Consider the following 72,089-nt stretch of genomic DNA (forward strand, 5'->3'; position numbering starts at 1 on the left):
GTTATGCAGAGCTCTAGATGATTTCTGGATCAATGAGATCACATTTCACCATTTTCTAGGACTGGTTATGTAAACTCACCCATAGAAATTTAATTTTCTATATAAAAAATTATAACAAAAGTTCTAGTGCTCAAGTTTGTCTCAGTTTCTTAATTTTTGTCCCTATCTTAAACTGTTTACACGGACAGCAGTGCATGTGATAGTGACCTTTAACTATATAAAAATAAAGCTTCTGTCATTCATGCTTTATATTGTGTTTTTGTTTTTAAAAGTTGTGATGATTTTAAGCTGATCTTTCCTGGACTCTGTTCAGGTCTCCCCAAGTGGCATGAACTTAGGAAACTGCTGGCAAAGGTTCAAGGTCTGTGGCTAGGAATGGAGGAGCAATAAATGGCTTATGGAGAAATGTACCAACAGCTCTGTCCTGATTAGCCAACAGAACAAGGACACGCTGATCATGTGATTCCTCTCTATGCAGTCCATTTATCTTTAAAGTAAAGCGGAAAGCTGTATACTTCCTCAGGAGAGGAAACCAGAGGGAATCATAGCAAAGTTCTCTCTGCCAGACTGCTGCTTTAATAATTCCCAAAAATCAGTGGTCTACCTGAATGAGTGAGTAGTGAGCAAGTAAATACCTAAGCATCTACTATTATGTCTACTGTTTGAGGAGTACAAAGATGAGTCATGGTTACTGTGCTTAAAGGGCAATGTAGAAGGCAAGATTAAAAATCATCAATAAATGCAATCCAATCATATTTCATTCCACAAGGGGATATCAAGTCCTGATTAAGTAAGAGTGTCTTTCTGTGATCCAATTATTATTATTTTTTCATGCTATTCTGCACATAAGCCATTTTCTCTGGTCCTCAAAACAAATGCCTTCTAAGACAGATCACATGGAATCATAAATGTATACCTTTAAGCAATTATACTTACATATATACACACATAAGCATACTTAGCTTATTTACCTGGAATTGTGCCTAAGTGTCCAAACTGTTTGCTAGATTAAAACGTCAACTTGTAACAACGTTCTCCTCACCCCTCAATTGTCCTCAGAGCACTTAAAAACAAAAATTAATCAATCTGGCATTGTTCTCCCAATCTCATCAGACTAAATGGAAGTCAGCACAAGAGTCTCAGTTTTAGAACCAAAATAGGAGATGCCTTAGATTAATGTTATTTCTTGCAGATTCTAAAAGTCAAACAGTTTATTAAATACATGAGATGAAAAATTAGCAAAACACAACAGTGTTTGTGCTACCTTTCCAGGAAGTTAACGCTTTTCCAGAGGATGGCTTAATATCTGAGAGAATTAAAAATGCGTGGGAATAAATTATGCATGGGATACACACAAAACAGTTTAACAGTGGGCAATTTTCTAGGAGTCTAATGAAAGCCTTATTGGAAGTTTTAAACATTTCACTCTAGCAGATAGTTTGGCCCTGACCTAGACTACTTTTCTTACTGCTGGTCTTTACTGCTCAGTATTTTATTATTGACATTTACTGCTGAGGCAGAACTGGCTTAGGCTTTCAATTGCTTCCCTGATAGCAGTGGCACTAGAAGCAAAAGTTTACTGCCCACATGACTTATTTGAGATACTTGAGGATAATTGAGGATACCTGTACCACTTTCCTTCCCATGCATCGGTTGGAAAGAAAAACAGTGCTCACACATGGGGATCAACAGAATAGGCTGGCAAGCAGCATGAGTTCAGAGTACTGTGGATTTGGAAGTCAATAGTTTTGCATGTTGTCCAGTTGTTTCCCTGACCACTGGGAAATTGAAAGGAAGGAAAACATCTGAGATCATTATTGTGTCTGCCTTTCTCCATTTTTACTTGCACCATAAACAAGACAGAGCCAAGGCCATGAGAAAGAAAAGTTTAGAAACTTTTCATAAATTTTAGCACCCTGATGATTTTAACAAGTCTTCAATTGACCTTAACCATATAACAAAAACATAAAAACCACAAAACTGCACTTCGTAAGTCTAATGTTTACACATACAATAGTGCTTACCATATTATATTATTTTTGTGTCTGTGTTCCAGATTTAAATGTGAACTCATGGAGTTAAGGGCTGTGGCAATCTTTGTTTGTTTTTAATCCCAAGTAGCCAGTCACACAAAGCAGTTAATATTACCATTAGACAGATTAGGAAGTCAGAGAATGAAACACAAGATTTTGCTTGAGATCACCTGGTAATAACAGAATGAGAATCAAGGCTTTTGACAAGTATGTTTTTCAATCTTTTTCTCCTTCAAACCCACATTTTTTCTCATTACACCATTTTGAACATTCATTCATTCAATAATTTATTGAGGGACAAATATGAATCTGGCATTAGGGATTCAGTAGTGAACAAGATAGACACTACCCCTGAATAATGAAAATGACAGTCTAGAAAAGATATTAACCATATAATTATAAATTTAATGTAATTACAAGTGGGATAAATAATACAAACGAGCCTGGGACTGTAACAGGAAAACCTAGCCTAGTCTGGAGATAGTTTTCCTTGAGAAAGAAAATGTCAGGTTTTACTTGACTTGAGTTACTTTTTAATGGATAAATAAAAAACAAACTTGGGAGTGGATGTGGATCAAGCAGGTGAGCACCCACCTCCCACATGGGAGGTTCCAGGTTCAGTTCCCAGTGCTTCCTAAAGAAGAGAACAAACAACAAGCAGAGAACAAGCAAGCATCAAGCAAAAACAAGCATATGATGAGCAAAACTAATGAGCAGATGAGAAAAAACGAGCAGACAATGAGCGAAAACGAGCAAAAATGAGCAAACAGAAGAGGGCGCTATCTCAGAGAGGGAAAAAAAACTAGATGTGCTTATGTGCATGGAATGGAGTGGTTGGGGTCAAGGGAGAAAATTCATTCCGATGTAAATGCCAGAGCATAGAAAGGTTAGAGCAGTATTTTTTCAAACGTGGATTGATAACAATTATGGGTATGAAATCAACTTATGGGGCACAGTCACCAATAATCAAATATATAGAAAATAGAGATTTTTGCATACAGTGAGCCAAGTTTTAAAAAACGTCTGCATCAGATAAATATATATGAGTATTGGGTCATGATGTGAAATAATTTTCTTACTCTGCAGCAAAAAATATTGAAGTCACTGGTTTGGAGGACTCTGAGAAAGCCAGTGTGGCTAGACATTATGACAATAAGAGGCTGATACAGCAAGATGACAGAGGAGAGCCATGTCAATGATTCAGTCTTTGGGCTAAGAACAATGGAGAGTTTTTAACTAGGGAGAGAAAACAATCAGACTTAAATTTGAAAAGACCACTCTATTTCTATAATGTGGAGACATGGGGAGGGAGGTCAAGAACAGTTACAGGTAAACTAATTCGGAAGCTATTGTACTCATTCAAGTGACAGATGATAGCTTGGGCAAGAATGATGGCAGAGCAGATAGATTCAAAACAAAAATACAAAATATGTTTAAAGAATACAAGTGAGCGTTGAAAGTATGATGAAAGAATAAGAGACTACCAAAGATGACATATAATTAAAATGAGAAATTTAATGGATGATTAATGGCAAATTAGACACAGTTGAAGAGATCACTAAACTGGAAGATGGATTTGAATAAATTAACCAAATTGCAGTGAAGCATAGATTACAGGGATTAAAAAATATTAAAAGGAGTGAGGCTTTTCTGGAGTAAGGATTTTGGAAAACAAAGTAAATAAAAATCTGAAGAGCCAGGGAGAAGAAATATTCCAAAACATAATTTTCCAGAATGAAAGACAAAACTAATGGTGAGAATCAAGGATGCTCAATGGATCACAATTAGTGTAAATAAAAGAAAATTCACACTTAGACATAGTGAACTTGCAGAACACGAATGAAAAGGAGATCCTAAAAGACCAAATGCAGAAGGAATGAACAAGAAAAATATTATTGTACAAATAATAATGTTTAATTGTTGAAGTTACAAAAAATAGAAATGAACAAAAATAACACAAGCTGGAAGGAAAATGATTACAACATAAGCTTTCTCCATATTGTTCTGAGGGGGAATAGAGATGTTAATTTTAACATTTTAAGTTTAAAACGTTAAATTTCTAGGATAATGATCTGAATAATAGAAAGAAAAAGGTTGTTAACTGCTCAACTAGTAGAGGGGAGAAAAATGGAATTAGGGAGGCTCAATCCACAAGAAGGTAAGAAATGGGGGAGGAGGGAAGGGAAAAATAGCTCTTTAAGATGGTAGATATAAACCCATACATATTAGTAATCATATTAAATGGAAATGAACTTAATTTTCCATTTTAAAAAAGACAAAATTTTCAGGCTAATTCTAAAAAGTCTAAATAAGTATGAAGCTGGGAACACTTGTGTCCCTCAACCCTTGAATGAATAATTATGGAATATTCATACAATGTAATGAAGAATGGACTACAGCTGCATCTATCAAATTGGATGATTCTCAGTGCTGGGAAAAGCAAGCCACAGAATGCTAAGTACAACCTCAAATAAATACAGATTGAAACACACAAAACTTTACATATCTGTTAGGGATACATATATGGGATAAAATCATAAATAAGAACAAAGAATTATTAGTCAAAAGTCACAGCAGTGTTTCCTTCTCAGGAGCAAAGAGTAAATATAGTGAAAACTGCTCACAAGTTCTTCAAAGTAAGTAAGACTATTTCTTAAGCTGGGTAGCAGGCAAGAGATATTGGATAAATGGATTTTGATGTTATTTTTCCTTAAACTAGACATTTACACATATACTTTTGTGTATTTCTTATTAGAAAAACGTAAGTACACATGCTTGTGTATACATAGAAAATTTATGAAAAGGTATATAAGTGACTATCACACAAATGTAAGCTTCATGAACACTGTTCTTTGATGTGTTCCCAGTACCTGCGAAAGCTATTGACATATAGGAGGGTCTCAATACTTACTGAATGGAAATAATGAGCACAAGAAAATTAATCAGTACTTATTTCATGATCAACACCTTAGTTTACCTGTTATCTAAACTTAAGGTTAAATCCATAACCCTGAAATTTGTTTTTATGCAAACTTCAAGAATGCAGTGTAACTATAGATTGGTAATGTACAAAAATGGCCATTAGTTCTATATATTTTCCTATTGATAGTGATTCATGGTGGCATCATCTTTCAAATTCAAAGGGCAGCTATTAATATGTGAAAAGCAAAATGTGGTAGAAAAAGCAGCTACAGGAAATATTATTCATATAACCAGAAGCAAACAGAAAAAAAAAATCAAGATGTTCATCCATGCTTTGTATGTTCCAATAGGATTTTTGGAAAGCCACTAATATCCAATGATTATATTGGTAGAAAACCCAGAATACTCTCTGCTCACACTTGAAGATAATGGGGCTAGAACTAGTTTTATTTGGATTAGGATCCTCTTATGCACAACCTACTAGACATATCTTCCTTAATCCTTAGCAAATTTACCCTGAGAAGACTACACAGTAACAATGCAACAAAGGGCAGTGTGATGATGGAAAAATGTTTCAATTCCTTGCTTTAACGTTTACTAACTATATCAACATGGGCAACCACCTGAGTCTGTTTCCTCATCAAAAATATATAAATACTATCTTAATTTCAGTGTTTACAATACTAAGTGTGGAGATTTTTCCATTTCCTTAGGGATGTAAATGCCTAAGATTTCCTCTTTCCTTTCAGAGTTTTTACTGGTCCACTAGGTCATATTTAATAACTGTTAGACTCAATTCAATCTGCTATGTAATCACCCAGAAATCTTTTTTGCTATTGTGATTTGGTAAAGCTATTTTCTTAAGATAGTAAATATTGATAAGCCTGAGCAATAACTTTTTTGCCCTTGGGTCACTGGTAAATAGGAGGGGGAATAGGGAGATCTTAACATCTTTTCCATTTTTATATACCTTGAGTAACATATGCAATTTTATAATTTTGAATAATATATCTCCATTTCTAGTTACAGATTTGGGATTTTGATTCATGGAGTTAGGCTGCTATGCATGAAGAAATCTAGTTACTAATGTCATTTTGGTACTTGCTCTGTAAGTGGTTTTGTTCTACATATGATCTGTTTTGTTTCCTTGTCCTATACTTTCATAATATTGGTAAGAGATGAATAAAAAATTAGCATTTGGCTTACCTGACCAGCAATTTTCCTGCTAGCTTCAGTACCTTTGGATTATAACTTACAGGAATCAACACCCTAAGTCAAAAGTCAGCAGCTATAGTGTTTTTGTATTTTATTGGAACACAGCCATAACCATTCATTTACATACCATCTAACCTACCTTTTTTGCTACATAAAAGAACTGACTAGTTGTAACAACAGAAAGCAATAGGCCCACAAAGGCTAAAATATTTACTATCCAGCCCTTCACAGAAAAGGTTTGCAGACTCCTGCCCTAAGTTTCCTATAGGAGGAGCTTAACTGAATGTCAAAGCGTCTGATCAGATGCCAGATAAAGAATATCCATGTATCTTCTATCCTTCTACCACTCCTTGAGAACAGAAAATTTCTCTTATATGACTGGATTGTATTTCAACAACCAAATGAAAATCAAACTACTGTGTAAAGGAGGCCCTGTGTAAAGATACTTAAGTATCTGGAGTATCTAATAAACTGTGTATGTACACACACACACACACACACACAGCCTACTGGATACCCTAGACAGATATATAAAAATATCATAATATTCAGGAAGGCATTTATAAAATTCAAAACTTACACTCTTATTTTGTCTTGATAGCTGCTCAGTGAGTGGCTTAAGGAGACACTTTAAAGAATAGCAGCTTTGTAATTGCCCCAAAGTGGAGACAACCAAAGTTTTCTTCAATGGGTGATTAAAATATGGTGTGCATCAATATTATGGAATACTGCTCAACAAGAAAAAGGAAAAACTATTGATGTGTGCAACAATTTGGATGAATTTCAAGGGCATTATGCTGAGTGAAAGGTCACATACTTTATGTTTCCATTTATACATTATCAAAATGACAAAATTAGAGATGATGTTAGGCATGTTTGCTTTACAAGTTCACAACTTTTACTATACACTTGTTTTTGTATGCTCATATATAAATGATATAAAGATAGTAATAGTAGGGTTGGTTAGGGGAAAAATACTTTGGTTAGTAGTAATATTTTGACAATGCTCTTTAATCATTAGTTAAAAAGGTTTAACAATAATTCAAGTTATTGGTGGTGGGTGAGTTGCAGGAGTCCTGTGTGATGTTATGTATATTTGTTTTGTAAGTTCATGACTAATATTATACACTTGTTGTTTGTGTGTGTTTATGTATGAGTAATATACTTCAAAAAGTTGAAAAAAAAAAAACAACAACAGCAGTGGTTGCCAGGGGTTAGGACTGTTGGGGATACTAAGGGTTTTAAGTATGAGTGAGATATTTGCGGTGATAATTCTGCACTTTGACTGCATTGGTGGTTACAAATTTACATATGATAAAATGGCATAGAGCTATACATACACATGGAACAAATGTCAATCTCCTGGTATTGCACCACAATACCAATATCAATACAAAATATCGATATTATACTACAGTAACATAAAATATAACCAGTGGGAGAAATTGAGTATAAGGTACATGGGACTTTTTGGTACTATATTTTACAACTTCTTGTGTATCTCTAATTATTCCAAAATTAAAAGTTAAAAACCATCCTTGCATACACAAGGAAATTCACAGTAATATAAAATGGAACACTCAATTTTATTCAAAGTCTCCAAAATTTATAACCAATATGTTAATTTTTTCTAAAATGAATGTCACACTTTATATAATGATTTTATTATTTCATCTTTCTTTATAGCTTTTTCATCTTTTTTGGTAAACACTTCTTCAGTAGAAGCCGGAGTCCTGAGTTGCCCAGTTAGGAGCCTAAAATATACAAAGAGAAATCAATAGAGTGAAAAGAAAATACTTTCTAAAAAAACTAACATGGAAAAGTGATATTAATATTAGCATTTACTTTAGCATTTGTCCTGCCAAACAATTCTCTTTAAGACATTAACAATTTTTAGAATTACTAAATGTCAGATGCCCTATTTAGAACAACACAATCACATCGAAATATTATCTGATATAATTTTGGATATTTATAAAGTAGGGCAATGACAATATCACCAACACTAAAACAATCATTTTAATATAGATTGATCCTGAAGCAGGCAGAAAAAAAACATTAAATTATATTCCATGTTCTATTCTAGACTTGGTTGGAATAGGCAGAAAATTTCCTAATTTGTTATTCTTCTCTTTTAAAAACTGAATGACTCTGAGGACATTTTGTTCCTAAAAACTTTAATCAAATGGAGTATCCGAATGTCCCAACTGCCTCCTAATGACTCCTATCCTCCAATTATATGTAATTATAATGGCTAAAGAGCAACAAAGGTGGCTTGGGATTCCCTAATTTCAAGTTCACTCAAGTTCCTTTAACATCTGATTTATAGGATCTTTACGAGAAAGGGGGATATAGTTTAGACATAGTTAAATATGAACATCAGAAAAAGATAAAATCAAATTTGTGTAAGATCAGCACTAATAGGTGCAGGTAAGATCAAATTTTTAAAGACTTAGAAAGAACATAGATTTCAAGCACCTGAAAGAGGATTACACATGTACGTTATCTGCCAGTATATTATCAAAATGAGGTGTTAAAGAAACCTTTAAGGAAATGAGTTAATGAAGTCACTTAGGAAGAGTAAAAGGAAAAGAAAAATAGTAATATTAAACTAGAAACACAATTTTTTTTTCAGTTTTCTTGACTACATTTAAGAAAAAGTTCTTTTCAGGTTAGTAATTTCTTAAGCAAATGTTCATACCCCTAACAAAAAGAAATACAAAACCAGATACAACAGATAAATAATTAATAAAGTTTATAACAATTAAGTAGCATTGTTATTAAATCCCAGACAGAATAGAAAATTTGTGGTTCTTACCTCTGACCTACTATTCTGATTAAGTTTCTTCTCAATATTCATTGCCAACATCTGGCTTCTAAAGGAAAGGCTTTTGGTCTTTTCAATCACTTGCTGATAGGGTGAGACTGCATTGTTACCCATAACCACATGACCCTGAAATGAAACAAAGGGAAAGTAACTTTGTAATGTTAATGACTGAGTTTCCCGAGTAAGTCACAAACATGATAAACTGTTGTACATCTTTTATACACTGTGTAGAAATTACAATATTCACACAGCAAGAAAAATATTTTGCCTTGAAAGATTGTAATTTTTTAAAAAACCCAAATTCTTAATAGAACAGAATAAAATGTTCTCATTAAAAATCTCCCCAAAAAGGATAAAATAGTCAGCAACTGATATCTAGTATGCAGCATGGTTAATAGAATAATACTCACTAATTTAGAATCAATTTTGGCATCCAGTCTTGCATTTCTAATCAAATTCACAATCCACCTCTCAGCTTCCTCTGGAGTCATGTTGAGCTTATCTGCTAACATGCTAATAAGAAAAATAAAAATAGCAATGTCAACTGGGTCAAAAAATTAGTTTTGTGTACCTAATGTGTTTGACCTATACTATACATAAAGACTTATCTAGGCATTCTGGGCCACACTCTCTACAATAAATACTACGGCTATTTCAATCTGCACTGCTCATATATTTGTGTCTATTGCTCGGCACTGTACACAATCTATCCCATTTCACCAAGAGGCATGCAAGATCCTTGAGGGAAGGACACCATATTCTGTATTTACAGAATCCCTCCGGCTTCTAGAACTTATCTGTTATTTTTAACAGATACTTAAAAGTAATGACCTAAGAGGAAAACATTTTCTGTGATATTTAATTATACAAATTAAATTTAGAACATCACTCAGGGTCTCTGTGTATGTTTGAATTACAAAACTCTGGGGGCACTCCTAGAGTTGTTCACTATATAATCTATACAGCCAATGAAATTGAGAGAAGAGACAGCTACCCTGACCTAAAATATTTTTGACATCAACCAATCGGCATTTCAGATCTTTCCAATTTATGAATAGATCGAAGAGGGTATGGCAAGGCTAAATTTATCTGGACTAAAACAAGCACCAGCCTTGACAGATGGCAAGTCAATCAAACATCTAATGGAAAAGCATTAATTGTATGCATGAATTGTTCAGAGTACACAGTATACATAGTCTGCATATTTGGGTATTTAGACACAAACATTAACTGGCATTTTTTCAGCTGTCATTAAGAATATTACACACTCTCAGCCTTTCCCATATAATCACTGTTGATTATAAGAATTAGAGTATCAACAAGAAAATCACTCCTTGGAATACTAAAACTAAAATTTCTGGTCTGACAACATTCCCAAGTTTTAAAAAGTAAGTATTGTGGGGTGGATGTGGTTCAAGCATTGAGCACCTGCTTCCCACATGGGAAGTCCCAGGTTTGGTCCCTGGTCCCTCCAAAAAAAACAAAAACGAACAAGGAAAAAAATGAACAAGGAAACCAACGAAGAAGTCAACTCAGGGGAGCTGATATGGCTCAGTGTCGTTGAGTGCCAGCTTCCCACATATAAGGTCCCAGAGTCAATCTCTCTCTACCTCAAAAAACAAACAAAATAAAACAAAACAAATAAAAGAACAACAACAACAAAAGTATTTAGGACACTGGCAATTGTATTATGTAATTACGTGATTTTAGAATTCCCAACCAAATGTAACCATGTTAATAAAAATACTTTTATGGAAAAAATAATCTCTATGCTATCCCTGTTCTATACATTCATTCAAAAGCAATAGGGTTTCATTCAAACGTAAAAATTAAGCTATATTATTTTAATTGCACAAACTATACCTATGAGGACATCATAAATTTTCAATTTTACTTATAAGATGCTTGGAGTCAAAAACAATGGGACAGTAAGTATGGAATGTGGCCAATGCAACTATAAAATTCCCTGGATTTATACATCAAAATTTTATGTTTTTATGATCAATTTTGCTGTAGCCACACATTCACAACAAGTAGAAAGAACAATTCATGACCATTACTTCAGTTTCTTGGACAGATTTCATTTTATTCTCTTTATCACTGTTCTCTAAGCCCCATTTTTTTCAAGCCATTAAAAATATGTCATTTAATTTAAACAAGCATTTTTTGATGAGGCAAAATTCCTGCAAGTGATTGTTTCCTATGGCTTCCTACTAAATTACTTGAATTTCCTGCTGGTGCTTGACTCATTTTAGAGACATGTAAACTACATTCTCTTCTGCACTACTAAAGTAAGTAAACGTTGATACTTTTACGTGAAGGTTCTAACCTTAACAGTAAAGAACAGATTTTCCAACACATACCCAATATAATTTTACTGCTTTCTGCAGCAGTTTATCTTTTGTATGCCTCCTTTTGTATTCCCAAAAGTATTTTTTAAATAAAGTAAGGCCATTTTACTCTGATTAGTACAAATGAATTTGTATAAAATAAACTACTTATTTCTCTTTCATGGCTGTCCACAGTTTCATCACAATCTAACTTCCCAACACTTCTTTCCATTAACCAATTCACTCCCTTCCTTGCCATTCACACACACACACACACACACACACAAAGAACTGGGCACTCTCTATGTGCTGGAAAATGTTAGATGCTGGTAACAAAATATGGTCCATCCTTGCTTTCGGGGTTTAAGCTAGTGTGGGGTATGCAGTTGTGACAGGGAGTTAGGGGACAACTAATTACACAATCACCAAGATATATATAAACTGCTGTAAGTGTAATAAAGAAAAAATGGAAGAAGTTTATGTGGGATACAAAAGGTTGTAACCAGTACTAGCCTGGAGGTCAGAGGACAGCTCACCTAAGGAAATATTTACTCTCAGAGTTTAAGCTATAAGAAAGGAAACTCTATCTTGTATAATAATTCTATCTATAATTCTCCCTCTCTCCTCTTTCTTTACATTTTTTTGGTCCAGAAAAAGTTAACATATTTATTTATAATTGTTATGAAGCTGAGCTGTTGAAACTTGTTTACTGAAATATTTCGACCTGTATTAATGCTTTATGTGTCCCCTTTTTTTTTTTAAAGATTTCATTTTATTTATTTCTCCCCACCCCCTCGTTTGCACTTGCTGTGTCCGTTAGTCTTCCTTGTTCCTTGAGGAGGCACTGATAACTGGAACTGAACATGGGAAGGAGGTGCCTAATTGCTTCAGCCACCTCTGTTCCCTGCTTTGTAGTATTTCTCATTGCGCTTTTCTTCTTGTGTCTCTTGTGTCAGCTTGCTGCCCCTGCCCATCGCATCAGCTTGCTGTCTTGCTTGTCCTCTTTAGGAGGCTCCCTGCTTTGATGACTCTCTCATTATGTTTTTCTTCTTGTGTCTCTTGTTAAGTCAGCTTGCAGCATCTACCCATCGCTCCAGCTCACTGTCTTCTTTAGGAGGCACTGGGAACCAAACCAAAACCTCCTGTGTGGTTGGCAGGAGCTCAATTGCTTGAGCCATATCCACTTCCCTATGTGCCCACATTTATATTAAAAATCTACACACAAATGAAAATGGAAAAACTGCCACTATCTGGTTTCTGTTCCCTTTTTTTCTTTTCACCATCATAATTAGGTACCTTTTGACCTTACAGAAAAATTATCTATGTTCAGAAATATCAATAATAGAATTTTTTTCTTTTAAGAATGAAATGTTTCCCATCATAGTGGATTCTTAAGCATATTCTCCACCTATCTAGCATGCTAGCTGGATGTTTTTTTGACATAATTGTTTTATGTTTGGCATGGAAAGCACACAGGGTTAGTGTCTTCAAAAAGACCAATCAGACAGGTCTCACATGCCTCCTGCAAAGCACCAACAGCTATGCTCCAGAAGAGAAGATCTGTTTTAAGGTCTGAGCAATTCTTCACACCAGACAATGAATAAGTCTGTGAATCAGAAATTTTATAGTGTCTAGTTTCATGGGAGTGCCGCAGCACCAGCCTGAAAGGATGAGGTTTCTTCATCCCTCCAGTAGAGGGCGCACTCTTGAGAGTGGCTTTTGTAGCCAGTTTCTTCCTGGGTACCTTTAGCCCCTCTGGTGGATTTGTGGACAGTCTGCTTTGTTCCTTACCCACTTTTCTAAATAAAGGTCAGCGAGCTAGAGGTAGCTAGTTCCATGCATGTCATTGAACCCCGAAGCCAAAGCAAGGAGGAATGAGAGTGAGAGAGCTACATCCATATTCTAAGTCTCATATTCTAACAACTAACTCTAGGCTGATTTTCTATAAGGTTCTCAATATTTAAACTTTTAGATAGTTTCCCTTCCCCAAATCTCATGGCCCTAAGAGATATCCTGACAAATAAGAATCTGGATTCAGCATTTCACATTTCTCATTAATTACTTCTTTAAACAACCTGGGCTTCCAAATTATCTGTAAGCCTAATTTATTTCACATGCTACTGTCCTGTAAGCATTACAATATGGAAACCTCTGGGATGGATTTCACTGCAGACTATGCATGGTTAACTACCTGACCTCATCCGTATGCTACAACAACGAATTAAAGACTGCAAATGTATTTAAATGCAAAATTAAGAGAAAGCAGAGAAAACAGGAGAAACTGAGAAATACTAACTATATATCTTCCATGTGACAACTGAAAATTCTCATTGAATTTTCCAAAATTATGGTAATCAAAAATAAGAGTACATTATCTTACATTCAATATAAAAAATAGTAAAGGCCCCTGATACTATTTTCCCTCCTACTGGAAATGTGAAATATTAATTTCTCTTTAATACCAGTATAACTCAATATAAATTATGTGTAATAATGTGGTAACAAGAACTTTTCAAGAAAAATGCTAAGATCTAAAATTTTAATAAAATAAGCAAAGTAGAATGACTTCATAACTTAAATGCAAGACTGGTTGGCAAATATTACCTTCTTTTGTGAAAAGCCAAAACCCCCATAAGAAAATTATATTAATGTATGTTCCAACATGATTATCATACGCATTCAGAATATTACTTTCATACTGTTTTTATCTATAATTGAAAACTGGTCCAAGAATTATTTTAGAACAGCTTTTAAATTTCAGACACACACCATGTCTAATAAACTATTCAGCTATACTAAATTAAATTCCCCTACAGTAATCTTTTATGACAGATGTTGCATACTTTATGGTAGAAAGATTCGTAACTTACACTACAGATCTATAGTTGTATATAAACTGATAAAAACATTCTTCATATGCATTTTTATAAAGATATGACTATCACATGTGCTTACAATCATTAAGTCAAGAAACACTTTAACAGAGGATGTTCCAAATCACAAATGTAAAGAGTTGTTTAATAAAGAACCAATGGGTGTAATTCTATTCTAGTCAAGCATTTGAAATGTGTCCACTGAGAGAAGGATGCTAGAGAAAAATCCACCTGACTCCCACAAAAATGATCAAATATCAAATAACTTTAGACTAATTAGACACAGGGATAGGCCAAGCATAAACTAGAGAGTGGAGTAATTTGTTTTAGTTTACCAGTGAAAAAGTTTTGTTTTGGACTTAACATATTCCATTTAGAGAGTTAGGAAGAGTCCCTGAACCTTCCATCTAAATCACTTCTCTGATTTTCCAATATACAAATTATGTCTGTGTCATTCTCTCTAGTGTCACTATGCATTTCTCATCAAAATATCTATCACTATTTGCAATTTTATATTTGTTGTGCATTTATTTAATATGTTTCTTCCTCTGCATAGTAAACTCTATGAGGGTGTGCTCCCTACTTTCTACCTAGTGTCTGGCCAGAAAAGGTGCTCATTAACATTTGCAATGTTTTCTTTTTGAACAGCAGTTATTACTGGTTACACTATTAATTGTATCAGAATCATGATAAATAGCATATTTGTCTTCTTTAGGAAGTTGAGCACTACCTTTTAAAAAAGGTTTCATCCATTCTTGAAATGGCAAAATTATAGAAATGAAAAACAAATTAGTGGTTGACAGGGGCTAAGAAGGAGGTGGGGGTAGGAGGGAAGTACATGTGGCTATAAAAGGGCAACCTAGATCCCTGGACTGATGGGTCTGTATTTTGAATGTATCAATGTCAATATCCTGGTTGTGATATTTTACTATACTTTCACAAGGGAAAAACTGGATAAATCATACAGAGGATCTCTACAGTTTCTTAAAGCTGCATGGGAATCCACAAATATCTCAAAATAAAAGTTTAATTAAAAAAAAAGGTTCTACATCAGAATCATTAAGGGAGCTTTAAAAAAACAAATATTGTTCAATTTTCTAGGGTTCAGTCATTATCATTTTTGTTTACTTCTTTGTAAAGCTTATTTATGTCTAGTGTGCAGTTAAGACTATAAATCACTATCTGAAAGCAATGGTTCCCCAAGGCTGACTTGAAGCTACAAGCTCAAATTCTTAAGCCTTGATCCCAGAGATTCTGATTCTGGAAATCTAACTTAGAGTGCCCATCTTTAGCCTCAGGCACCACTGATAAATCAAATGGCAAAGTAGTCCAAAACTGGTATTTCTGAAAATACAAAACATTCACATGAAAAATAATTTAAATTTATCACGAGGTATAATACAATGAATGTCAAAGCCCTATTTGCCCAGCTTTGTCATTTAATAATGCTTAAGCAGCTTAATACCTCTGAACCTTAATTTTCTTGGCTAAAAAAAAGAATATCCAAGAAAGAAAAATAACATTGTTATTAAAATGAAAAACTTCTGCTTTGTGAAAGACATTGCTAAAAGAATGAAATACAAGTCACAGACTGGAAGAAAATATTTGCAAAACATGAATGTGAAAAAGAACTTGTATTCAAAAGATTCAAAGAAAACTTCAATCTCAATAGTAAAATAAATAATCCAATTTAAAAATGGGGACAGAGCAGCGGTGGCTCAAGCATTTTGGCACTTCCCTCCCCGTATGGGAGGCCCCAGGTTCATTTCCTAATGCCTCCTAAAAAGACAAGCAGACACAGAGAGCACATAACAAACACACACAGGGAGTGCAAATAGCAAACAATGGGGTGGGAGGGGGAGAAAAAAATAAATCTTAAAAAAAAAATGGAGAAAAGATCTTTAACAAATATCTTACCATTATACAGATGGCCAATAAGCCTATGAAAAGATGGTCAATGTCATGTTATTTGGGAATTGCAAATTTAAAAAAACAATGATTTTTATTTCCCTAGTGGTCAATGATATTGAGCATCTTTGTATGGACTTTTGGCCATTTGTATATCTTCCTTGAAGATATGTCTATTCAAGTCCTTTGCCCATTTTTAAATTGGGTTGTCTTTTTGCTGTTGAGCTGTCAAATTTTTTATATATTCTGAATATTAGATATTAAACACTTAATCAGATATGTGGTTTCCAGGTATTTCCTCATTCTGTAGGCTGTCGTTTTACTTTCATAATAGTCCACTGATATACAAAAGTTTTGCATTTTAATGAACTCTCATTTACCTAATTTTCTTTTATTGCTTGTGTTTTTTTTTTGTTGTTGTTGTTGCTTATGTTTTTGATATTAAGTCTAAGAAACCAATGCCTATCACAGGGTCTTGAGGATTCGTCCCTGTGTTTTCTTCTAGGAGTTTTGTTTTGTTTTTTAAAGATTTATTTACTTATCCCCCACTGCCCCCCCGCCCCTCCCCCTCCCGCCAACATTGTCTGCTCTCTGTGACCATTCGCTGTGTTCTTCTGTGTCTGCTTGTATTCTCACTGGGCAGCTCTGGGAACCCATCTGGGATCTTCCAGAATGGAAGAGAGGTGATCATTTTCTTGTGCCACCTCAGCTCCCTGCTCTGCTAAGTCTCTTACTGTCTCTCCTCTGTGTCTCTTTTTGTTGCGTCATCTTTCTGTGCCAACTCTGCACAGGTCAGCATTTTTAAGTGGGGCAGCACTCAGTGTGGGCCAGCTTGCCTTCACCAGGAGGCCCTGGGTATTGAATCCCTGGTTCTCCTGTATGGTAGACAGGAGCCCAATTGCTTGAGGCACACCCGCTTCCTTCTAGGAGTTTTAATAGTCATAGTTCTTATGTTTAAGCCTTAGAAACATTTTGAGTTAATATTTATATATATTGTGGGGTAGGAGTCCACCGCCATTCTTTTGCATATGTATATTCAGTTTCCCCAGTACCATTTGTCAAAGAGACTATTCTTTCCACACTGAGTGGACCTGCCACCTCTGTCAAAAATCAACTGGCCATAGATATAGAGGCTTACCTCTGAACTCTCAATTCCATTGTTCTATATATGCCTTCCTTGTGCTAGTTCTATGTTGTGTTGATTACAGTGGCATTATAGTAAGTTTTAAAATTGGCAAGTATGAGTCCTCAACCTCATTCTTTTTTTTCAGGATGGTTTTGGATACTCAGGGCCCCTTCCCCTTCCATATAAATTAGATTAGCTTTTCCATTTCTGCAAAGAAAGATGTTAGAACTTGGATTGTGATGATGTTGAACCTATAAATATATTTTGGTAGAACTGACATCTTAGCAATATTTAGTCTTTCAATTCATAAACATGGATTGTCCTTCTATTTATTTAGGTCTTCTTTGATTTCTTTCAGCAATGTTTTGTAGTTTTCCATGTACAAGTCCTTTACATCCTCAGCTTATATTCATTCCATTTGATTCTTTTGGTTGCTATTGCACATGGGATTTTTTTCTTGATTCCCTCTTCATATTGTTCATTACTAGTGTATGAAAACACTACTGGTTTTTGAATGTTGATTTTGTACTCCTCCACTCTGCAGAATCTGTGTATTAGCTCTATATTTTCCATACATAGCATCATGCCATTGGCAAAGAGAAAATTTTTCTTGTCCTTTCCAATTCAGATGCCTTTTCTTTCTTTTTCTTGCTTAATTGCTCTGGTTAAAATTCCAGCATAATGTTCATAAGAGTGGTGATAGTGGTTATCTTTGTCTTATTCCTGATCATAGGAGGATCATTTGCCATTAAGTATGATACTAGTTGTGGGTTTTTTATATATGCCTTTTATCATGTGGAGGAAGTTTCCTTAAATTCCTAGTTTTCTGAGTGTTTTAACCAAGTAGGGGGTGATGGATTTTGCCAAATGCCTTTTCTGTGTCAACTAAGATGATCAAGTGGCATCTCTGCTTCATTCTAATAATGTGGCATAGTATATTAATTGATTTTCTTATGTTGAAACATCCTTGCATACCTGGGATAAGTCCATTAGAGATATACTTTCTGAGCAACTTTTCTGTAGGCCTAACATTGCTCTGAAAGTCTATATAAGCAAACAAAAAAGACTTGTACTGAGTCAAGTCTTTTACACTGTTTCGCACGACTGTGTTTCCAGAAGTCTTAATAGTTCAACAGATGTGTCTTAGTAATCACGAAGAAAGCTGAATGAGATAAGGTAGGCAGTGGGCAAGGTGAAAGAGCTCTGCTTTGGTCTATTTATACATATCCCTAAATAAATATACTCATACACATAATATTACATTTGAAAATAAGTCCTACTGTTTACATGTATACACATACATACATGCAATTTGAAACCATGGTTCCAGATTTACACTATCCAATACAGTAGCCACTAGCCACATGAAGGTATATAAATTTAAACTAAGCAGAATTAAACAAAATTTCAAATTCAGCTTCTCAGTGGCAGTAGCCACATTTAAGTGCTCAACAGCCATATGTGGCTAATGGCTACCGTATTGGACAAGGCAGATACAAAACATTTTTATCACTGCAGAATTCTACTGGAAAGCCCTATTCTAAATGATTCAATATCAGTGTTTATTGTTTGATTAGATTCCTTCCAGTTCTAAAGTTCTTTTCTAATACTCACAGAAAATTTATTAGTGTATATTCTAAGCCATCTACATTAATAAGACTTACCACAGACAACCAAAAAGTTTAATTTAGCACTTGAAATAACGTAAGTGAAAAGAAAGTGCTATCGCTGCAAGAGAGAATAGTTTTTGGACCCTGGAAAGCCACTAAAATTTCAGTCTAAAAATGTTAAAGAGACTGCCTAAGCAGAAAGCCATAGGGATTAAAGACACAAAGTCAAAACTAACAAACTACAATGAGACAAGTTAAAAAAGATCTTAGATAATGATAATGTCACACAATAGTTTTTAGAAGCATCTCTTTGAAATGCACATCTCTCTTTTGAGTAGGTAATACAAACACTTCTACCTATTTTATGCTAAGGATAGTTAAGGGAATTTCAAAGAAACAAAATAGTGAATCCTAGTCCCCAGAGTTAATATAGGGAGTCTGAACTATAACAAACCTTACTAGTGGTACCTCAGAAGTAAGCACCAAAGTAAAAACGCATTATCATGGACAAAAATGAAAGTTCACTAACGTAAACTGAAGAAATTTATTCATTTAACAAATATAATTTAGCATTTATACTGTACACTAGTATACTAGGTACTAAAGATAGAAAAAGGAAATTGTTTTCAGATGGCTCAAACCAAGGGTGGTTAATTAAGTTCCGGACAAGAAAATATCCAAGTGACTAGATTCTAAGGAGAAACAGGGAGAATCCACAAGGGAAAGCAAATTACTAGCTCCCTCTTTCACAATCCCTAATTATAAACTTAAAAACAAGAATACAAGAATTCAGTTATCTATTGTTCACCAGAGTTCCACACATGATAAAACTACCTATTTGCAAACCAATGACATACTAGGAAATTGCTTGTATTCACTGAGAATCAGATTTTTAAAATTGTATGGCTGCTAGCTATAACAAAGTACTAGTAAAACTTAAGTCAAGGATTCCATTCCCATAGGTCCCAAGATCATACTGCACTTTTAACAGTGGACAACCATTTCAAAGACAATCCACTAAAATTAGGCAAGCAAGAATGTCTTAGCAAAAACAAATGGCATTAAAGAAAAAGAATGTGATCTACACACAATTCCTCAGAGGCAAATATTAAAGTAATAAGTTAAAAAACCTTTATGAAGTATTTACTGTTTGACTTCAGCTGTGGCCCAAGGTCACTTATTTTTTTTCAAACTCTAACATGTAAAATTAGTTTCTAATAGATTATTTAAGTTTCACAATTTTTCCCAATAATTTTCTCACAAAACAGAGAAAATTTTAAGTAAAATTCACCATAATTCTTTTATATTCCAACAGTTTAGGGTGTCATATATGGGAATTTAAATATATAATCAAATAAAACAAACTCAATTAACCGAAATGATTACTGAATAAATTTCTGATTTACTATAGGGTTCACTCCTTATCTGAACACCTGTTAAAAACAATTCTACAACTGTTTCACTATTCTCATTAAGTAATGGCAAAAGAGTATTTACTCTTAAAAAAGAGTAACTAGCAATCATGTATTACTTCAAGGGTATCACTTTGATAAATCATCGTGCTATGCTACACACATGGAAGCTAAAGAAGATGGTTCTGAGTCTGCAGCATCACAAAATTTAAAAGTTAGGATTTTTAATAAATCACTACTGGGTTGTTAGTTTTAATTAACTGGAACCCTATTAAGTATAACTTTCCAATGAATGGAAACTTCCAAGAATTGAAAATGTTCTTACTTAATGCTGATACACTGGTGGATGCGACAAAAAGTCTCAAATATGAAGAGACGAGCATTTTCAATGAAATCCTCAAGACAAGCCACCAAAAAGAAGTCATTCACAAGAACCTGTGCATATAAAATATAAAAGGGGAAAAAATTTAATGACACTGACAAGCAATTTTCAAAAATCAATTCCAATATTTTCTGTCTGCTTTACTTGTTACTAATATCATGAATCCTGCACCACAGCACTTTCCAGAACTATGGTCAAACCTCTAACAATCTGAACAAGCAGTAAAAGAATGCTGTGGTAAAAAGACCTAAGAATTGGAATATTTCCTTATTTCACTGATGACTTTAAGTAACAGAGCAACCTTCTGACAAAGTAGCTTTGTCCTGTCCATTATCCTACATAAATGCTCTGAAGATAACTTATCTTTTTTCAGCTATGTAAAACAAATAGTTATTAATGGACTGAAGATATTAGTATTTCAGTGACAGTAAGTAGACTTGGAAATATACAAAGCAAAAAAATGCAACGGGTGGCTTCTATTTTACAGATGGTATTATAAATAAAAGCGGATATTTTAACTTCAAGAATAGCAACCAAGTGTCCTCTGCCTCTTCTGGATTCACATCCAGGTCTAGATAGTTAGTGTAAATATACACCAATATTTACTTTAATAATATCTGCATCTAACTACATAAACACAAGTTATCAAACTGGAGTTCTAATTTTATATTTTGTCTAATGTTTTCATATCACCTATGAACTTAGATTTGCAGGATACATTATTTTTTTCCTTAGAGAAATAAGATCTCAATTCTTTGACAAATTTTTCTATTCTGTGCCAGAATGTGGGTTCAAAGATGAAGGTGACAAATAGAAACCAGTGAATTTGATAAACACAGCTAAACCACCTTCCCTAACTTAAGGAACACACAATGTCAACAAAATTCAAAATGTCTTCATGCCAGCACATTCCTCCATCTTATGATTAATAAAGGTAATACTGATATAAGTCACTATAAAGTTAACTCTTGGAATACATAAAAATTTTAAAATGTTATTAATTTATAAGTAAAAGTTCATACTTACTGATTCACATTCTCTTAGCTTTTTCTGAGCCCCATCAAAATCAAAGTTAACATATAAGCATTCAACAAACTCTGTAATTGGATCTTTATATGTGTAAGACTCCTGTAAAAGTAATTCAAAGTCCAAGTTGAATCCCGTTCAACATTGTCTAGTAGACTGCCCCCAAAATAGCCCAACCTTCCTGTTTTTAACTCCTTTACCATCAATTTACAGCAAAGTAGCGAGTATCATCTCAAAGTATTTGCTCCTATCCTGATTCCATAACACACCTTAAGCTTATAATGCCTTACAAAGTTATCTAAATTCTCAAACTAGAATAATTCTAAACGCTCTTCAAATTCTCCAATAACCAAAAATCTCCCTTAATCAATAAAGAAGAGTGATGAATTTCTCCAGGTATAAGGATATTCATAGCCTTCTGAATGAGAATTATTTTTTTGTATTTAATTTATTCTTATATCAAATAGATTTTTTTTTTTAAATTCATACTTATTGCTAAGAAGTTCACTGAACATTAACTATTGGGACTACAGCTTTTGCACAACTTGGGGACTATTAAAAATATATTTTATATAAAGGTCACACCTTTGGAGACATGCTGCTAGTGACCCACCAACCAACAGTTCCAGGTTCCAGATATACTTCATTTTTCACAAAAGCAACACAGACATATAATGTATATTAATATCAACTTTGCAGACAGCAATAATCATTCACACCCCACTTATGTGTATTTTAGACTTAAATAAATGTCCATTTGGGACACCTCTGAATTTCATGTACACGTTCCACCTATTTTGAAAACATTTTTATCTTAAGAACAAAAAGTCTTGCTTTAAAAAATGAGGTTAAACCTAAAGTTTAGACATTTTAAAGAACCAATAAAGACTTTAGCATATACCTGTTGAATAACTTTGACTAGATCTTTTAGCACCTGCCGGCGTTTTCGGACATCTTTGTTTGTTATGACAGCTGTAGTCAAATAGCGGAGAATATGAGGACACATTGTCTGGATTGCATTAAGATACCTAAGGAAAAAATGATTATTATTTAAAACATACCAGGCTTTCCTTGATCTATAATTACATGTAATTTAAAGACAGCACTCAAACAGCCCATTGGATTGCACTGTTTCAGTAACCTAAGATTTCAAACACTGGAAGTATGAATATTATAAGGGAAGGGCATCCCCTCCAAGGAAATAAGGAAATGGAATCCAACTTCAAGAATTTTAAACTGGTAAGAAGGCCAGCTGGTATTCCCAATTAGAAATAAGAAGACAGACTCATTTAAGAGATTCAGAATCCTATTATCATTGTTAAGCAAAAGGATTTTAGAAGACCCTTAAACTTGCTCTTGGCCTGTTCCAAAAGACTGCTAAGCTATGACTTTCAGCCATTTACATATTAGAATATATGAAAAACAAAAAAAATCTATGCATAAAGCACTCATCATAATCAGAAAAATCAGGTACTTAAAAGAATTTAGAATCCAAGGGATAAAAGCCTGGAAACAGTAGGGCAAAGGAAAACTTCTATGGTCTTACAGGGCCTGGACTACATTGGTAGCAGTGAGGATGAGAAAGGAAGGAATAGATGTCAGGTGTCAACAGAGCCTTAACTAACATTATCTTGCTATTCTGATGGTCAGCAGCTGGCAACACCATGTCATTTGATGTTCATCCTTATTTTGGAATTATCTGAATTCACATTCTTATAGAATCAGCAAATACATATTTAGTGCAAACACAAGCAAAACCACAGATGTGGTTAATACTTGAATACACAAACACCTCTTACTAAAACATCTCAAAAACAAAATGGAATTAGGGTATAAATCTTAACATTTCCTGGGTCATGAATTTCTTAGAAAATCTGATGAAATGTTAAGTTAAAATAATATGCAAAGAGGAGGTAATGTATGTATAAGATTCTGCAGTAAGCTGCTTCTAGCAAGATAAATTTGAATTATCAAGAGCAGAAAGGGAAGGACAATTAAGAATAAGAGACTAGTATTAGCAATGGCAGAAAAGAAAAAAAGAGGCATGCCATGTTTGGGGGAAGGAGAAGAGCATATATTCGAAACAAACAAAGATGTAACTAGAAAGGTCATTTAAGGCTAGACTGGCAAGCACTTTGTATGCTAAGTGTATTTAAAATTTATTCTACTCATTGGAGAATAATAAAAGGCATATTTTAAGCAGAGGAGTTTATGTTTAAAAAATATAATTTCTGTGATTGTATAGAAGTTGACTGAAAGCAAGCAGAAACTGGAGACGTGGAAACCTAATACTCAACAGAAGCAATTACACAGGATAAAAAAAGAAACAAATGGAAAAACTTACGGGAAGAATTTACAGAACATTCTGATTAATTAATTAGGATCATAAAGGAGAGAATCAAGAATGAAAATTATAGCTTGGATTTTGTCATAAGAACAAAGTGTAGATTTTAGTACAAGGGATTATAAATTCAGTTTTAATTAAGATGTTTCAAAGTCCCTACAGGATATTCAATCAGAGACATCAAGACTTCAGCTTGTGGAGTCCTCTGTAAATGAATGGAAAGTGAAGTTAAGAAAATGGCTTAGACTAACCATGACCTTTGTGCTACTATGTTCTTTCATGTTTGATACTTCCCTGTCTTATCATCAACTCTGTAAATCCAAATTTAAGGATCAATTAAATTTTCATCTTCAAAGGACTCTCCTAACTTTTCCAAGTGTTACCGAAAACTGTAGTACCTACAGTGTGCATGAATACTGGTGGATTTAGTTAAACATAATCTTGTGCTGTTTCTTGTGTTATTAGTTTGGATCGTAATCTATGTAAGAACAGACGCTACACCTCTATTTTTTAAATCAAACTTTATTAACAATAGGAGTCGTAGTATTTATCTTGTTCCGAAGTGTAATTTCATGACAGTTTTTGTTATTTTTTCTTCATGGCACAACTCTGTTCCAACTGTACAATTATAAGGACATTTTTCAAGAGTATCTCATAACTGCACGTCAGAAAATTTAGTAATGAAAATATAATTAAAATATGCCCCCAAATTTAAAATAATAAGTATTGTGTGCAGGATATTATTAGAATATAAAAAATGAAAACTTTGTCAAGTATGCTTATAATCTAGTCGGGGAAATAAGGCAATAAAAGGTTTATTTATTTTAACAGCACTAAATTGTTAACTACCAACTAGAAGATAGAAGCAATGTATAGGAATGATTTCAGGAAGGCAGTAAACCTGAGCTAGACCCTGAAAATTAGGTAGAAAAAAGAGGGGTATTTTAAAGAGAAGTTGAAATTGAAAGCAGGATATTAAGAAGAATTTCAGAGGATTTTTAGATGGAGACCTTAGAGGTCATCCTGAGCTAGAGCAAGTAAAATACCTGCATGAAAGAGTTTTCTTGTCAGAAACTAATTAGAATAGGGGGAAAAATGGCAGAAAAGGTCAGTCAGAACAAATTCAGATACCATCTAGCTGACATGTTAATAGTAAAACTTGAAATTCCCTAGGCAATTCATGTTATTTTATTTAGAAACAAACACTCATTTGATAACTGAATTTTAAATATTTCTTTTTACAACTAGAGTATAACTAGGGCGTTGTATTACAATGCATTCTTTTCCCTAATGGGACCTACATTTAGCGGCTAAGTCTCATCTCTAATAGCCTAAGAACACTGTTATTACGCCTGATATCCTACATACTACGATACATTTAAAAATTCAACATTTTTTTAAGGTGCAAATCATCTCTATTTTAGATTCAGAATAAATGATAGCAGAACGGTAATTTATATCATATATAAGAGGCTTTAACCTGAATTGGCATCTATATGTTTACTTTAAGGACAAATGTGTATTATCACCAAAGTATATCCACATTAAAAAAAAAAAAAAGAAGTCTGAAATTCAGCACTTCATATAAAGTATCAATTTAATGTACACTCAACCATATTAAATTGTATTACAATGCTATTAGAAATTAGTAACAGAAAGATGTATTTTCTCTATTAATCTCTACTATCAGAAACAAATGAAAACTGCTTGACTACAGACATAAGCAATTACACACTCAAATTCAATAGTAAGCAGATATATTCCACTTAAAGAATATGCAATCCAGGGAGCAGATGTCGCTCAAGCAGTTGAGTTCCTGCTTCCCACATGTGAGGGCCTGGGTTCAATCCCTGGCTCCAGTACTGGGGAAAAAGAAAAGAAAAAAGGAAAAAAGCAATCCAGGAAGATGGCTCAAACATTGATCTGCCAAGCTAACTGGCTAAATAAAAAATCACAATAGCCCATGAAGAAATTACTAATGAGGAAGAAGATATGATTATTCTTTGGCAAGTACAAAAAAGTAAGCACAGTATTTTGGGGAACAACTAAAAGTTGTAATACTACTAAGCAGAACACTTCTTTTCCACATTTTGCTAATAGGCTACTACTGTTAAAAAATAGTTCCACAGGCATACGGGTTCTTACTGGGGATATAAAAATGTTCTAAAGCTGATTTATGATGCTATTTGCTCCACTCGATAAAGTTATTAAATATCATTGAATTGTCAACAAAGAAAATCTATTGGTACCTTAGGACAAATCAAGATAATGAGACCAAACTATATACTGTATTTTCACTACCATACACCTGCAGTAGGGGAAAAAAAGGCCAGTTTCATTTAGGAATGTCCTTGATGGGGCAGAAAAAAAAATTTTTTTTAATCCCAATCCTTGAGTATTCATCTTTTAAATAATCTGTATAACTAAATGGGAAGTATAAAGCTCTTTTGCTGTATGTTTCAATGTCATGGCTATCTTAAGGAATACACTTGTGCAAATGAATTATGACTTGTAAACTGAATAAGATGTTTTCACAGAACTCCATTTTTATTTGAAAGAATCACAGAGAAACCATTGCTATTCAGACTTGGGTATGTAGCATACATTTTCTAGAAAATGAATGAAATGAACCTGTCACTGCTTTCAATGATAAAATTTGAGCTTTCAAGAAAAGAAGAATTTTGGAAAATTTGTATCTGCCACCAGGAGCTTAACTGCTTTCCAATATTTAAACTCCTTTCTAATGGGTTTGGTAGTGCTATTAATGAATATGATTTGATAATTTATAAAACAATGGAGCAAAACATTTGGAGATCTGCATTAATCACTGAACCAGTATTTTCCAAATAACCAATGCATGATGCAAAGTGCAAGACAAAACAATACAGTTTAATATATGAGAATAGTTTAATATATGAGAATGCAAAAAAAAAAGTTCATCAACATGGTTTCATATTTCACATTAAAATAATATTTAAAATTTAAACTACTACTACTTGTTGAGTTTTGGTGCATTTTCAAACAAGAATATCCACAATTATATGAAGAGGTTATTAAAGCACACCTTTCTTTTCCAAATACATCTATGTGTAAGACTAGACTTCTCTTCATATACTTCAACCAAAATACTACATCAGAACAGACTGAATGAAAAACAGATGAAAATCCATCTGTCAAGCCAGAAATTGAAGAGGCTGCAAAACTGTAAAACATCACTCTTCTCACCAAATTCCTTTTTATTTATTTTTCCCCAAAATCTATTACTAGTCAAATTAATCTATTTTCTACTATATTTAAGTCACATAATATTTTGTTTTTGTTTTAATTTCTAGTACAATATATATCAATAAATATAGCCCACATAAAATTACTCAACGTTTTGACACTGTAAAAGGATTCCAAGACCAAAAAGTTTAAGAACTTAAACTTTTAATATTCCCCAAAATAATTTTAAGGTCAACTTTTTTCCTTCCAAACATCCAGTGGCTCCTCATGGTGTATCTGTGCAAGGTTTTTTTGGGTTGGGGTGTGGGCCCTGTGTGTTATCACGAAGTTAGATAGCGAATACTAACCCCCACATGAGTACTTTTTTTTTAATGCTCCAAAATGACCTGTATATCCATCAGGACCAAGTACTTTAGGCAGCATACTTTAAAAACAATAAAAAAACTCTTAAAATTCTTTCCTTAGTTTATTAATCTAATCTAATAAGGAGGTTACACTTGTATCCACTGGGGCATTTCAAGTTTTGGAGAATATCTTTAGGTATACTTAGTGTTTCTACATGATTTTTAGTTTTTATTTTATCATCTGTCATATAAAGTTATTTTCACTTTTAATTATTTTTCATCTTTTTTTGCTTATTACCAGTCACCAAAAATGACCAGTTTCTATATAAGCAATCTCAACTTTTTATAATGCATTGCTGATTTTATTTTCATTGCCTTTATGTTATTGAGCTTGTAATAAAGGTTTTAAAAGTTGAATAAATATCTTTAATAGTAAAATATTTTAAAATATGAGTTCATTTATAAATGCTGCTTAGGCAGTTAAAGATTTCATAATTTATTGAAAAGTTAATTTCCTTGATTCATTATAGCATAAGTTATACTTAAGTTTTTCTGAATTTACTTTTTTTTGTTTGATCTAACATTGTTAGTTTTATTGTATTCTGTCTAGATAATAAAGTGTCAATTTAAAAAAATAATTTATTGCAAGTTTTTGATTGCCTAAGATGTTTTTGCATATGAACCATGGAAATACAAATGAAAGTATTAAACCTATTAGAACATAGTTTGATAATTTAGTATGTTGTAATTCTAAGTTGCTATTTTAACTATAATTCTATAACAACAAACTTTCATGCTTTTTTTTTTTTTTAGGAGGTACCAGGGATTGAGAAGGAGGTACTTAACCCTAAGCAGCATCTACTACTCAAGAAGAGTCAGTTTTTTCATTTGTTTTTTTAGGAGGTACTGGGGATCAAACCCAGGACTGTGTACATGGGAAGCAGGCACTCAAAAACTTGAGCTACATCCGCTTCCCCTTCATCTTATTTTAAAATTTAAAAATTCTATATTTTTGGTTTTCCTTTAGCAAAAGTTTGATTTGTATCTTAAAAATTTCTAGGGTCTTGATTGTATGGTTTACTAGATCCCACACCTATAGCAAACGGTTCTACTAAAAAATTAAACATTCTGTTTTAATTTCATATTACCCATAAAGTTGTTAGGAACTTTATGGTTCTGCTTCCCCCTTATCTGAATTACAGAATTTTCAAAGTGGGATTGAATACTTTTATTTTCCTTATTTGCATGTTTCTTTTCATCACCTGAAAATCTTCAAAGAGCCAAATTAATTGATTTGTTTTTTTCGGGAAAATTAACTGTAAAAAACACAGAAGTTGAATGTGGAAAGTGAGTCTACCAGGGAGCAGCATGGAAAACCATTCCTTAGTGATTAACACAGTTGAATTCAGCAAATGCTTTCCTTATTGTTAACCTGAATTAGGCCTCTAAATTGGAGTCAGCTGCCACATGCTCCAAAGTTAGGATCAATTCTGTTCATTAAGGGTAAACTCATCTTTTCACCACTTAGGTTATCAATTAATACTTAATGCAGTCATAGGGATTATTAAGGCAGTAGGTAAAGAACTAAACATTAAGTGTTAGCTTTTAATTTCTTGTTTTTAATGAATGTATGATTAAACTCTGTAAATACTGAGAAATATATCTTCAATTTCCATGAGTTTCAAACTCTCATAAACATCTTTTTTTCTAGATGCATAATTTAACATTAAAGGCAAGTATATAGCTCTCTCTAATCACCAAATTCCCAAAACCCTTGCAATAATTTACGAATCATCTTTCTGGATACTCCAGATCCATCCAATATTGATATGTCTCAACTACTGTGTGAGAGTTCAACTGCCGGTATCACAGATAAAAAGGCCTGTTAGTGTAAAATATAATGGCTACACAAAGAGTGTAGGAAAAAAGTAATTCTCAAGAATCAGGATATAAGGGGGAATAAGACAGCTCTCTGAAAAGTAAATAGTGCACTGATCAGGGAGAGAAAATTACCAAATTGGAAAGATCGGAAAAGAACCTCATAAAATTAATATATTTAAATAAATATTGAAGGAGAGATATGTGAGAGGTACTGATCTGAAATGGAATTAGAAGATAATTAAAAATAAATCTTGGAAATGCCCAATCCAATTTTAGGATGAGATACAGGAATAAAAATATGCATGGTCCAAGTCTTAGTGGCTGAACTATTCTAATTGTGAAGATGGATATCTTGGACCAGTTTAACTTGACAGAATCATTAGACATTACAACCATAAAAATTAACTCTCTTCTGATTCCAAGTACTCATAAAACAACTGTTTATTATACTGCTTTTCATGTATTAAACCTACAAAGTGAGAATAAACCAGCCACATGTTTCATGTAATTAGTTCTCTTACCACTTATACTTTTCATTATAAGTAACTGATAGCATTCCGGATTCATCCATCAGTCTTTCTGAGCTTGGTTTATCTTTGTTCTTCATGACTACCACTACAATACCACCAAATAAAGTTGCAGAGCTAACTGCTAAAAGACAGAATGAAGTAATACCGCCCTTACAGTGAGGAGTGGGCTTGGAAATAAAATAAAACAACAAAACTTTTCCACTTCCTTTTTACTTCCTTCAATATAGGATCCATGATTTATATAACTTTTTTTTTTTTTTTTTTTGAAGTACTGGGGCTGGGGCTGGAGGCTTGAACCCAAGACCTCATATGTGGGTAGCTGGCACTCAACCACTAAGCAATATTAGCAACCCTGAGTTGGTTTTTTCATTTGTTTGTTTTTGTTTTCTGTTTTTTTTTTAGGAGGTACTGGGGATCAAACACCAGGACCTTGTATGTGGGAAGCAGGCGCTCAACGGCTTGAGCTATACCCACTCCCCTACATAAGTCTTAAAATTGCAAACAACCAGCAAAAATACTTAAGTAATAATATAGTACCAAAATCTGTCTTTAATACTGAATTTCCCACAAACAGGACTTCTCTGAGAAAGAATACAGTTCAATGAGCCTCTTATGCATAGATCAGTGAATTATATTAATCTAAAAGGCATTCCTGAATGTTATAAAAGATTGCTAATAAAGAAATAACTATGATGCCACATTAATTATAAAATATCACTTCTCTTTTCATTTATTCACATTTAAAATTACAACTTTGGATTGCAGAGAAATATCACATCTTTTACCTCACTTAATGCTAAATGTGGTTTTCATTTTTTCTTGTTTCAAAGAAAGAAAAGAAAAAATAATTCCCTGTTCCAAAAATTTGTTTTAGTAGCAGATACTCTGCCCAAGTTCACTTTTAACTTGCTGGACCAGCAAGTCCTAAGAGGAAGAACACTAAACTTCTGCAATATTAACATGAAAAATAAACCAGGCATAATTTTGTTATAAGTGCTTCTATTAATCTGATTCGGGGGAACATTTAGCATTTAACACAGAGAACAAACACACGCCATTAAGAAATTGTTCCTGGTTTTTCCATGGAAGAATTACTGGCACTTTTTGTGCTACCACAAATAACTTAAGTTTCTTTTAAAAAATTTTAAGCATTTTCAATTAAGCAAATCTACCACATGAAGAGGAAAAAATGCTAGAGGAGTACATTTTAAGCTTTAAAGAAATTCATATAATTTTATATAGTTAAAACTAAAATTATATATAAAATAACTTACTGTGGCTGGTAAAGGAAGAGATCAATAATATTATCTCGACCTTTGGGGTGGTTGAAGAAAACAAATAGAGACCAGTGAATAAGCCATGTTCGCTGCTGAAGAGACTGGAGTGGAGAACTCACAGACTAAAGGGTTAAAAACAGATAAAGGAAAACTATTATTATATGAGAAAAAAGCATTGGAACACACATTGCTGGTCTCAGGAATAAAATTAAAAACTAGCACTCTTTAAGGCACATAGCAGGGTCATTAATGTTTGGAGTCTGATTCCCTGTACCTTCTATTCACTACATGATCCCCAATGTTCAAAAGTATTATCCTGTTCTCAGAGAAAGATTCACTAATATCCACTAAACCATTCTTAGAGTCTATAAATTGCACTCATTTAAAAAAAACACAATAAATAAATATTCCATAGTAAGTGGTTTTCTTAGACATTAACTGTAGATAAAAACTGGCAACTTTTGCACAGGATTCTCAATACTACCTGGCACTGACAGTATTGTCTCATTTTTCATTGGTAATTATAAAAAGACACCGTAGCTGCAACAAAAATAAAAACTGAGTTCCTTTCTCTGAAAGCCAAAAGAAGTTTGGTGGTTTCCTTTAAGCAGATTCAGAGAAACTAGCCAACCCACAGACCCACTATAATTTTTATGTCAGGTCAATGAAAGCAAATCTGAACATTTTCGTTTAGTTTATTTTTTAAGTAGTATTTTCCTAGTCAGAAAGTATGAAGGATACATAAATTGGTAGAGAGATAAGAATTACTCTGAAAAAGTGCAACTCACGTTATTATCTATGGTCTCTTTTAATCGTGTAAGGTCTTCCATGGCTGCATCCCAATTCTGCATTAAGATTTCAGAGGCCAGTTTCCCCCAGAGTGAACTCAAAGCATTTCTATCTGTTGCTGGAACCTGTTTAAGCAATAATAATTAATTATATACGGAATACTCTGGATGAAAAATATATAATGTATATTTTATACTCTACATAACCATCGAGCCTAGTAAAAGACCTATAGCTCTCCACCCACTCTAGTTATGTAAGTTCTTATTGTATCACACTTTAAACAGATTCAAACAACTTCCGTTTAGCTTAATTTACTGAAAATACTCAAGTCTTTGATATTCAGTCTGGATTAAAAAAAAAAGAAGGTTAAACTTAAAACCAGCCAACAGCAGCACAATTTAATTTTCATGTTCAGATAAGTTTTATACAATTAGACAAATTTTAGGCATCCAAAACTTTGGGAACCAATTTAGATTTCAAGCATACACGCTTTCCACGTATGAGGGCCCGCCCCCCAAAAAAGAGCTTTTCTCATAAAATTCTATCAAAGATCCTATAACATATCTAATATTTTTAATCTTCATTTTATAGATGGGGAACTATAATGCATGGAGAGTGCAACTTGTCCAAAATTATTATTCTAATAAATAACTGCTATATTCAGATTTAAGCACAAACACCTTGATTTCAGAGCCATGAGGGCTATAAATTTTATACCACACTCTTAACCTACACAAAAAGGAGAACTAAGGGCTATCCCCTCCTCTTCTCTCTACTGGTGAAGGTCACAAACCCAATACACCTAAAAAGACCAAGCTAATAACAAAAATCAGTAAAGTAGGACTTCCCCAGCATAAGGAAATGGAAGTAGACAGAATGATACTGAATTGACCTGCACTCCAAGTTGAAATTAATTTTCACTGAAGCACTTACATGGTAATATACCTGAAATATATTATCAAGCTTCAGAGAAAATATAATTAGTATATGTTATAATTAAAAGTTAAATAAAATTGGTTGGGCAGGACTGGAAATCCAACCAAATATTCTGGCTCTACCACTTAATATAAATAGCTGAAACTTCTGTGCTTTAGCATCCTCATCTGTTAAATGGGGAAGAGTACTACAACCCACCTCGGTTGTAAGGATTGAATGACATAATACATATAAAGGGATTATAACATTATCTGATAGACAGATGAAAATATTACAGGTTCTCTAAACTTATGGGACTATGAACATATCTAATTCAGACTCTGTCATTATATATTCTTTTGATGGCAGAAAATAAATGAACTAACATTTAGCAAACTCTAAGAAAAAGCAAATTAATATAGAGACTAAATATGTGGCTCCCATTTTGAAACAAATCCATGAAAGCACTGGTTCTTACTATTATCAGCAAATATGTCCACAAAACACTTTGTACATGAATATTCACGACAGTTTTATTTATAATAGATGAAACTGGAAATAATCCAAATGCTCATCAACAGGTAAACAATTAAACTGTAGTAAATACATATAATGGAATACTACTAAGCAATAAAAAGAATCTAACTCCTAATATATACAATGACATGAATTATTTAGGTAATCAAAATAAGACAGACACAAGCACATATATTGTATCATTCCATTTATATGAAATTCTAAATCAGGCAAAATTAATCTACAGAAACAGAAAGTAGATCAATGGATAAATAGAACTAGGGGTGGGGAATAATTACAATGGGAGCACAAGGGGTCTAAGTTGACAGAAATAGTCTTTATCTTGATTGGGTGGTGATTACATACGTATATACATTTACCAAAACATCAAAATAACAAGATGATTTATAAATATCCATAAAACGATTGCTCTATTTATAAAGGATAAAATGTTTGAGTATTAACATATTTTGTCAAATCTATGATGCCAACAATTTTTATTTACATGATTATGTTTCCAAAGCCAAAATCAACACTATCAATTAATATAAGATGCCACCATCTTATAAAAAGTACAAGTAGTTTATCAGGAGTGATACAAGAAGCACTGGTAAAGGAGTGGTGAAGCGAGACAAGAAAGTAAAGGAAACCAATTAAAAGTATATGAAAGAGTATATCACTGCAAAGACAGCAACAATTTTAAGACACATCCCAGTATCAGACATAAAAATGTGAAAAACTATGTATCTGAGAATGGATATGAAAGACACCTTTTACACTAATATCAAACAGAATACATCAGACCTAAAACTTCAGTCAAGGTCCTAAAGCTTCCAAAAATCATCTTTATTCAAGCTGGCTTGAGCCTCAAGGAAAACTATCTTTAACCCCAACAGTATGTACTTCACAGTAATTTTAAATCCTAAATTAAAAAAAAAAAAAGGTTAGAAAATGATTACCATCAGTCACAACATCTTAAGATGACTTTTATTTCAAAGGGCTGATGGAAGGGGTGAGATTATATATTGGAGGGCATATTTTAACAAAATAATTAACAACCAGAAGTTAATATTTTCCAGAAAAAGAGTCCAAAAATTCCTACCAAACTTGCTCTATCATTTTCATTTCAAATTAATTAATTTCTTAGAGCATAACTCGAAGAAGTTTAACAAACAAGGTACACCTAAACACTCCTGAAAGTATTCTAAAAATCATGTCTTTTTAAAATAAAGGTCAATTCTAGGGTCACACAGCTTTAATTTATACAACACTGACCTACAATAGGTCACTCAGAGAGTCAAATTCTAATCTCAGATCATAGTTACAATAGTTCTTTCATAGCTTATGTTTCCCTAACCATAGATTTAAAATAACCAACCACCAGAAAAGAATTTAGAAGGGGAAAAAAGGCTATTGCAAAAAGAAAAAGAAATGAAATAAGTAAAAGATGAACACTTGGTCCATCTCAAATCCAAAACAGAATTTTTACCTTTGCTATTAACAAAATTTCAAGCAAATGTTTAGATTTTGTAGTAGTGCCTATATATATCAAAAGAAAAAGAAGTAAAATATTTTTTTTAAACTTAGCTTTGTTAGACTCTGTGCCAAAATGCAACTTCCTACAAAGAAATCAACTTCAACCTACTTCAAATGTTTTGTGGCACAACATGGTCCAAAAACAAAAATGAACTAAAAATGCTTCTAAGCACTACGCAACCAGCGTATACTGATTGCTCTTAAGGAAAACACATTAATTTTGTGTTCAGATGATGGTACTCCAATCACTTAACCAAAGTATCATAACACTACATTTGAGTTTTAACACCAAAGTATGCTAGGGGCAATGCAAAAGCTTAAAACTAACCAGAAGTTTTTAAAATGGGGAAACTAACTTGGGTTTCTCTATTTAAAAAACAGCAACAACAAAAACAGTTAACTTAAAAACTCCCCAAATCTTTCCTATATACCTATCGTTTACAGAAATTTTCACTCTTTATAAAAGCAAGCTACATAAATATAATGATGTTATTAAAACTAGAATGTGTTATACGTGTCAGGATAAAAGCTTTTTGTAGCAGTGCAGCAAGTTTTTTAATCCCCAAAAGGTTCATGCACACTATTCTGGCTCAGCTCCATGTCATTACAGTTGGCTCTTCATACCAACTTGCTTTCAAGGGTGGATATGCTAGAAGAGTTTCAATATCTGGACCTTCCAGCAGTTACCTTAAGTTTCCAGTCTCAGCAAAATGGCACATTCACTCACTGACCAGCAACAATAAATTTACTGTGCTGAAACTCTAACATGATACTAAATCTTCATTCTCAAAATTCACTCCCAGCATTAACAAATGATATGAATAACCAACTCTTTTCATGTACCTGTAATCATATCAGGCTTCTGATTTTACAATCCAGGTTTAAGCTGTTTACATTTCCAAAGTAATCAACTTCTGCTCTCCTAAATCCTTCATAATATTCAAAGTTAGACTGATGGAATTTTCTGATAAGCCACTACAAGTTTAGCATCACTGATTACCTTCTATGCACTTGCAAGCTAACCACAGCTAGTCTGTAAGTTAAGAACTCATTCACAAATGGGAGGAAGAGAAAAATACATGTTATCAAATCAAACTTCTAAATTAACTGAAAATATTTCTTTGAAAGAAAAAAAGTAAATAGTTTTTAAAAATGAAGTTATCTGAAAAATTTTTTAAGGGTAAGAATTATCTGAATCAATCAACTAATCTCTTTCCTCCCCACAAAAAGGAAAATTTAATTTCCTAGAAAACAACCAAGACAGCAGCCATAAAATAAGTCTTTTCTTTGTGGCATGTGGGGCTATGAAGAAATAAGCACCAGAAAATAAAGGCCAAAGAAATGAACTCTTCAAAGGCTGAGAGACAAAGAGTCCCTGTCTTAAAAGGTCTCTTTTTTTTTTTGCCCCCAACTTTATGATTAGCTAGAGAAAGGAGATTTAAATACTTGCTTACTAATCCAAAGTGAGTAACAAATTATAATTTCTCAAAAGAGAGTCTAGTTAAAACAAAAGCATTTTGATAAATCTATAAGGTACTTACTGATCTAACTACCTAAAAAGAAGAGAGAACTAATCTAACTACCAAAAAAGAAGAAAGTAATTTTTCAATTTCAAGGCCTGGTATTTTCTCTGAATTTATGTAACTGTTCTTTCCTAACAAAAGCACAGAATCTAGAAACTCATCAAACAGACAAATGAAGGTGACCAACTGGTTATTTACGGTTAGGAATTATTCCCTTTGCTCTAACAGTACAATTTAAATAATGTACCCCTTAAAAAGTGAAAAAAAAAATTGACCTTTATATTCTAATAGCTGAAAGGAGAAGTAAATGGAAAAAAGTTAATACTAAGGCAGAAAATCTTTTAAAATATCATTGGAACAAAATAATTTTTTAGAACAAGCTCAAAGAACATGTATATAGCACAAAATCTTGAATGAAACTTATGAATAATGGATTTATTCAATAATAAGCGCTTTCAATGTGCCTCACACTGTGCTGAACTGTAATATAATAGTAACAAAGCCACACATGACAGAATTCTGCTAATGCTAAAATCATTTAATTATACATAAGACACTGAATCAGTAATTCCTACTTTTAGATTTCAAAGAATGAGTTATATCTCTCTCCAAATCTTAAGGCCCTGATGGTTTCCCTGTTTCTATTTGATTTTTGCTAGGGCAAGTATCTACTTTTTTTTCCTTCTACCAGACTATTGAAAGGTTAATGGATAGGGGAGTGGATGTGGCTCAAACACTAAGCACCCACTTCCCACATGGGAGGTTCCGGATTCAGTTCCGGTGCCTCCTGAAAAACAAAAAAATAAACAACAAATAACAAGTAAATAAGCCAATGTGGCTCAGTGTGATTAAACCCCAGGTTTCCCTCATAAGAAGTCCTGGGTTTAATCCCCGGCCCTACTACCTCAAAAAAAACAAAAAACAAAAAAACAAAAAAACCCAAAAAACAAAAACACCCCACAAAAAAACAAAAGACAAACCTTAATTGACAGATCCCAGTCCTACAGACCAAGGAAACCAAGGAAATCCTGTAGAAGAGAAGAAAAAGAAAAAGAAAAAGTACTTACCAACACTCTAAAAAAGTAAAGATACTCTGCTGCTCCTGAGTAATTCCCACATTCATACTGGAATTTTGCATACCTGTAGAGTGTGTCTAAATATTCCTGCCTAAACTAAAGAGAAAAATAAAGACTTCTGAGTTATAAAATGAAATCCATTCCCAAAAGTTGCCACCAAAAATAAATACCATTACCAGTTGACCACTAATGTCCATTAGGAATTTAGTATTTGTAGTTTTGACCTCAAAACAGTTATGAATTGTAATGACAGCTAATTTGTTGTGACACAAATTCGAACTGCAGCTGAAGATTTGTTGTGTGAGTCCTTTAGTTGGTGACTAAGCTTAACTGCTAAGCATATGCATTCCTGTAAGGCTGGTGGTACTGTACAAATGACGTAGTCCACTGCTGTTCTCTATGAAAATTGGCACAAAATAACCCAACTATATCAGCAAACGGAAGTGAAGAAATCTAAGAGAATGGCTCAGAACTAGAACATAAATAAATTTACCAAATGTTCTATATGGAAACAAGTAAGGGCAATTTTCATAGTGGTCAGTTTCTTATCACAATAATTGTTAAGTGAGATATAAAACTTGAATCAAAAGAAGTATTTAAATGCAAAGCCTCACAATGTGATTTAACATAAGGAAAATGAGACTGGGAAGTAGATAGGAAGGAGTCAATAATTATATTTGTGTAATTCTGACTTTAGGGATTTATAAAGATCTTGATAATGTCAAGAGCTACTATATTCTACAAGGTAGCCAGATTATTACTTAATTCTATTGCTCAAAGCATTTCTAATTAAATTTTGTCTTTACTTCAAAACCTATTTGGCTGTTGGCATTAACATAAAATGATACTGCATGATTACACTGGAATAATGCAAAAATGCTTTGAGAATTTACATGATCTAAAAGTGAGTATAAGTATGTATTGTCCTATCAGTAACAGCATGAATTTTTAAAAAATAAAGTTTTAAAAACATACCCCATTTATATGTAATAAAAGTTAACTCTGTCAAGCCACAAACCTACCCACAAAGTACCAGTCCTTAAGTAGCCTTATTACAACATGTAAACTTCTACATTATAAAAAACAATACTTACACCATGTTTGTCAGCCAGGTAGTCAAACAGCATCCGACCATCCCTTAACAAAAAAAAATTTTTTAATTATATTTTACAGGCATAGAAAACAAGAATACTTATTTTAATAAGCCTAACCAACCTCCAAGTTATTTCTCCCAAACACCACTTTAAATTTCTTAATACTTAAACATTAGAAATAAAATAAGACCTCTAGAACAAAATAAACAGAGCATTATTTGTTTCAAACGTAGGGATAGGAACACTACATCATCGAAAGTAAGGACTTTAGAAGACTGGGGGAAGCAAAAACAGAAGAGGGAAGCAGATGTGGCTCAAGTGATGAAACCTCCACCTACCATATGGGAGGACCTGGGTTCGATCTAAGGAGCCTCCTGGTGAAAAAGAGAAAGCGTGCCTGCACGGTGAGCCAGTGCCTGTGTGGGCGAGCTAAATGCCTACGTGGATGCCCGCACAGCAAACTGAGTCCCACACGGTGAGCCAGTACCAGCATGAGTGCCTGCATGGTGAGCTGAGTGCTTGTGTGAGTACCCGTGTAGTGAGCCAGTGTGTGTGGCAAGCTGAGTGCCTGCCCATCAAGGGAGTCATGCAGCAAGATGATGACGCAAACGAAACAGAGACAAGGGGAGAGTCAAGGTAAAGAACAGCAGAGACTAAGAACTGAGGTGGCACAATTGACAGGGAACCTCTCTCCACATCAGAGGTCCCCAGGATTGAATCCCAGTGAATCCTAGAGGAGAAAGATGAGAAGAGAAGACAAAAAGAGAAATAGATACAGAAGATCACACAGTGAATGGACAGTCAGCCAAAACAGCAGGGCAGGGGAAAGGAAGAGGGAAAAATAACCAGAACAGTACATGCTATAAGTTTTTGACAATTTTTATTATGAGGTCAGTAGCCTACTTAGGTGGTAACCCATTGGGAATAATAGTATTTACTTTGTGAGGTTTCATTTTTGAAAAGATTATATGTTTAGATTGAAATATATGTAGTATATAAATTAGCAGGAATTGATCTCATATATAAATCTTGTCTTCCTTCCCAATCATTAGTTTTTCACAAGGATAGTGATTTGGCAAATTTACAATATTAATAAATAATGGCTAAGTTACATGTTATCTGCACTTTATGCACTACATATTATACACATCAAAATGCCAAATAGGGAAGCAGACTTGGCCCAGCGGTTAAGGCGTCCGTCTACCACATGGGAGGTCCGCGTTTCTAACCCCGGGCCTCCTTGACCCGTGTGGAGCTGGCCCATTCGCAGTGCTGATGCGTGCAAGGAGTGCCCTGCCATGCAGGGGTGTCCCCCGCATAGGGGAGCCCCACACGCAAGGAGTGCGCCCCGTAAGGAGAGCCGCCCAGCGCTAAAGAAAGTGCAGCCTGCCTAAGAATGGCGCCACCCACAGGGAGAAATGACACAACAAGACGACACAGCAAAAAGAAACAGATTCCCGTGACGCTGACAACAACAGAAGTGGACAAAGAAGACACAGCAAATAGACACAGAGAACAGACAACCGGGGTGGTGGGGGAAGGGGAGAGAAATAAATAAAAATAAATAAACCTTTAAAAAAAAAAAAAGCCAAATAGCCCAATTTAGCCTTTCTTAAATTAGCTTTGCATATCTTGAGATGAGGACAGACTGATAAATGACAAATGGATGACAAAGGTACCAAAGGACAAGTGATAGATGGTTAGAGTTGCCCACCTTCTGGGCATTTTCAAAAATGAAAACATTTTAAGCTTCTCACAAGAAGGAATACGCTATGGCATGTCTTTCTGGAGCATAAATCTCCTTGAACATTTAAGAGTAAGGGGATATGTTATTACTAAAATTAACATGGGAATGTTATAATACTGAATATAAAATGTGCATGAAATTTCAGTCATAAAAATATTTCAATGAAACGTAACACTTGCTATAGATCATAATGAATCACTTTTTTAGTTATACTCCTTATACCTCTCAGGTATATAATTACTGTCCTAGTGATTGGGTATATCTGGGAAAAGTATAAGAAGAATAATATATGTTCAATGAAATTTTAAAAATGGGAAAATAGATGGGAAGAGGTATTACTTTGTAGGTAATTTATAAGTTTAATTAAATCACAAATTTATAACCCACAAATCCATTCATGTATTTATCCCCAATTTAGTACCTATTAAGCCAAGTCCTCTAATATTTGGTGAGCCCATCTATATTCATCTTACTCACACCTTAATCCCATTACTTCCTAGCCTGTTAGTGTCTAAGACTACAGCTTTCTAAATTTTCTGTTGTTCTCAAACACCTAAATTATTTCAGCTGTCCCTTGTGGACACTGACAATGGGAGGTGAAAGTCTATAATTACTCATTACATTCTAAGAATATACACATGTATATGTATGCCTTTTTTATATGTGTGCATATATATAAGCAGTAAAGTACAGTATAGTAATCATGTAGTGCTTGTTGCTTTTCTACAAATATTTGGTATTGCTTTCCCAAATCATAAATGAAAACTTAGATCCAATATCTCTAAAAATCATGTATCATAGGAACTAAAGGTGTTACATTAAAAAATCTTCAGCAATTCCTCAAGAGAATATATAAGTAGCAAAAGATTTATCATACTAGCAATATTCAATTTTAGTAGAGTTTACATTTAACCATTTATAATAACCCAAAAAGTTTCAATTTATGATATGTATTAAGCCAGACTAAGGCAAAATGCTTTCTTTGGAAACAAAAAAATCTATATCTACCTAAAAGAAAGTAAGGAACAAAATAATCCTAATAGCTGCCTACTATCTTCCTTGGGCTGGGCATCAAGGAAGGATGGAAGAATAGAATAAGATGAAAGGATGTAGCAAAGTGATTAAGTAAGCTCGGGTTTCCTTTACAGTGAGCAACCCATGTGCTCTAGGTATTGCCTAACACAGGGTTTCTCAATCTTGCCACTTCTGGGTCAGACAATTCTTTGCTGGGAGGGAGAAGAGAAGAGGTTATCCTATGTATTGTAGGTTTAGCAGCGTTCTTGGCCTCTATACTAGATGCCATTAGCATTTCTCCAGTTATGACAACTAAAAATGTCTCCAGAGACTGCCAAATGTCACCTTTGAAGAGGGATGGGGCAGGGGGAGAAACTGCCCTAGCATAACTAGGTTAATCAAATGTGGGTAACTGCTGAAGACTTTTTGTTTTTTTAAATTTCATTATTAACATTTATATTAAGGATTACTGGCCATTACACAACAAGCATAAATAAAAACAAAATATCTGTATGAATCCAGGAAAGAGAATTTTAGAGTTCAAATTAAGGAAAGGTTACCTGGTTGACTGCATTTGCCTGGTAGTTTCAGGATCTTCAAACATCTTCACAATTGGTTCTGTTTCTGCCTGAAGCTGTTTCAGCTGTGCAACAACTGTGGTTCTTTTTTCTCTCAAAGCTAATTAAAAACACAAAGCAGTAGTATAATGTTGAGGGAAGTTAAGCTGTACTTTTCACTCTGATGAGGTCTCTCGAAATTTTATAAGTTTATTTAAATTGCACACGTTTATTTGCCCTCAATTTATTCACAAAGCCAAGAACTCATTAACTTTCCCAGATGCACAGTTTCTTCCTTCTAGAACTGCAAAGAGGAAATCCTCCTACTCTTAAAGAAAACGTGAATATACAGCCTGGAGGTTGGGAATGAAAGAGGGTAGGAACTTATCATTTAATTCTACATTTCAGGTTTAAATTTTGCAGATGAATATCCCAGTGTTATAGATCAGAAATGAGGGCTGGGGTATACATATTACAACTGGTAGGTTGTATGGAATTTAAACCCACTGTGTAATCTCTTCTTATCCCTATGAATCTCTCAAACCCAATTCTATCTCTTTTTACTACTTCATGAAGAGTCAGAGAAAACCTACCTGCATAAAACCTGCATTGCTAACACGTTTTAGATTATTGTTTCATTAAGAAACTAACAGTTTACTTTTTTGTTTACTTTTCTCACCACAAACTAAAATTTAAAGATTTTAAAATGTATTACAAAAAGACCTACTGTTATTGCAGGGAACTGTATCATGAAGTAAAAAAGATAATTATGGTAATATAATTATTTCTACAGTATATATTATAAAGCATAGGCCAGAAAAGTGTTTCTCAAACTCATAAGAGGTTTTATGATCAAAGTTTGAGAACTGTCCTTTAAAAAAAAGTAAGTCATATTTCTCTACTGCCAGAATTTTTTAAAAGCTATGTATATCTATATGCATATAAGAGGTGCTATACAATCCAACTGGAAAAAGACCTTAAATAAAAGTGGGAAAAGGTAAAGACAACTTAGTTTATATGGCCAAGAGACTTCAGAGTGAGTTGGGAGGTCATCCCAGAAGTAATGCTTATGCACATCTTAGCAGAATCCCATAGATTACCAAAGTAGATACCACCCCAAATAGTGAGGCTTCTAGGGCTCTGGAGACACCCAGGTCCTACAGTCATGGCATATAGCTCTGGAGTCGGGTACCTTGCCAGTGGGCCCTACTCTGGAGTTTGTGTTCCCCAGCATGACAGAGTTGGACTCAGTTGTGACTTCTCTACACGTGCCTCTTCTGTCCCATCTCTTTGAACCTATAGTTGGTGCTGGAGTTGGTAGGTATACATCCAGAAGACTTGAATCTTTGGGCTCTTCATGTGCCAGCTGGGCCCTGAGGCTCAACAGAGTTGCAACACCTTCTCTCCAGTTCAAAGGACTCACCCAGGACAACTAAAAAGGACGGGAGGATGGACAGCCACCATACCAAGGAAACGAGAGCGTCTACAACTGCAAGCAAGAGTTTAATCCAGCAGGTGTATGGGATTGTGACCCTCAATTAGAGGTGGAATGGGCATCACCATCCCAGAATCCTCAGGATTGGGGAATAAAATATGGACTAGAATGGACTTACTGGTATTCTACTATAAACTTACCATGATTCTAGCAATGGAAGAAATTATATCACTGATATAGAGAAAGTCGCCACTGGAGATGCTAAAGGCAGGAAGAGAGAAAAAGAGGTGTAATATGGGGGCATTTTCAGGACTGGGAATTGTCCTGAATGTCACTGCAATGACAGATACAGGCCATGATATATCCTGCCATAACCTACAGAATTGAGTGGGAGAGACTGTAAACTACTATGTAAACTATAGTCCATGCTTAGTGGCAATGCTCTAAATGTTTATCAATTGCAATGAATATACCACACTAATGAAAGAAGTTGTTAATGTGGGGAAAGGTGGGAGGTGTGGGGAGTGGGGCATATAGGAATCCCTTATATTTTCTTGTGTAACATTTTGTGTAATCCAAATATCTTAAAAAGTAAAAACACATTTTTTTAAAAATGAGGTACTAGGGGCGTGGGGAAGAACATAAAACCACAGTAGTTCTACAACGGAATGCTAGGCCTCACCAAATAGTTTCTGATTAAGGAGATCTAGGATGTGGCCCAAGTCACATTTCTAACAAGCTCTCCCAGGTAAGCTGGTGATGCTGGTCCTGGGAACCACATTTTGAGAACCACAGTTATGCCAGATGCTTCAAGATGAAAAAGAAAATCTCTAAAGCAAACAAGTAACTAAATGAAAAAGTTAGCAACCAAGAACTTGCGACATTCTCAGATAATCCTATAGAAACCATCTAAATTTTAAGCACAACACAGAGGATATATATTTATGATCACAAGAGTTGACAATATTTGATTACAATGTTTTAAAGTAGCTTCACATCTTTCTTTTATGGAGAGAAAATATACTTTAGAAGAGTTATATAACTACCATAGTTCCTTTAATTCAAAAAACTTTTAAATAATTCAAATAATAATTAAGACTTTGACTAAAGCTCTTTTATAACTCACAAAAATTTAGTGCACATCCTCAGTTTACAAGGTAAGATTCAGTCCTAATGACAAAACTTACCATGGGGAATATCATCAGAATAAAGGTTTTTGTATACATCCATAGCAAAGTCTACCATGTTGGTATCACTAAGAAGATCCAGTTTCCCTTGTAGTAATTCTTTTTCATTATATATCTGCAAGAAAATTACTAATGAATATACTGAAGTTTCCCAAACGAAAATTAATTCCAAGTTTAGTTTACCTAGAAATAAGAATATTTTACTTACCTGAAAAATTTTAAAATGTTCCAAAAATGTTTACAGCAACACTATTTGTAATAGTTAAGTCAATCATTGTTAGAATGGACAAATAGACTACAGTATATTCATACAATGGAATAACATTCAGCACTGAAAACCAATGAACTACTACTATCACAATGTTGAGTAAAGGAGGTCATACAAAACAGCACATGATGCACGCTTAATTCCATTACAGAAAATCAAAGTGAGCAAAACTACTCTACAGTCAGACTAGTGCTCTACAGTCAGATTAGTGCTCACCTTTGTGAATGGTGACTGAGGCAATCAGAAGGAAGGTATTTAGGATGTTTGTAATGTTTTACTTACTGAATATATGGGTAGTGGTCACACAAGTGTTCAATTTGAAAAAACTCACTGAACAGTATCTTTATATTTGTGTACTTTTCTGCATGTATGCTATACTTGTTTAAAAAATTTTACTTACAAAAAGTGAAATTAAAAAAAGTGTAACTTCTTTTTGGTTTGCCCTATAAAAACCGTAATCATAGGTGAACACACCCTTTTCCTAGCATGCTAGCATGTCACCCTTCCTCAACATTCTACTAATAGCTTTTAATTTGCAACTCCCTGGTCTCTCTACACTGAAGCTTTTAGAAGTATTGCTCCTCAGAGACACAAACAGGCATCTGCACACTGATATTCATAGTGGCATTATTCATGATTGCCAAAAGCTGGGAACAACCCAGGTGCCCATCAACTGATAATGGATAAACAAATTGTGGTGTATACACACAATGGAATATTATGCAGCAATGAGAAGAAATGAAGTTGTCAAACAGATGACAACATGGATGAACCTGAAGGATATTATGCTGAGTGAAGCAAGCCAGACACAAAAGGACAAATACTGTATGACTGTCCTATTATGAACTAAATATGTTATGTAAAGTCATGGAGTTAATAATTAGAATATAGGTCACCAGAAATAGGAGGGTAGAGAATGGAGAGCTGAGGGTTAATATGTGCAGAATTGGTAAAAAGGTTGTTGGTAAATCTTTAGAAATGAATAGAAATGGTTAAAGCATATCATGGTGTTTGTAATCAGCACTACTTAGTATGGGTATGACAGTGGTTGAGAGGGAAAGTCTAAGGTCATGTATATCATTAGAACTAAAGCTAAAAACTGTAACACATGACTGTATAAGATAGTAAAACCTCAGATAAAACATGAATATGGGGGATATTGCATATGTAAGACTTCTTATAAAATATAAATAAATATAATAGAGAAAAGGAAAAAGAATAGCAGCTATGAACACCAGGTGAGGCACAGAGAGATTGAAAGGTGATGAGTTTTGTTTCTTTGTTTATTATTATTATTGGAATAATGAAAATGCTCTGTGAATGACTGGGGTGATGATTGCAAAATTATGTGATAATTCCAAATACCACTGATTATACTCATTGGATGGATTTATGCTTTATTAATATGTACAATAAAATGTGATTTGTTTAAAAAAAAAAAAAGTATTGTTCCTCTGCCACCAGATCTTACCGGTCTTTTAAATCAACACAGGTGAATATTACCCACTCAATGCTGCCTCATCTATCACATCTATCACAGGGGCCAGCACACTTATTCTGTAAAGGGCATATAGTAAATATTCTAGAAGTGAAACTGAAGATAATATGTAGGTACTTAGATAACATGGAAGAAGCATTTCTATATTATTATTTCTGAAATACAAAATATAATAATAATGGCATACAATTTTTTAGAATACTGATCTGTTAATGAGAAGAAAGGAATTCTTTTGGGGGGGATAACATTTCACTTAATTAGAGACAAAATTAGTGTTTCTATCATCAAATTGATTGCAAATATTCATCTGTTTAAAACTATTCTTGGCACTCATGGTATCCAAAATCGGGCAAGGGGTTATATTTGGCCCATAGGCTTTAGTTTCCCATCCCTGGTCAAACCCCTTGAATATGGCTCCTTAACACTGTGCTTGGCCTCCACTTCATGAGAAACTAGACAACAGTAAGACATAAATATGTATTCTTTGACTTATTTACTAGTCATTAAAAGTTTGTGCCAGTAACTAACAGCATTGAATTACTATATGAATGTGGTTAAAAGGGGAAAACTTTAGGTTTTATGTGTTACTAGAAATTTTTTTTAAAAAATCATAAGACTGTACAACTGCAAACTCTATTGTAAATGACAGACTATAATTAGTTGATATCATAATTATAAAAACGTTCTTTCATGAATTATAACAAATATACCACACTAATGCAAAGTATTAATAATAGAGTGGTATAAGGACACTGTAAACAAAACAAATCCCTCACTTTCATGGAGCTTATTTTCTCCAATACACTAAAAATAAACAAATATATACCAAATCAAATTTCTCACTGCAACACCCTCCTGCGTCCTGATCACTGTCACTATGTCCTAACCATTCAGGCTTTAAAACTCAAATCAACTTAAAGTGTCTCCTTCTCAAAATCCTTTTTCGTCACTGAAAGTATCTCCTCAATATTTAAAGCACATCTCTGGCATTTGCTACTTTTTGCCTTATATTATTATAGACAACTATCTCCTCTAAGTGGTGAGAGGTCTGGGCTTTATCCTGGATTTTCCACAATTCCATGATGGCCCACTACTTTGTAATCACTAGATAAATACTCCACATCTGTCTTCTTATTGATGTTCTATAGCCATCTCACCAGCATTGTCTTCAGGTAGGCAGGTATGGGGTACAGTTATTTCCCACTGATTTTCAGTTGCCATTCATTGCTTTGGTATTCCCTATGAAAGACTAATCTACACTTATACATACCTCCTTTTTTTCTGTCTACCTTGAAAAACAAGGGTAAAGAACACAATTCAAAAATATGATGTTCAGCTGGTTTAAAAGCATTTTTACAAGTAGTTGGTAAAGAATACCAAAATAGGGCACTATTCTCTTCCTTAATCTTCAGTGAATTATCCACACATATCCACAGAAGGAAATCAAAGGCAGACTGATCTTGTATTTGAGCTTTAAAATATAGAAGTAAGTATATCCTACATAAAGAAAAATCAAGACAAAAATATATATCTTTAAAGATAAAGCTTATATAGCAAGCCATTCTTGGCACTTATTGAAATTAACTTTGCTGTTTTCTAACATTATCACCTTTAGATTTGTCTAAATGTGTTTATACAAGGTTAATACGAATTTGAGGATTAAAGCACAACTATTTGGAAGCTATGAAAAGTTACCATACAATTTAATGCTTATTTGGACTTTTCTGTTCTGTGACATACATACAAAATCTACCCTCAAACGTCTCGAAAATTCAGCCCTGTAAGTAGACATATGTCATAATGTGCTTCCAAAATAGAATTCATTTATTTTCCCGGCCAAATTTCTAATCCCCTCACCACAGTTTATAATTTTATTATAATGCATCTGTTTTCCCAGTTAACAAAGTTATAACTAGTCAAGAATTTTAGAATTGATGTGAGGTACCAGAACTCCATATTTATTCATGGAATCTTGAGGAGCTAAGTGAAAGTTAACTACCAATTCAGATCACTTGAAGAAGTCTGTACATCTACATAGTGGAAAGCAAATTATAAGTAAAAGACTGTTGTTTTTGGTGGTGCTTTTCCCCATGTAATAAAATATGCAACGCTTCTAGAAAATGGCTACTTACCGAAAGACCAGGGAAACGCCAAGCAAAAAACTTCATGGAAAGGAAAGTGCTAGACACTTCATTTAAGTGTAAGAAAAATATTCCAAACGATCAGGCAAGCAAAAGCACCCTTCTCACAATTCCAGAAAGAAAATAAAAAAGCTGTACCATTCTAATTTGCTTTCAGACACCGACCTGGAGTAAAGCTCAAGCATTATAGTTTAGACAGAGAAGCGTCAACACCCGAAAGGAACTGACGCAGACGTCCCTCGGATGCCAGTACCTTAAGACGCGATGTAAAGGTCTCTTTCTCCCCTGAATTTCGCACCAACCCCTCACATACACCCACCACCGAATTTTACAGTGCCAAGCAACTAGCACCACGCTAAACTACTCATAGATCCTGACAGCTCGGCCTAGGGCCCGACTCGCGGCTGCTTCACACGTGTCAGGCCTGGGGCTACAGCCACCGCTCTCCGGCCTTTCCGGGCACCTCACGCGCTCGCACGCCTTCCTCCCGCCCAAAGTCCCACCTCACCTCCTTTACGGAGAGAAACTCAAGCAGCGGAAAGACTAGATGCCGATCCAAAAAGTGCGCGATACGAGTAGTCAAGTCGTACTCCGCCATCTTGCCAAAGAAAAGGATAGTCTGTGTTCATCAAAACTTTATTGAAAACACCGACAAAAGCACACAGACCCGGCAATGCGCATGTGCAGTGGTTAAACTCTCGGAGGAAAAGGGGCGCTTCAGCCAGGCCCGCGCGGACAGCGATGGCGCATGCGCAAGGACTCTTACTTCCCCCGGAATAGTCTACCAGGCGAGGTGCCGGCGGTGGCGCGGCGTCTTTTTCTATTGTTGGCCCAAGGTTTACCAAATTTTGGCCTGTAATTTTTCCCGTTAATAAATGTTTAAAACCCAGAATTGATTGCTGAGACGATGTGCTGCACGGGGATGCAGTAGAGGACAAGATAATGAGACTTCTGTCCTCCTGGAAATGTGTACAGGGAAGAATATCTGTGCTAATAAAGGCTTAGAATCGTTTTGTAAGCGTTTGTAAAAGGTAAGGGTGGATTTCTAGGCAGAAAACAAGCGGAATAATTTTCAGATTATAGTAAGGACCGTAAATGGGTGTTGCCAATTTGATCGAGTGTATTAGTGTAGGTACATTGAAGATATAAGACTTAAGATTTACTTTTGGTAGTAAAACTGACAGGACTTGCTCTTGGATTCGATGTGGAGGGTAAAAGAAGAGTAAACATGAAAATGACTCCTAAAAATGCTGCTCAACAATAAAAAGGAGCAAATATACATGCAACAACCTGGATGAATCTCCAGAGTACTATGCTGAGGGGGGGAAGGGGGGGGACAAACTCAACTATTATTAAAACAAATTTAAAAAGCAGAAGTTTGGGAAAGCATGCAGAATAATTGGAACTCCTAATTTATGTGCGTTGTTAGTGGGCATCTAAAATGGTACAGCCACCATGGAAAGCAATATCATGGTTCCTCAAAAAGTTAAATATATAATTACCATTTGATTTGGCAATTCCACTTCTAGGTATATAACCAAAGAGTGAAAAGAGGATCACAAACAGACACTTGTACACCAATGATTGTAGTAGCATTATTCCCAATAGCTAAAGCTGGAAATAACCTGGATGTCCATCAACAAATAAATAGGTAAACAAAATGTGGTACATATACATAATGGAATAATAGTCTGCCATGAGAAAAAAATCAAGTTTTGAGACATGCTGCAACATGGAAGAATCTTGAAAACATTTTGCTTGGTGAAATAAGCAAGACACCAAAGGACAAAAATTGTATGATGTTACTTAGAAGAGATGACTACAAATAGCAAATTTGCAGATACAAAAAGCGAATTAGAGATAAGGGGGAGAAATGAGAGAGGAGGAAGTGTTCATTTGTAAAATTAAAAAAATTTTAAAGCCAATCCCCTAAAGTTATATACTATATGATTCCATTATATATCATTCTTGAAAGGAGAACAGATTAGTGGTTGGAAGGGGTTAAGGACTGAGGACAGGAGGGAAGTGGGGTGTGGCTATAAAAGACAACAGGAAGGATCTTTGTGCTAGAAAATGTTCTGTGTCTTGACTATATCAACCTCAGTATCTTTTTTTTTTTACCTTCCCTCCCCTTTGAGTCCCTCTTCTGTTTGCTAATTTGTTTGTTTTTGTTCATTGTCTATTCCTTGTTTTTGTTTATTTTTTCTTTGTTTTGTTTTGCTCATTGTCTGCTTGTTTTTTCTTTAGGAGGCACAGGGAACCAAATGCAGTCAACTGCTTGAGCCACATCCACTCCTTCTGTTTTATTTTGAAAGAATAAACAGTGCACTAATTTTAATTCATCCATAAATATAATGAAATTTTACCAGTAGAGATCATTTCACTCAACTCATATGGTAAGGCAAATAGATATTTTCAGAAATGAAGTAACTAGAAAACTTTCCATTTCTCATGAAGCTTCTGAAGGATATGCAATACCAAAACAAGGGTATAATACAAGTAGGAGAAATATCTGGATCTCAGGACCCAATATCTGCAACCAAACATACATATGCTTATAATGTCCTAAGCTTTATCTTGAGTAATTGATACAGAATCCAGAAACTGCAGTTGACTCTTCCGCAGTTTCTGGAGGAGGAGTGCAGCCTCCTGTTCCCTACTCTGCCATCTTGGATCCCAATATCAATATCTTAATTGTCATATTGTGTTTTGGTTTTGCAAAATGTTACCATTGGGGGAAACTGGGCAAAGAATCTGCAGGATCTCTCTGCATTATTTTTTCGCAATTGTAAATGAATCAAGTATCTCAAAATCAAAAGTTTAATTTAAAAAAATTATTCCTAGACTTCAGGCTTAAGCAAGTCGGTACCTACTGGTTGTTGGTAGTGGGGAGTGTAGAATGGCAAAGCAACAGGTATAAGTGCTAAAGTCACGAGTTCTGTTTCAGACAGAGTAAGATCCCTATTAAATATCCAAATGGTGATGTCAAGTAAGCAGATGGAGATACTATACTATTTTGGGTCAGTTGGTATAGTTATTAATTACTCATGTAATTTTGTACAGCGTATTTTCAAGGGATTGGGAATATGATATCATCCCTGTCATTTACAGTATTGTTGGGAAAGCAAGACCGAATTCCCATGAAGCATAGAAAACTCAATAGTATTAGCTGCTACATTTTGGAGCATTGTCTGTGTGACCTCATGACAGTAAAAAAATGACAGTTATAATTTGCAATTTCCTGGAATCCAGGAAATAGAATAATCGTAATGGAATATAGACAGGAAAAGAGGACATTTTAAAAAAGAGAAATAGCTAGAATCTAGGCTCTTAGTAAGAGTGAACAGAAGCAGAGGAAGGAGGTGGCAGGATAGAAACTTGCCAAAAAGAAAGAAAAGATCTTTAGGAAGCAGAGAGAAATAAGATGAAATTTTATTTGACAAAATTTTGAAATTTTACCATGTAGATTAATGGGAATATAAAATCAATAAGAGCTAGTCCCTGGCCACAAAGAGCAATCTAATACGTGATGATTATACATTCAATATAAATTGAACACTTACCATGTGCTACGTACTGTTCTAATAAAACCCCTTCTCTCAAAAATGTAACTCCCATCTCTATCAAAAGCTATACTCAAGTAGGAGACAGATAATAAACATGTTAAACAGATATATATAATTTTTCAGGAGTGATACGTGTTATAAAGAAAATGCAATGTACAGGTTAAAGATTGATGGGGAAAAGATTACTAATTTACATGGTCAAGGAAAGCCTCCCTGAGAAGATAAAATTTGAAAAGAGATCTGAAAGCAGTGAAAGACCCCCATGGCTATTTAAAAGAGAAACTTTCTAGGCAAAGGAACATTAGGTGTGAAGGTACTGAGGCAAAAATGGGCTTGGCTAGAAGTGGAGCCTGGAAATGCTAGAGCCAAATGAGCAAGAGGACATGGTAGTAGATGATGAATTCAGAGAGGCAGCATTGGGCCAGATGACATAATGCTTTGTAGGCCATTGTAGAGACTTAAGTTGTATTCTGATTGGGGTGAGAAGCTATTGGAGGGTTTTGAGCAAAGAAACCACATAATTAGAAAGTTATATTTTAAGAAGACTACTTTGAAGGTTATATGTGTTTGGGTAGGGGGTGGGGGACAAGTGTATAAGCAGAGAGACCACTTAAAAGACTATTGAAATAATTCAGGCAAGGCGTGATGGTGTTTCAGACTAGGGTGGTAGCAATGGGTAGCAGTGAAAGAGAACAGTATGAAATTTTGAATATATTTTGACAGTAGAGCCAGCAAATTCTGCAAATGGATTGTAGGGGGAAAGGTGGGTTCTAAGGTCTGGAAGAATTGAGAGGGCATTTACTGAAATGAGGAAGGGTATGACAGAAAGGAGTTAGAAGGTATGTCAAGAGTTTAGTTTTAGACATATTATGTGTGAGATGCCTGGTAGACATCTAAATGGAGATGTTAAACAGGCAGTTGGAAAGATGAATCTGGAGTTCAGGGGAAAGGTCAGAGCTGGAGACAGAAGTTTACATCTTGTCAACCTATAGATGCAACTTAAAACCATGGGACTGGAGGAGATCAAGGTGTGAGTAAACTTGGTGGATTGATGAGAAGGGCTGAATCTTAGGCACTTAAACTTGTAGAGGTTGGAACGAGTCAGATAAGTAAAGTTCATGAAAGACTGGCCAGCAGGTTGAGAAGATGGGGAAGGGGCAATAGTAAGTGTGGTCCTGGGTGCCAGAGGAGGAACATGTTTCAATGAGGAAGAAGTGATCAACTATTTCAAACAATGCTTTTAGTTCAAGTAAGATGATGGCTGAGAGTTGCTATTGGCTTTGGCTAATTGCAGGTTTTTGATATCCTTGACAAGAGAAGTTTCAGTGAGTGGTAGGTGCTTGACATGTAATTAAAAGATTGGAAGAGAGGACTTATGATAAAATATATTGAGGTCTTTTGAGGAATTTTGCTAGAAAGGGAAGCAGAGAAATGAGCAATAGATGAGGGGCCTGGAGAGGGTGTTTTAAAAGATGTATGTATGGTACTGATGAACATGATACAATACTTACGTAAATAACTGTAATGGAGGAACAGAGTGTTATGAACAGCTGTTGGGAATATGGGAAGAGAATTAGATCCCAATCAGACTGGCCGTAGAGATTGATTCTCAGTTGGGATAGAGAAGATGGAGAAAGTTTGGTGGATCGGATATCATTTGTGTTGCGACTGCTAATTTTTGCAGTAAGATATGGAGAAGAGCATTTCAAGTGGCTCTGGAACAAAATAAACACTACAGAGACATGCACAAAAAGAAACCATAGAACATAGTGGAAAAGCAAAACTTGGAAACTTGCCAAAATTGGAGACTATGGGGAGGATAGTTGGAAAAGAAAGACCAAAGACAAATAGAAATCTTATGTAAGGTTTTGAAATTTTTCTTAGGTCCTGTGGAGCCTTAAGGTGTTTTTGAGTATGGAAGTGAATAATCATATCTGTATTTTGGGTAGATAATTCAGACAGTAATGTGGACATTGGATTGGTTAAGTGCAGTGCAGCCAGGTTGAGGAAAGTCTTCAAACCAGACTGGGAAATTTGAATTTGATTAGATAGGCAATGGGAGCCACATATTGAGTTCTTAAATTGAAAAGGACACAAAGAAAGTGGAGCTGTGTTTTTCAAAATTAAACTGGAAATGATTTACAAGCTGGATTAAAGTGGTGACAGATTGGAAACTCTGTTGATTTGCCTGGCTTTTCCCCTGGAATTTTCCTTGCTGGTTTGTGAAATATCGTTTCTTTTTATAAGAGAGGTTTAGCCCCAAATATGGAAAATCTGACTTTCTTGCTTTAATCTCATCCTTAGTGTTTTAGTTTAAAAGGGAATCACAATAGCCTCACCAGGTATATCTTGGTATCAGGTATAGTCTATGAAACCAATCCCAGCTCTAAACAAGACACCTATGGTTTAGTGGGAGTTGCTAGCATGTAAAATGAAAAATAATCACAGCACAATCCAATAGGAACTATGCACAAAATGCTCCTGGGAGTCCAGGAGGGAAAGTAACAGCTGTTCTGTTCTCTTCACAAGTTCAGCTGTGGACAATCAGGCTCATCTTTCTTCCCGGCTTCTGCTGTGTCTAGTGAGCTGTCTCTCTTTCTCTGTGTTCTTCTCTGTGTGTCTATTTCCATGTGAGAGTCTGTTTTATCAGCCCACCCAGGGGGGTGGGAACTCAACCCTGCATGCCCTAAGGATGTGATCGATCAAAACCCTATTCTTAACATAATTAAATCAAAGCCATCTCAGTTGAATCCAATATAATCAAAAGGTATCACACCCAGAGGAAAAGATGAGTTTTTAAACAAAATCAAATATCTTCTTTGGAATTTATAAATAATATCAAACTGCCACAGATGATTAGAGCCTGAACTAGGAAACCAAGGAGGGCACAGAAAAGGGAGATGTTAGAAGAGTCAACAGTAAAACAGGTTAAGAATCACTGGCCTGCAGGATAGAATTCAGACTTCTCAACATAGTCCACTGGGCCCTTGGCAATTCAACCCTGACCCTCAGTGAATACTCACATGGTGTCAATCACCATCCTGTAGACTACCCTTTAGGCACAAAGACTTCAGAATCTCCTATCATGCTATGCTTTTTTCTCAAGGCCAAGATTTTATGCATGTTCTTCCCTGTGCCTGAAACACTTTCCCTTTCCTCAGCCAGCTGAATATCTACATAGGTCATTAGGGCATGCAGAGTTGAGTCCAAATTGCCAGCCTACAGCTGAGATCAGAAGAAGCTGGGACCACAGAGCCTTAAGAGGAAGAAGAAAGGCTGAACTCTCGTAGTCATCACCTGCCATCTTTCTCAACACATGGCAAATGACTTTGGGTAAGAAAGTACCTCTTATGCATCCTTGAGTAGGACTCTTCAGGACCTTTTGACTGTAAGCTTCTACCGCAAATAAATACCAACAGAGTTCTGGTATTTTCCATCAGCACTCCTTTGGCTGACTAACACATTGTTTCTCATCAAAACCTCTGCAACAGTCTTTCAAAGGATCTCCCTACCCCTTGGTCCTTCATTCTACTGTCTAGGTGATCTTTCTGTATGCAGATCTAACCCTGATACTCTCTATTTCATATAGGATAAAGTCAAAACTTCTTAATACATTACATACATTTCTTTGGAAACTTCTCTCTCCAGAACCTTACTTAACATTTCTTCCACACTAAACTCTGCTCAAATAAGCCACTGTGTTTATTGTTTCCTCACTTGCTCTCCAGCAGCTCTTAATGGTCCAAAATGCACCACTGACCACCTTTTCACTTTTTGAGATTCAGATGAAGCCCCATCTTTCCTCTGCTGTACTTCCCACTAGCAAGGCATATCTGAAGCAATCTCTTCTTCCTTCTGCCCCTCTGTACTTGCAACAACCTTCTATCTCAGAACCTAATTAGTCTGCTATTTTCTTTCTTTTTTTTTTAAGTATTGTTTCCTTCTACTAAACTAAAATCTTGGGTATAAGGACCATGAATATCTTTTTATAGTCCCAATTCCTGTTTCAGTACCTGGCACATAAGTACTCATTAAATGCTCTAGAAATGAATATATGTACATAGAGCCTGGTATCAAGAAGTACATGATCTTGACTTTTCCATATTTCAAAATACTCTACTGGATACCTATCACTACTGTAATGGACACATTTTAGTGATTGGAATGCTCATGCCTGCTGGCTTAATATCCCTCTTAGATATTTCTAAATAACAAATGTTCTTTTTCAATCAAATTACCCTTTTTTATATTCATGCAGATGACTAGTGCATTTTAATATATCTGCTTTCTAGAGTTATAATTCCAGTTTTTTTCCTCCAACAAATGTAGTCAGACCATACTCTGTGCCAGTAACAGTTCTAGATTCTGAGGGCACAAAAATGACTATCACACTGTCCCTACACAAAGGAGCTAATGGCTAAGCAGAGGAGCCGGATATATAAACCAACAATTACACTGCAGTATTTCAGTGCACTGATAGAGATGTGCAAGACACATCTTTCATCTATGTGTTTTCTAAGTCTTTTTGCAAAACATTTATGGTTTCTTGGGGTGTGCATTTTCAGAAGATGACTTTTCCCTGACCTTATTTCCTTGCTCTGGAGACACCTTATTGGGGCTCCCTCTGTACTGATTACACCTAAAATGCCTCTGTGAGAATATCCAGAAGCCTCCATCCTGGCTGTCATCCTCATTAAAGAATCACATAGAGAGAAGGCGCCTTTAGAGGATTTTAATCCCCTTTTTCTTCACTTACCACCTCATATAAAGCTCAGATTGACAGTTGATTCAACTGCAGTTCTGAGACCTTGTAATATGTGAAGTGAGAGATACTGGGCAAAGGGAACCATCACTGCTCTTTCTCATCTGTCCCTAATGCTCAGGCCTGGAATGTGGCTTCTCCATTCTTCAGGGAGAAAATAGCAATTCCCAGTAGTTGGGAGTACCTCAGAGGAATCTGAAAGAATTGTGATGAATGAACAAGAGCTGCCAAGCTAATATAAACCACTAACCACTTCAGAACCTAATTAAAATACCTATATATGTGTTCAAATGCTTCTAATTTTGTATGTCATTTATAGACTATTCTGTCAGCATTATCTCTCTTTTAAAATTCCTGCAGTGCAAATTAACATTGACTGCCTGACTGCCAGATCAACTTGGTTGGTTATAGTACTCACTGTCAGAGATACAGTGTTAGTGAAATGCAATACAGGTTGCTAACAATGTAGATTACCAATTGAACCCATTCTCTTATGAACAACCAGTTTATATTATCTGGCCAAAGATCTTATTTAACCTTTTGAAATATTTGGTGTGAAAAATATGGGCTTTTTAAGAATAATTTTAAAGTAAAATCTGCATGTTACTTTAAATTATGTATCTCAAGCCAAGGCTAGGATCTACTGGCTATGAGGGAATTAAGCTAGTATTGCATGCAAGTCAGATTACTAGCCAAAAAATAAAAAGTAAATATTGAGATGATGTAGGGAGCCAGGCAGAATTTTCAGCCTAGATGCAAAACAGGAAAAGACCTAGGTTCTCCAGGGACTTCAGAGGCTGAAAGAAACTTTTAAACATAGGTCCAGGGTAGAAAAGTTAACTAGCAAGAACAGTAACCCTGTTCATACTTGTATTTTAGCTCTTGTCATATTGTTTTACTTATCTGTTTACATGTCTGTCTCTTCCACCAAACTATGAGTTCCACAAGGTCAGGAATGAGAGATATTTAGGTCTATATCCTTTACTTTTTGGAGGAAATGAAGAAAAGGGAAAGAAGACTGGTAGGTAACCCCACAGACAAAAAACAGATGTTATTCATGAGAAGGACTTGTGTTTTAATACTGTGTCAGACTCACCTGACAACGTAAAACTGTGTGTATGGTTAGAAAGGTCTTCCCTGGCTCTCTTATTTAGAATAGCTTTCTTTCCTCAATTTCTCTCTTACCATCTTGTTTGTTTCCTTTCCATTGATTATGATGTTCTATAATGACTTTATTTGTTAGTTTGCATCCTCTTCATTTCAGGGTAATTCCATAAAGGTAGGAACCTTACCAGTGGTCTTATTCATTACCGCCCAACAACTATTTGTTGCTCAATAACTGTTTGCTGATTGAATCTTTGAATGAATTAATATATGTGATTTAAGTCTAATGCCGGGGTTCTTAATCAGAAATCCATGGACCCCAAGGGATCCGTGGAAAGATTTCAGGGGGTCTGTGAGCTTGAATGGAAAAAAAAATCAACTTCTTATCTAATTCTCTGACCTTTAACTGAAATCTAGCATTTCTTTTTCTTCTGAATGTACACAATAAATAAATTACAGTAGTATTCATTTCACCTGACTGGCAAAGGGGCCCATAGAACAAAAAAGGTTAAGAGTTCCTGGTTTAATGAATATGTTTGTGTCCTAAAAATATCTTACATTACAGAAAAAGCTTAAATACATACCAGAATACTGTGAGCAGAATGAGAAGTAGAACTACTGAAAAAGAAGAGTATTTTTTTTTAAAAAGCCTTTAATCCTGGTGTTTGCTCTCTGGAAGGGAGAGCTCTCCTTTTTTATTTTTCCAAGTGGAAATGGAAAATTAACTCAATGCCAGTGCAGGAAGGAAACTGGGTTAGTGGCATTCTTATCTTTGAAAGTTTCTTCTGAATTTGAGATAGTGAATGAGGGTGTTGTATCAATCAGTCAATATGTTACAGCGAGTTGAGCACCATCTATTTTTTAAAAAGTGTTCTGCATGTGGCATGAGACAGGAACTGAATGAGGGCACAGAGATATAAAGATGCCTAACAGGGCTGCGGACTTGGCCCAGTGGTTAGGGCATCCATCTACCACATGGGAGGTCCGCGGTGCTGAGCCACGCAGAGGTGTCCCCTGCGTAGGAGAGCCCCACGTGCAAGGAGGCACCCCATAAGGAGAACCGCTCAGCACAAAAGAAAGTGCAGCCTGCCCAGGAATGGTGCTGCACACACGGAGAGCTGACACAACAAGATGACGCAACAAAAAGAAACACAGTTTCCCGTGCAGCTGACAACAGAAGCAGCAGACAAAGAAGACCGCAGCAAATAGACAAAGCACAGACAACCGGGGTGGGGGGGAAGGGGAGAGAAATAAATAAATAAATAAATAAATCTTTAAAAAAAAGATGCCTAACAGGAAGTTTATAAGGCAACACCAGGTGTGAAGTAGAACTCCCAGGGGTAGCTGTTGGAAAAGGTCTGTGTACTTGCTTTTCTGTCTTTACCTCTTTCTTCATTTCCTTTTGATTTTTAAAATAATTTCTTTAAAAAATTTTAAAACGTCCTCTTCTTCACCTTCTATTTCTCTTGAGTCTTTATCTGTTGTTTTTATTTGCTTTTATATCCCTTTTGGTTTCATCTTCCTATCTGAAATGATGTTTTATTTCTAATTCTTTTCTGAGTCTCTCATCTCATTGCTGAACTTTTTTCGCTCTGATTTATGATGTTCTGTCCCATCTTGAATCATTTTCTTAATGCCTTTTAACTCGTTTTGAAACAGTAGGCTACAATTTGGAGCTGTTTTATGGGTGCATTTTCCTGGCCTGCTTTCATTGTCTGTAGGATACTAGTCTGCTCCGTATTCTCGTTTTTCTTTTAATACCATTGTCATGGATGTTCAGCAATAATTTTCGTTGGGAAATTATTTCCACACATTTCTATGGGAAATTATTTTTCCTGAGTTTTTCCAATGAGCGGGGCACTGCAAAGTTTTCCTACCTGAACAAGCTCCCTCTTCTGTTGTTTTTGTGTAGTGGTCAAACCTTGGCGGCTGGCTTTCTGGGATTCTCTGTCTCAGTTCCCTTACCCCCACCCCCTCCCCACCATCCCGCACCTTTTCTTTCCTTTCTCCCAGTTGCCCGGGTGCTGCTGAGATTTGACTCCAGCAGCAACTCCTCCTGGTCTTGGAGCCCTGTCCCAGACAGGCGCGTCGCCGGGTCACAGGCTTTGGAGTCACCGGGGAAGAGACTGCTCCTGCTCGCGTCCCTGCAGTCTCGCCGGGGGGCCAAGCGCTCCCCCGGGGACTGAGCGCTGCTGGCTGCTGCACCGGAGCCGCTGGGGCTCACCTGCCGTGGGCACCTGCCTTCGGCTACAGGTGCGATCGCTAGACCTAAGGTCCTTCGTCGCGGGCTTCCTTCCTCCTCCCACAGACCCAGAGAATTTGTGGCTGTAGGTGGTTTGCTCCCATGGGCTTGTAATTTGGGGGCAGGTGTAAATGTGCAGGGGTTTTTGGCTTTGCCATCTAGTTGATCTGTTGTTGTTTGGTAGGGATTGGAAGGGGATGAAAAACCGAGCCGTTGCCACCTCCCCCGAATCCTCATCAGTTGCCTTTAAAGCAGAAACAAATCTTAGGCTGCGAATGAGTCCTTCCTTTGAATGAAATATTTGTCAAATGTATGGCCTCCTGTTTATCCTTTTTACCACTGCCTATACAGCAGCTTATTTCTGCCTTCCACATGTAGTTTAAGTAATTTCTCCAAAATGCATATATGTTCATGTCCCTCCTCCTTTCCTATGAATAAACCCTATACTATTTGCAGGGTGTGAAAGACTCCCCATGACTTGGGCCTTTTTTCCTCTTTGGTTTGACCTCTAGGACGTTGCCTTCTAATGCTGTGCAATAGCACTGGACCGCTTGTGGGCCCACACTTAAATGCTGTTGCTTTTGCCCCATCTTATTGCTTCCACCTTCCATACATAACTGCTCTCCTCTGGGATCCCACCACATCTTGTACTTATCGATATCGTGTCATTTGCCAGGTAAAAAATATATATAATCTGCTAAAGTGTCTATCTCCTCTAGTTGACAGTACACTAGAGACCATATCTTATTCAGCTTTCTACCTTCAGCATCAGTACAGTGTCTTGCACGTAGAGAACTGACATCTCCACTACTTCTTGCTTCTACCAGTCCTTTCTAAACCATTTTACCTGCTCTTGCTCTGTCAGCTGTGCTTTATTTCATGTATTCCCATGGCATACTAAAAGGAAAAATAGCAGTATTGATGACTCTCAAATGTGTCCCTCTGGCTCAGGCACCTCTATCTGAACTCCGGGTCAATTTTTCCAACTGCTCACTTAACATCTGCACTTGAGTATCCCACAGTAATCCAAAATCAAGATCAGACCCTCCGTTAGTGTTCTCTATCTCCATCAATCAATGGCACCCTGCTGATCATGCCAGAAAATGGGAGTCATGCTAACGCATTCTGTTTTTAAACTCCTCACATATCAGGTCTTGTTCCAAGCCTATCTCGGATCCATACTTTTCTCTCTTTATTTGCTGTCACTGCACCAGTGGAAGCCATTTCATTTCTCATCTGAAGCCATTTAAAGCAGACTCCTGACTATAACCTTGTGTTTATTCTGGATGGTCTCTAATCTCTTTTTATACATGACAGACAAAATTGTCTTTTGCAAATGAATACCTGATTAGCTTCTGCTTAAAACCTTTCAATGACTTTTTATTGCTTTTCGCATGAACTCCAAAATCTTTAAATTGGCCTGTACTTCCTGTTCTTCCTTTTGGTCACTGGTTTTCAAGTTCCTCAAATTCAACCAGTGACCTCCTGTCACCCAATCATGCTGTTCCTTCTGCCCAAATGTTCTTCCCCCGTCCTTCTACCCCCTTACCTGGCCAGACTCATACTTCAGCTTCAAATTTCAGATGAAATGTCTGAGAAATCCTTTTTGATGCCCCAGATTAGGTTGGCTCACCAATTATGCCATCCCACTACTGTGCACTCACTACTTCTTCATAGTATTTATCATGTATCTATTTGAAACTATTTGTGTAATTCCTTCTCTTTTGGCTGCCTTCCTTGCTTAACTGGTAGGCTCCATGGAAATAAGACAGAGTCATTCTTGTTGAGTATTGTATCCTAGCATGTTGTGCATTACATTTTGAATAAATGAATAGGTTAATAAATGATTCTGAAAATAGAATGCCTTTTGGATCTTTATCTTCCAGGCTTTACCTACCTTACTTTGAACTCTGGACTCATATTTTCAACTGTCTTCCAAACATTTTGACGTGGGCATTTTACAATTACTGGTCTTCCCAATATGTCCAAAATGGAACCTATTTATTTAGGCATTGCAGAGAGGAGGTATTTTGACTGCCCATTCAGCTCATAGATGAAAGCCAGTTGCTGAAAATGTTTTGATTGCAAAGTAAAATTTAAGATGAATTGTAAAAGGAAAAGTTAAGGATAATTTTTAAAGTAATGAATTGTAGTGAAGATATACATATTTATTAAAAATGCCTTGAAACTATCTTTTAAAATAATGGTTAGTTTTTATTTGTTTAGGGTTAGAAGTTTCAATAAAATTGTCTTTCCAAAATTGAAATACTAGACACTTACACAACCAGGATACCATAGTGTTCTAGGAAGCAAAAAGAGAGTACTTTTTAAAAAGGTTTGAGTTATCAACTGTAGCCAAAGCTTCTGGGCAATTAAATAAAAGAAAGGCTCAAATGTTTCCCATTGGTAAGCAGCATGCAGGTTAAAAGTGACCTTGGCAATGGAGTTATGTGCATAGGAAACAGAAGGGCAAATGCACTGAATCCTTTCAAGAATATTGTGACATTATTTACATACACTTAAAAATAGTTTTGTTGTGATATATTACACAGAAAAGTTCATAAAACATATGCAATTATAAACTAACACCCAAGTAAATTAACATCCAGGTCAAGAAAAAGGTCATACTACCAGCATCCCCCAAATTTCCCATAAATGGTCATAAACTTCTTCCTCCTTCCTGACTTTTATGGTAAGCATTTCTCTGTTTTTCTTTATATTTATATTAATTTAATATGTACCCCTAAATAACAGGTTGGTTTTGCTTATTTTGAAAGTTTATTTAAATGAAATCACACTGTATGCATGCTTTTGTGATAGGATTTTATGTTCATATTTGTGGGATTCATCCATGTTGCAAAGTATAGTTGTAGTTTGTCATTTTCATTGCTCTATGATAGTCCACATTTTCTTAAAATCTATTCTAGAGGTGATGAACTTTAGGGTTACTTCCTGTTTGGGGCCGTAATGAACTAAGAATGATGCTGCTATTTACCTTCTTGCACATATATCCTTGTCCATTTGTGCACCAATTTCTTAGGGGTATGTACGCATCAACTTTGGCAGTTAATATCTGTATTAGTCAGGGTTCTCTAGGAAAACAGAACTGATAGGAGATATCTGTAAATAGTATGAGATTTTATAAAATTCTCACATGCCACCATGGGGATGCGCAAGTCCACCTTCTGCAGCAGGCTGCAAATCAGGGGCTCTGATGAAAGTCCTTGATGAGTTCCAAGGAGATATTGTCTGTCTGAAGTAGAGCTGGAAATTCTCTCTGAATGCTGAAATCACTTCCCCTTTTAAGGCATACTGATTGGATAAGATAGCCATGTATACAATCATCTCACTGATGATTTTTTAAAAGATTTATTTACGCTGCCCCCCGCCCCCAATCTGTCTGCTCATTGTTTTGCACTCACTGTCTGCTTCTCTTCTTTAAGAGGCACCAGGAACCACACTGGGGACCCTCCCATGTAGAAGGTGGGCACCCAACTGTTTGAGCCATAGCCAGTTCCCTGATAATTAAAGTCCATAAAATGTCCTTGTGGCCCAGTGCTTGCTTGGCCAGACAACTGGGTACCATTACCTGACTGAACTGACACAATAGCCTAACCATCACAATGCCAAGCTCTTTTCTATGGTGAATGTTCAAGTTTACACTCCCACCAGCAGATATGAGAGTTCTTATTCCCTGCCCTACCCTGCTGTTTTTGCTGTGTCCATTTGCTGTGTGATCTTCTGTATCTATTTTTCTCTCTCCTCTCTTTTCTCTTCTCATTTCTTCTCCTCCAGGATTCACCAGGATTCAATTCTGGGGACTTCTGATGTGGAGAGAGTTTCCTTGTCACTTGCACCACCTCAGTACCTGGTTTCTGTTATGCCTCGCCTTGACTCTCCACTTTGGATCTTTTTTGTTGTGTCATCATCTTTCTGTGTGACTGACTTGCATGGGCACTGGCTCATTGTGCTGGCACTTGGCTCACCATGCAGGCATGCTTTTTTTTTTTTCTCCAGGAGGCCCCAGGGATTGAACCCAGGTCCTCCCATATGGTAGATAGAAACCCAATCACTTGGGCCATCTCCGCTTCGCGAGCGTTCTTATTGCTATACATCCTTGACAACATTTAAAAATTTATGCCAATTTAATGGACTCATAATATGCATACCCATTTTATTGTAAATTGGTGCTTTATAAAATACAAATATGGCGGTATAGGGTAGATTGTTTCCAAAGATGGCCACAACAATCTCTCCCACCCTATATGTCTACAATGTAACTATGAAGCTTCTCTATCAAGGGGTGGAGCTGGCTGTTCGATGTGTTTGACTTTCACACCTAGCTCTTTAGAAGCCATTTGGCTGTCATGGGGTCCAGCTGCCTTGTAAATAAGCTTGGGGTAGACAACTGAATGATGGGAGACTGTGTGGAAAGAGAGGACAAGCCAACCCCCAACTATTCCAACCACCCTAGTTGAGGTATGAAACACATGAGTGAAACCGTCCTAGACATTCCAGTCAAGCTCCTAGTTGAATGCTTCTGCACAAGTAACCCTAGCTGATACCATGTAGAGAAATAATAAATTATTGTTACTTTAAGCCACTAAGTTGTGAAAATTTTGTTATGCAGTAATAGATAACTGAGGCACAATATGTATCGAAAGTCTTAGAAACGTTTATACTCTTTATTAGTGGCTTTTAACAATCTGTCTTAGAGAAATAGTTAGGAATGTGATTTTAAATATGTACAAAGATATTCATTGCAGTGTTATTTACATTTTAACAAGTGAAAACTTCTATGTATAAAATAAGAAATAATAAAATAAATTATGATGTGTTCATGAGATAGAATTCTGTACAGACAAAACTATGTTGAAAGGATTTTTAATGACATTTGAAAATGCTGAGGAAGAAAAAAATCAGATAGTGATGACATATGTATGTATACCTCCCAACACACAAACACACACATATGCCTAACTTGCTTTAAAATTGTACGTAGAAAAATATTAGAAAAAAAGATATTAACTGTGATTTGGTGGTTTTGATGGACTCTTTCCCATTCTCTGTAAGTTTCCTAGAGAAAGGATATACTACTAACATAAGAAGAGAAAAACAAGCTTATGTCTAGAGCAGTAGAAAATTTGAGGACAAATTTGACACATTCTGGCAGAGAATATGCTCCTGTAGCTTAAATTGTACATGCTGTGGCATTCTAGTTCCTTTGGTGGCAATCATTTCATATTTCAGGGGTTTGGTAACCTGAATTTCACAAAACTGGGAGAACAACATAGGGTTAATTCTTAATTTTTCTAAATTAAAAAAACCCACTTTTATTTAGTAATTTTTCTGATCAAATTTGGTTTAAGTTTGTACCATAATGCATTCCAGGCAACTTTTCATTCTGGCTGTTTCACAGTTTCATAAACCCTGTGCCACTATCATTCCAAAAGCTGCCAGGACTCTGGCAGTCAAGTGGTCCAGCCTCTCAGCCCAGGAATCAGGTAAGAATCCACATGACAAGTGATGAAAGGGCAATATCCGTGGGCTGCCCTGACCCTCCTTTCACACCCTGATAGGTAGGGTGCGATTTTAGGACTACATTGATATTGAATATTAAACAGTGAAAAAGAAGTAGAAATTTATCTCAAAAAATAAAGGACAGTCCTTAAAATGCATTTAGCTTTATGAAAAACTTGCTTGGCCCTTTTTATTTTCATTTTCCCACAGGTTGGTAGAAACTTCGCTTTGGGAGACTTCTGGCTCAAAGAAAGGCAAACAACACTAAAACATAAAACTACCCAGGGACAGCAAATGCCATATATATTCTTTCTCAGTAGGAAAGCACCTTGGTTTCTCAAATTATCTCTGAAGTCGGGAGTAATGGAATTTCTAGAGTCATCCATCAAGTTAGCTTTCTCTTAGTCTCAAAATTTCTCCAAATGGAGGTATTTATTAAATATTCAGTCTCTGGGGCCCTACTTCAGACCTACTAACACTGAATTTCTGCAAGTGTTGCCTAGGAATCCACGTTTTTAATAACATCCTCATGGGAATCTTATACACCTAATATTGAAGGAAAAATGGTCTTTGAGGAGTTCCTCTATCTTGATCTGGCTGGTTTCATAGCTGTAACTTACATAAAAATTCATCAACATGTTCAACATTTGCACTTGATATAACTTATATCTTAGTAAAAAGTAAAAAGAAACAAAGATGCTAGGAACTACAATGCTGCTTTAGCAAAACAAGTAAGTCTGTTATTTAGTATATTTTAATTAACCACAGTAGCCATAATTTATGTATTTCTTTTGTACTGAGATTGTTTTGAGTTTTTATTAGCAAAATCACATACCAGTTATTTTAGAAAGTATCTTTTGATACTTTTGATTAAAATAGTTTTGATTTTTTAATGGAAAAATAATTTTAGTTTATGGTTAAATTTATTTGCTTGAGAAACAGGACTTTTTTTTGTTGTCTTTGATATAGAAGATTTGTTTTAGATTTTAAAATTTTATATTTCTTTAGACACTTGATGTTTTATCACCCTAGAGCTTTGTTTTGTGAATATGATGCAATGCAAATATCTGTAGAAGAGAGAAAGAGAGAAAGAAAAATAAAGAAGGAAAGAAAATAGATTAACCATTGCCCTAAGGAAAAAATATACCTGCCTATCCTCTCAAAATAAATCCCCTCAAATACATTTCACATGCTTTGATCTTTTGTTACATTTGTAACTGCTTATTCTTTAATTCTCATCTACAACAGTCTTCCTAACTGATATAGCTTGTTGTAACATTTTATGTTAGGAAATATTTTGTCATTGTCTTTACTAGAGTGCCTTTATAAGCTTTATTATTTTTATTATTTTAAAAATATGTGACTATTTCTGCATTGGAAAAAGAAGAGCAGCAACTCGCTGTCAGTGGCAGAGTACCTTTAAAATTCCTGGCCTCTCATTTTGATCCCTGATTTATCACACACCTTCACAATTTTACTGTTGTCAGAAGGAGGCCTGTTTTCTTCTGGAATGTCACATTCTTTGGGAATGAAGTGTTCAGAGTCTTTAACACTGTAGTGGAGTGTCTCATGGGAATTTAGCATCTGGATATGGCCATCATCACAGTAATGAGAGAGAGAGCAGGCCAGAACTGACTCTGTCCAGGGGGAAGGCAGGATCAACACCAAATCTACTGTGGCTTTTCCCAGTTTTGCAAAAATAGCTCAATAAAGCACATTTGGGCAATAATTCTGCAGCTTTTCATGTAATTTGTGGTTTTTGTCACCCAGCCTATTATGCACAGTGAAGAAACGATTTAATAGTTAATAATATTATTATAAAATTTTTAGGGGTTTATAAGTCATACTTTTCATAATAACAGTTGCAGACTGCTACCATAAGCTCTGTGTTTTTCATACACATATAATAGTATATTTCTCTTTTTTCAATAATAAATAGTGCTAAAGAAAATTAGAAGTATTTCTGAAATATAATAAATAACCCATGTTTGCTCAAAAATAATATTCTTAGTATTACCATGAAAGATTTTCTTGGCAATACTGGCTAGAGGGACCATCTGAGTTCTTTTGTATTCATTTAAAAAACCCGTTTTACTGTTTTTATTATTAAAAATTTATACGTCTATATATTAGAAAGATTGGAAAATTTTTATAAGCAAAGAAAATAATTAAAATCTCTGGTAGAACAACCACTTGGAGATGATTTCTGTTAATATTTATATATAGAGATATATCAAAAGTGATACATCAATAGGACACTACATTTATTTAGCACAAACAATGTACAGGTCTTGCTTTATATAAGCTCATATAATTCCAACAACAATTCTATGATGTGGGTACTATTATAAACCCTTCTTTACAGAGGAGAAAGCTGAGGCACAGAGTTATTAAATAACTTGACCATAGTGACACCACCAGCATGTGCCCAAATGGAGATGTGAGGTCAGGTGGTCTGACTTTGGAGTCTGCATTTTTAATCACTTAGTACAGTTACACACACACACACACACACACACACACACATTTTATTACTCTCCACCTCCTCATTCTTTGTATTTTCTGTGTCTGTCTGTGTGTTGTTTTTCTTTCTTTTTTTTAGGAGGCACTGGGAACCAAACCTGGGACCTTCCATGTGGGAGGGAGGTATCTAATTGCTTGAGCCACCTCTGCTTCCTGCTTTGTTGTGTCTCTTATGTTTTCCTCCATGTGCTTCTTGTTGCATTAGCTCACCACACCAGCTCACTGTCTTGCTTGTCTTCTTTAGGAGGCACTGAGAACCAAGCCTGGACCTCCCATGAGGTAGGCAGGAGCTCAATCACTTGAGCCACATCTACTTCCCAACCATTTATATATATTCCCAATATACTTTTAAAACAAAGATGGAATAGTACTTTGTAGACTGTTTTGCAAACAGCTTTTTTCATTTAATATATTTTGGATATGCTATTGAATTATTGTGCTACAAGATCTATATTCTATCATATGGTTATAGTATAATTTTAATTGAACCCTGTATTATAGAACTTTCAGGTTATTTTCATTTTTGACTAGTGTAAGTAAAACTACATTTATCATATTTATTGATTTTATGATAGTTTCCTGAAGATAAATGCCTAAGATTAGAATTATTAGTTCAGAGTAGTAAAATATAGAGGATTTTAGATAAACATTTCCAAATTGCTCCCCAGAATGACTTTGTATTGCATTTTTATAATGTTCTTAAGCACAATTGTTTTGTGTGTACATTCATTTACTCCATGCAAAAACAATGTTATACACCATAAAAATTAAAAATGAAATAAAAAAGAAGAGAAAGTTGAGATTGCGGAAGAAAAAAAAAATGGTGAGGGCCACTCTACATAAAGGGCAACACCTATTATAGTGATAAAAGGCATAAAAGTTTTATGATATTTTTCATTTTTTAATACCCTAATTTATTTTTTACTTTAGTTTTTCTAAATTATTATGTATTCTATTTCTAATCTTTAAACCTATCATTATTTCCTACTAATTGAATTTGGCAATATATTATGTTTCATTTTCAAAGGAGTTTTGGATCACAGAGGGGTTCAGTTATGGCAGGGGAGAAGTACTGGTGTGGGGTGTCATTGATGGAGGATGAATGGGTGGGAGGGAGTTTTCCAGGGCATGCATATAGAGTATACAGATATGTTTGGATATTACTCGGGTATTGTCATAGAGGGTAGAGTCACACACAACAACTGATAGAGTGTTGAGTTCCCATTCTGGAGAGCTCTGTCACATTCCCCAGTGGAGCAGCAACAGTCCTCCAAGTGCAAGGACAAAGACCAGTGAAGAAGTATGGTCCAATGATGGGCCCTTGATACTGATGACTATGCTTATGAACCTTGAAATTGCTTGAAATTTCAACTAGGCCTAGAGCTACAGGATGCCTAAGAGTTACCTCCTGAGAGCATCTGTGTTGCTCAAATGTGACCACTCTCTAAGCCAAACTCAGCATGTAAATGCATTACCTTCCCCCAAGCATGGGACATAACTCCCAGGGATGAGCCTCCCTGGTGCTGAGGAATTACTACCAATCACCAGCTGGTGAAGCAACTAGGAAAAGACCTTGAATAAAAGGGGTAAATGGTGAAGACAAATGAGTTCATCTGGCTAAGAGACTTCAAAATGAGTTGGGAGGTCATCAGAGGGGTCGTGCTTATGCATGTCTTTGCAGAATCCCAGAGGCAGCCAAAGTAGATACAACCCTAGGTAGTGGTGCTCCTGAGGGCTATGGAGACACCCAGGTTCTACAGTCACAGCAGATGGCTCTGGAGTTCAGTGCCTTGTGAGTGGGCCCTATTTTGGAGTTTGTGCTCCTGAGTGTGATGGAGTGAGACTCAGATGTGACCTCTCTACACATGACACTTCTGTCACTTTTACTGAACCTGTGGTTGGTGCTGGGGTTGGTGTATGCTCAGGAGACTTGAATCTCCGGACTGTTCATGTGCCAGCTGGGCCCTCAGCCTCAGCATAGTTGCAAGACCTACTCTCTGGTTCGTTGGACTTACCCAGGTCAGCTAACAGAGAGGTAAGGATGGTCAAACACCACACCAGGGAACTGAGAGAGTCTACAACTGCAAGCAAGAGAATTGCATCCATCAGTCATGTGGGATCTAAGCCCCCTCTCAATTTAGAGTTGGAATGGACATCAACATCCCAGGGTCCTCAGGATGAATAAAATATGGATTAGAAGAGTGGACTTACTGATATTCTACTATAGAACTACTGTGGCTCTAGTAATGGAAGAAATTGTATCATTGATGTGGAGACAGTGGCTATGGGAGCTTCTGGGCAGGGAGAGGGAAGAAGAGGTATGATATGGTGCATTTTGGGGACATGGAGTTGTCCTCAATGATATTGAAGGGACAGATGCAGGACATTATATATCCTGTCATAACCCACTGAATGGATGGGGGGAGAGTGTAAACTACAATGTAAACTATAATCCATACTATGTAGCAGTGCTCCAAAATGTGTTCATGAAATGTAATGAATGTGCCACACTGATGAAGAGGTTGTTGATGTAGGGAGAGTGGGGGTGGGGTGTGGAGTGGGGTATATCGGAATTTCTTATATTTTTTTAATGTAACATTTTGTGTGATCTATATATCTTTATAAAAAAAAGGCAATAAAAATAAATAAATTTTTAAAAAAAGCCTTAACTAAGCTGCATAGAATCCAGAAAAAACAAATGTACCAAGGACTCCAGCCTGAGACCAGATTATACATCTTAGAGGGAAGGGGTAAAAAAATGAATGCTATTTGTTAGAGGGGCACAGTAGTCAGAATATAACTCCAAGATAAATTATTCAATAAATTATTTTTAAAAAAGAAATTTGTTCGTAAGCAAACAGACAGACATGGATGAATGAATAGGCTCGTTCTCTCTCTCTCTCTCCCCCCCCCACACACACGTCATTGTATGTAGTCTTTTATTCAGTGTTGACTTCTGTATTAGTCAGCAAAAGGGGTGCTGATACAAAATACCAGAAATTGGTTGGTTTTTATAAAGGGTATTTATTTGGGTTAGGAGCTTACAGATACCTGGTCATAAAACATAAGTTAATTCCTTCACCAAAATCTATTTTCACATGTTGGAGCAAGATGGCTGCCGACATCTGCGAGGGTTCAGGCTTCCTGGGTTCTTCTCTTCCAGGTTCTTGCTTCTCTCTGGGTTCAAGGTTCCTCTCTTCCCAGGGCTTGCATCTTCCTGGGCTCAGGGTTCCTCTCTTCCTGGGGCTTTCTTCTCTTTCCTCTCTGTGCTTACTTCCCAAGGCTCCAGCTTAAGGCTTCAGCATCAAACTCTAACATCAAAACCCCAACATCAAAAACCCTCAACTCTGTCCTTTGCCATGCCTTTTATCTGTGAGTCCCCACCAAGGGGTGGGGACTCAATGTCCTAATGATGTCGCCCAATCAAAGCCCTAATCATAATTTAATCATGCCCAGATACAGACCGGATAACAAACATAATCCAATATCTATTTTTAGAATTCATAACCATATCAAACTGCTAAAACCTCCATGCAGGTCACCCTGGAAAAATACAGAGATTAGAAGTTGAGAAAAGAAGGCTAGGCCCTTCTGCCATCAGTGGAAAGAGCCAATGTGCAACATCCACCTCTCCCCTGTCCCCTGTTGCTCTTTTCCTGCTACAGTGAACCAGAAGTTATGTGTTCAAGAAGTCATAGATTGTGAGCAGATATGGCTCAAGTGGTTGAATGCCTACTTCCCACATGGGAGGTCCCAAGTTTGGTTCCTAGCGCTTCCTAAGGAGAACGGAAACAAGTGAGAAGCCAAAACA

General features: G+C 35.5%; 1 protein-coding gene across 1 annotated transcript; it reads right to left on the bottom strand.

Annotated features, from left to right (window-relative positions):
• Positions 1-3,925: 3,925 nt before the first annotated feature.
• EIF3E (eukaryotic translation initiation factor 3 subunit E) lies at positions 3,926-49,209 on the bottom strand. The gene is made up of 13 exons (XM_058275913.1): positions 49,070-49,209; positions 44,655-44,769; positions 42,036-42,153; positions 38,715-38,757; positions 37,612-37,716; positions 32,054-32,179; positions 31,263-31,387; positions 22,566-22,692; positions 21,665-21,766; positions 20,582-20,691; positions 9,408-9,510; positions 8,989-9,123; positions 3,926-7,924 (listed from the first exon to the last, which is right to left on the bottom strand). The coding sequence occupies exons 1-13, from the start codon at positions 49,157-49,159 to the stop codon at positions 7,886-7,888; spliced, it is 1,338 nt and encodes a 445-aa protein (XP_058131896.1). The 5' UTR covers positions 49,160-49,209; the 3' UTR covers positions 3,926-7,885.
• Positions 49,210-72,089: the final 22,880 nt, after the last annotated feature.

This window comes from Dasypus novemcinctus, chromosome 14 (assembly GCF_030445035.2).
Source record: "Dasypus novemcinctus isolate mDasNov1 chromosome 14, mDasNov1.1.hap2, whole genome shotgun sequence".
Classification (NCBI taxonomy): domain Eukaryota; kingdom Metazoa; phylum Chordata; class Mammalia; order Cingulata; family Dasypodidae; genus Dasypus; species Dasypus novemcinctus.

Bases quoted from the DNA above. Each gene is read 5' to 3' on its own strand.
- EIF3E (XM_058275913.1), bottom strand. From the start codon at position 49,159: ATGGCGGAGTACGACTTGACTACTCGTATCGCGCACTTTTTGGATCGG. The intron at 20,692-21,664 runs GTAAGTATGAAC...TTATATGCACAG, and splicing joins AGCTAAGAGAATGTGAATCA to GTTCTTGTGAATGACTTCTT. The intron at 9,511-20,581 runs GTAAGAACATTT...TTTTCTTATTAG, and splicing joins CACCAGTGTATCAGCATTAA to CATGTTAGCAGATAAGCTCA.